The 71,870-nt window shown below is 42.7% G+C and overlaps 3 protein-coding genes across 5 annotated transcripts in view; all 3 read left to right on the top strand.

Annotated features, from left to right (window-relative positions):
• BCL6 (BCL6 transcription repressor) overlaps positions 1-2,930 on the top strand; it is a 21,655-nt gene extending 18,725 nt beyond the window's left edge. For all 3 annotated transcript variants that reach the window (XM_082713013.1, XM_082713014.1, XM_082713015.1), the window contains exon 10: positions 1,716-2,930. In XM_082713013.1, the coding sequence (XP_082569139.1) occupies positions 1,716-1,859 (144 nt within the window). In that variant the 3' untranslated portion in view covers positions 1,860-2,930. The remainder of the gene's footprint in view (positions 1-1,715) is intronic.
• Positions 2,931-23,295: 20,365 nt separating this feature from the next.
• Positions 23,296-27,830, top strand: RTP2 (receptor transporter protein 2). The gene is made up of 2 exons (XM_082686581.1): positions 23,296-23,585; positions 26,464-27,830. Exons 1-2 carry the CDS (start codon positions 23,422-23,424, stop codon positions 26,978-26,980), a joined length of 681 nt encoding a protein of 226 aa, XP_082542707.1. The 5' UTR covers positions 23,296-23,421; the 3' UTR covers positions 26,981-27,830.
• Positions 27,831-47,507: 19,677 nt separating this feature from the next.
• On the top strand, positions 47,508-49,096 carry SST (somatostatin). Its single transcript, XM_082715493.1, has 2 exons — positions 47,508-47,885; positions 48,726-49,096. Exons 1-2 carry the CDS (start codon positions 47,748-47,750, stop codon positions 48,936-48,938), a joined length of 351 nt encoding a protein of 116 aa, XP_082571619.1. The 5' UTR covers positions 47,508-47,747; the 3' UTR covers positions 48,939-49,096.
• The last annotated feature ends 22,774 nt before the right edge of the window (positions 49,097-71,870 follow it).

Below are 71,870 nucleotides of genomic sequence, written 5' to 3'. Positions count from 1 at the left end.
CACACAGTGGGGGATGACCACTGAACTAACGGTCGTAAGACCTGTTTTAGGACTGGTTGTCAGACACGCTGCTGGACATTGGCTATGTCTCAGTTTGCTCATCTCTAAAGTGGAGGTATTGGGCCAGGTGATCTGGGCCCTAGGAAAGAGGTCCGGACTGTAGATACATCGATTCTGGAGTCATCCATTCATTCCACACTAAGTGTTCTCACAGTATGCCACTGTGCCGGGCGAGATGTCTCCTTAAGAGGACCTAGGTGTTTGGGAAGGGGTAGCCATGAGAGTGGGAGCAGATGCAGAAAAGTGTGGTGATATAAGGAAAAAAAAAAAAAGACAGGGAAAAGGCCATTATAAGAAGGAGCAGGTGACCAGCTACACGACAGGGTACCATGAGTGGGCCATTGGAATCCGAGTGTTCAGGAGGAGGGTTTCAGCCAGATGTGGCTTGCAGGCTAATTTTTGAACATTTCACAAGATAAGAATGGTTTTAATATTTTTAAGTGGCTATGAGATGGAGAAATAACATTTTGTGACATGTGCAAATTACATAAAATTAAAACCTTAAGCAAAGTTTTATTGGGACACAGCCATGCTCATTTGCTTACATATTATCCCTGAGGACTTTCCTACCACAGGGGCAAAGTGGTCATTGTGATATATTCACTGTCCAGCTCTTTCCCAGTTAAAAACAGTTTGCTGATCTCTGCTACAGAGGGGAGAGATACTGGTGGGCAGCTGGGGTATCTGCCTCTTATTCTGACTCTGACAAGGACCCTTTTTAGGGCCATAGGCAAGCTATGACCCTCTCTCAGGGGACCGCAGTTTTCGTTCTCTATAAAAGGATGAGGATGCCTTAGGTGAATGAACAGTGTCCAGACTGTGCTCTTTCAGTCAACCCCACCGCCTCTTTTACCTTTTGAGTTTCTGTTGAACTTGAAAAGAGAGTCCCGTGGTTTACAAGCCTGGAAACCACTATGATGGATGACATTGATTTGGGTGGGTGTATGGCCTCACTGTAGGTAGTGATGGACACAAGAATGAACCAATGAATGGTTAACCTGTATCACAGATGGGAACCTGCAAATGGAGGTATTTTTATCCACTTACTTAACAGTCCCTGAGGGAATGTTTTCTCTCTTGCCGTTTGTTCTTGGGCAAATTAGTTCTCCTCTTTTTTAAAAAAAAATTTTTAAAAAATTCTTAAATTTTTTTGATTTTTAATTTTTTAAATTTAAAAAAAATTCTCGTGATACCCTTATTTCCTCAGCTATAAATGAGCCTGATAATAATACCTTCTCCATGGAGTTGTGTTCAGATAAAAAATTCACTCAAGTGTCAGGATAGTCCTGGCACACGGTAAGACTACAATGAGTATTTGCTAGAAGTTTAGATGCACCAGTGTCCAGTGAAGAGTGACCTTCAGAGCATGTCGACTCAGTCCTTTACTGAAGGGGAAGCCAGGGCCCATGGAGCGAAATGAGGCACTTGGCTAGGGAAAAGCAGGAGCAACAGTTCCCCACTTTGGAAAAGAGGGAAGGGGCATTTGCACAACGCTTCCTTATCGCTTAGCTGGAGCCAGAATTCTCAACCTGGCCTCCCAGAGGGATGAGCTGCCCAGATCTCTCTGAGGGAGAATCTCCTTCTCTGGGTCTTCGGGCAATGACACATCCCTGGGGTTGGTGACAGCTAACAGTTTGCCTCTGGTTTTCCTTCAGTGTGAGAAGTGCAACCTGCATTTCCGTCACAAAAGCCAGCTGCGTCTTCACTTGCGCCAAAAGCATGGCGCCATCACCAACACCAAGGTGCAGTACCGTGTGTCTGCCACCGACCTGCCCCCGGAGCTCCCCAAAGCCTGCTGAAGCATGGAGTGTTGATGCTTTCCATTCGAGTCCCTTCTCAGAATCTACCCAAAGGATACTGTAACACTTTAGGACTTTCATCCCATGACGTAGTGCCTCTTTCATCCACTAGTGCAAATCATAGCTAGGGTGGGGGTGGGGGGAGGGACGTGGGGTTGGGGGGCCAAGGCAGCTTCCCTTCCCCTACTGCCATAAAACATTAAGAAAATAATATTGCTTCTTCTCCTATGTGTAAGGCAAACCATGTCAACCAAAAGCAAAACCATTTTATATATCAAAGTGGGGGAGTAGGCAAAAGTTTTGACTTGACTTGGTCTGCAAAATGAGGAATGTATATGTTTTGCGGGGACAGATGTTTCTTTTGTATGTAAATGTGCATTCTTATAAAAGAAGAGACTTCGGTATGTTATCAAAGAGAGGGCTTTAATTTTTTAACCAAAGGTGAAGGAATATATGGCAGAGCTGTAAATATATAAATATATATATATATAAAATAAATATATATAAACCTAAAAAAGATATATTAAAAATATAAAACTGCGTTAAAGGCTCGATTTTGTATCTGCAGGCAGACACGGATCTGAGAATCTTTATTGAGAAAGAGCACTTAAGAGAATATTTTAAGTATTGCATCTGTATAAGTAAGAAAATATTTTGTCTAAAATGCCTCAGTGTATTTGTATTTTTTTGCAAGTGAAGGTTTACAATTTACAAAGTGTGTATTAAAAAAAAAAAACACAAAAAGAACAAAAAAAAGCTGCCGAAGGAAAAATGTGTAGTTTTGTTCTAGTTTTCGGTTTGTATATACCTGTACAACGTGTCCTACGGTGCCTTTTTTCATGGAAGTTTTCAGTGATGGACGAGCGCGCCATCCCTTCTGAAGTGTAGGCAGACACAGGGACTTGAAATTGTCGCTCACTAAGCTCTCCTTGGGAATGTTTGTCTCATCACATTCTGCGTCATGCTTGTGTTAGAACTATTCCGGAGACAGGGTTTGGCTGTGTCTAAACTGCATTACCGCGTTGTAAAATATAGCTGTACAAATACAAGAATAAAATGTTGAAAAGTCAAGTGGGCTCGTTCCAGAGGCATTTCCTTTTGTGGGGATCAGGACTTGAATAGGTCTGTTTTCCTCTGCTCTGAACCTAGCGGGACGGGCTGGTGGAGAAGAGTGGCTGCTGGCTGCTGGGATCTCGGGCAGGCTGAGACTGGGGCTGGTTCCTGGAAGCTGGGCAGGGACCTACTGTTGGCTCCCAGACCAGGACAGGCTGCAGGCTTCAGACTCTGGTCAGGAGGAGCTCCGGCAGGGGATATCGGATGGACCACCTCTCACCTCTCTTTCTGGCTGGTTCTCGCTTCTGTCTTTTGCTCAAAGCTCTAGGCTAAGCTTTTGTGACTTCCCTTTTAGCCCTTCTGACATGAAAGGTATAGGCATCTTTTTGTCTTGGAGAATTTGCCCGTTCTGTGAAAGTGCCTCTTGCCTCCCGGCTTCATAAAAGTTCTTTTCTCTCTGCTAGGGTTCAGGGGACAATATGAACAGGTCTGGCCCTGTCATACATTTCTCAGCCTTGGTGCCTTTGGAGTGTCTCCGGTACCTGCTGTGTGATTGATGACTGACAGGTACATATAGACTCATGTCCAGCCACGCAAACCTCCATCCCTGGAGAAGTGCTCTTGGTCCTGAGAACTCTGGTGGAAAGCAGTCCTTTCCTCCTCTGTGACTTGGGACAACCATTTCCCCTTTGTGTCCCTTTCCCAACCTGTGCATGAGAGGATTAGATTAACTAGATAATTTATGAGTCCATGATTCAGACATTAGTTAACCCTAGCTTGCTTTGGCATCCAGCTTTGTTTCACCTCAAAAAGCCCCAAGGAGCAAGTTTGATTGATGAGACCTAAGAGCAATGAGGACAAGCATGGTCCTGGCCCCCGGCCCAGAGGAGAAATTCTGCACTCGCCCTCTCTTGGTTCCTGGGTGGCCGTGGGGTGGGGCTGTGGAGCAGAGCCCCTCCCTGGGCCCTCTGGCCAGTGGTTGGACAGAGGTGGCCCCTGGCAGAGCCTTTGCAACAGGCTCCGGGCACGTGCTGAGAGGGCTGTGGGGGCTGAGCACCCAAAGCCCCAGAGAGAGCCTCACAAAGTCACACCACCCTTTGCCAGCCACATGGCCTTTTGGTTCAGGTTTCCTTTGAAAAATGACTTTAGAGGACTTGCCAGCTCGAGGCCTCAGCTCACCCTGCTCTTTGAAAAGGGAGAAGATGATCTCCTCGCTCCCATAGAAACTTGGCAAAAGAACTCACAAAACAGAAGGCTTCAGAAATGACAATTCACAGGCCTGAGGGAGGCTGCCCCAGGGCCCCTCTGCTCCCAGAGGGCCTCCAAATGAATTCGTTTATGTGTCATTACTGTTTAATAGAGAGACGGTGGGCCTAGGGCGTTCAAACAAAATGGAAGATCAAAGAGAAACTGGAGCCAATTGACAATCTAAGTAAAAAAGCAAACATCTCTAAAGAGATAAGCGAGGCCAAGGGAATATGGAATTTTTATTTAAAAAGCAGAGCAAGAATGCCATGTTTTACAAATATGTAACTTAGAGAACAGGGGGCTTGTGATCTTCTTCTCTATATTGTTGGCATTTTAGAGGAAAAGTTTCTGGACACCACGTTGGTGGTTGGGGGCTAAACTGGGAGAGGCAGGGCACATAGAACCAAACCAAGCAGAACTACGAAGAAGCTGGAAGCTCCCTCTGTCAGCTCAAATCTGTCACTGCCCCATGAAGAGACTGAGGCGGGAGAGCAGAGGGAGGTTGCCTACTGACTCCTTACTTTGATTTTCAAAGCACCTTTGTATCAATGATCACATTCAATTCTCACAACCTCCCCTCAGAGTAAAGTCACAGAAGGCTGGAAATCACACACCCATGTCAGACACTCCCGGACAGTGGCCCCCAGAACTACAACTCAACCTAGAGGTCCATAGTAACACCTCAAGCTGCCCCTGCCCACAGAATTTTCCCAAAGGTACTGCTCTGTCCTCAGCCTCTGGAGAAGAGCCAGAACTTGAGCAGCCATATCCCACATGAGGCAACCCTACTTCCCTGAATGCTGATTTGTCTGAGGGTAGACACTGGATCCAAGGATAGCCACTCCAGGGTTTCTCAGACTTTGGTCATGTGTGACCCACCTTCATGATTTTGCTATAGCATCCCACCCTGACTATTTATGTACCGATTTCCTTTAAATTGATATACTTCTTAGGTGTGCATTTTCCCCAAATATAAATTTGGGGAATATAAATGTAAAAATAAACGAAGTACTAAGTGCTTTCACAATAAAAACGTCCACTCACGCGTCTTCACTTTTGCTGCCTCATGTTCTACCAGAAGCATGCTTCGGAGAACACTAACGGGGAAGAGAAGCAGAGAGATGCTGACAGAAGTGAATCCCTGGAGAGCAGTGGGGTCACATTAGCCGCAGAGCCCTGGAGTGAGGTCCCCAGAGGAAGCTTGGAAGTAGAGTGACCTTCTAGTACCTAGTTCTATGAAGCTCGTCCTTGAGTGTCCAGTCTTCGATTTCTAAAAGATTCCAACCCTCTTATAAGCACTTTACAATCGGGTCCCTGCCTTCACTGCTAGACCACCGCCATCACTTGAACTGGTCTGTGTGAGTCCCTGTTTCCTGGAACCGGAAGAGCATGATTTACCCAGCTGCTCCAGCCTCTGGACTATCTGCCATTAGGAGGATCCTTAGAGACTCTTATATCAGGTCCAGGCTTCTTCTTAGTGGAGGCTGAGGCATGCTGTGATTCCTCAGAGGTAAGACAAGTGAGCTACTCAAAATACTATAGCCCCACGGAAAGGTAGCATTGTTTTTCCAAGACCCCGAAGCAGCCACAGGCAGCTTCTAACAGGAATTCTGGAGCCTAGTCCCGCCACGGGCATGAGGTCAGGCACGCGCAGTATAAGGAGGAAGCATCGGCAATCACTAAGGTAAGGGATTTATAGAGAGGTGGGTGTTGAAGTGGGAAGCCCTAGAGCCTAGGAAGGGGACCGAGTGGGGCTGGGAGCCACTGCAGTACATACTGGCCCCTGAGGCCTTGGGGTCCAGCCCTCTCATTAAATGAGTCTGACACATTTAACCCCAAAAGGCTGGCTTGTCAGCACATCTCAAGATTCGTTTCCCGAGTCCCCCTTCCTTTTGCATCCCAAGCAACAGGTTGGTTAAATAACAAAGATGCTAAGGGTCAGAATCACAGACTATGACGACTGGATGGGGCCTTAAAGAGTATGCAGCTATCTCTCAGATGAAGACACTAGGTACAGAAGGGAGAAGGGACGTCCCTAAGGTCACACCAAGAATTTTTTTTTAAGATTTTATTAGAAAGAGGGAACACAAGCAGGGGGAGTAGCAGAGGGAGAGGGAGAAGCAGGATCCCCACTCTGGGCTCAATCCCAGGACCCTGGGACCATGACCTAAGCTGAAGGTAGACACTTAACTGATTGAGCCATGCAGGTGCCCCACACCAAGAATTTTTATCAACGAGAGCCCGTGACTCTCACTTTGCTTTATAGCATCATCCCAGCATTCAAGGAGTGTGCGGTCAAATTAGGAAAACAAAACATGGACGAATGTGGAGGTAACATCACAAAGAAACCCAGGGATACAACATTATGGCTAATGAGTGACAGTCCTGAGCAGGGTGAGGCTCAGAATGTCAAGTTGTTCCTTGAACAAGGCAGACAGCTTGCTAAGCTGGAATCCAACAGGAACATTCTCAGGGCTTTCACACGCCCCCCTCCTTCCTGTAGGACTGCCGTGCCTCCTGTCTAGAAAGAGCTGTCCTCCTTTTTGCCACCCTGGAGCCGCCTCTGGAGTTGGCTCAGTTTCTTACAGCTGCTGTCACATAAACTGTGTGGCCCAGACAACAGAATGGTATTGTTTCACAGATCGGGAGGATGGAAGTTTCAGATCAAGGTGTTGTCAGGATTGGTTTCTTCTGAAAGCTTATTCCAGTCTTTTCCCCAGCTCCCAGCAGTTTGCTGGCAATCCTTGGCACTCCTTTGCCGGTAGAAGCATCACCTTGGTCTCTGCCTTCACCCTCACATGCTCCCTGCGTGTATGTCCCTGTGTCTCATCTTCCCATTTTTATGTGGACATCGACCAAACTGGTGTAGAGCCCACTCTAAGAACCTCATCTTAACTAATTACATCAGCAACCACCCTATTTCCAGATCAGGTCACATTCTGAGGTTCTTGGGGTTAGAATTTCAACATATGAATTTTGAGGGGACACAATTCAACCCATGATGGGGACTGTTGGTAGGAGAGGGGATAGTGAGACGCTCTCAGAAGTGACACCATCCTCACCTTCCCTCTTCACGTTCTCCCTGCTGCCAAAGGCATAGGGAACCGAGATTTGGAGGATGTTCTCAAAGCCAGGCACTGGGCTTTGCTCCCCATAATTTCAGTTACCTTCACCACAGCCCATGGAGTGGGGCTCGGGTGACCTCTTACAGGTGAGGAAGATGAGATGCAAAAAGACCAGGTCACTTGGCTGAGGTCAGGGAATGCTTCTTCACTTCTCCTCCACCCAACCATGCTTCTCATATCATTGGCGGGTCTCACATCAGAAAAACATTAGGGGACACGGTAATTGTGCTCAGTAACCACACTTTGGTTGAGCATAAGGAAGAAAAATCTGGATTCCCATAGGTCCCTATGGAATAGGAATTGCCAAGAATGTGTATCCCAGACTATTACAGGTTTGATAAAAGCCCCTTAACAAGAACTGGAGACTAAGAGTCTAATCCAGCAGCTCTCGCCATAAGGAGCATTTAAGTGTTCTGCTGACTGCTCCCCCTGTTACACTCATGTACAGCCAGGGTTGGGAATCTCTAATCTAATCCAGTCCTTTCATCATGCATAGAAGAAAGCCAAGCGACATTAAGCAAAGACATTATGAAGGGGAGGACCCAGCTCCCCAAATACCTAAGCCAGTGTTCTTTCCACTAAAACCCCTGCCTTATACTGCCATGATTTTCTATTACCAGAAACCTTAGTGCAGCCTCTAAATGATTGCCTTCTTCAAATAGCTTCATATTTCTTATCACTTGCTTGGTATGACCCTAGAGGAACACAACTTGGACCCATCGCTGGGAATTATAAAAATGCAGAACTCCACTGGGTGAAAGAAAGGATTTCTTTTTTTTTTTTTTAATATAATTTTTATTTTTTATAAACATATATTTTTATCCCCAGGGGTACAGGTCTGTGAATCACCATGTTTACACACTTCACAGCACTCACCAAAAGAAAGAAAGGATTTCTGAACGGATGTGTAAGAATGAAAGGGGCTTTGAGTGGGCTCCTGAACTCACTGCTGAGGTGAGTTCCCAGAAGATAGAGAACCAGTTGACAGCAATGATGTGGGGAAAGGGTTGGGCTAAGTGACCCTAAGGTCCCCTTTCAAGCTCGAGATGCTCTGAGTTCCCATCCCATTTAGAAACTCGTTTGGATCATGGGAAGATGTCAGGAGGAGGGGTCTTCTATGACCCTCAAGAAAGAAGGACATGGTCACACAAGTCTGGGGCCATTTTGTATAGAGCCAGACAGTTCCTGTATCCCTGAACTGAGCTGCATTCCAGGGGTGGCTTCTGTCCATCTTTTTCCCAGCCCACCCTGACTTGGGGTTTCACACACATCATTTCCTGATAGTACAACTGTGTCTCACCTCTCACTACTTCTACCTGGGTCCCCTGTCTTCCAGTCATGTGGAGAAATGCATCAGCTCCCCGACAATCCAGGCTGCAGTCTGTGTATACACCATGCCCTCTATTTAGCATGTCCTTTTTCTCCTGCTCTCTCTCATCACTCCATCCCGGGAACCCCTTCAGGAGCAGCCATCCAGGAATTTCCTCAGCCGGAACCATCATAGGCATCAGTACAGGTCTGTTGAGGGATGGAGCTAGAGAGTGAGGGGTGATTAGGGTTCCAGTTGGTCTGATTGCTCTTTGGGGACATACACGTTTGAGGCAGTCTAGCAAACAGCCACAAGGTGGCAGGGTATACCGCAGGGAAGGCTCATCCCCTGCTTACTGGTTTCAGGGAAGCGGGAAGGTGTCTATGGTGTTAGTGCTATGTCTTCTAGTTGCCTTCCTGGGCCTTTGTGCCTGCTCACTTCCTGTTAGTCCCTTCTTCAGCTCAGCGAACCATCCCATGGGATCGGCTGGTGGCCTCTAAGATGTGATTTGTGGTCCTGTAGCCCCCAAATCTCTCCTTCAGAGATCTACTTGGGTGTGTGAATTTCCACTCTGAAAGTCATTGCTTTGTTTCAGGTTTGCAGCTGTCCTGGGGGAAAAAAAGAGTTCAGGTCTCCATTCTCAGGCAAAAGCAAGTGATCCCTAACAGAACACTGGAGAGGGAGAAGGGGCTTATGAGATGACAGTAGCAATAAATAGAACTGAACGTTAGGAATCTCCGGGGGCTGTCATTGCCAAGAGCTCTCTTAATCTTCACCACAACCTTGACCATGAAGGAAGAAAAGATTCAGAGCAGACAGCCTAAGAACACAGGGGGGGTTAGTAAGTGACAAAGTTGGGGATGCATCTCTTACCCTCCAACTTGCAGAGAAGGCCTCAGCTAGCACAGGGGCTACCTCTGTGTGTCGGCTGTTGAATTTACAAAAAGGGGCCCCTTTCTTCATGCACCCCAGTGCATGGCTTTTCCAACTACACAGCACAGTTTAAGGAGAGAGTTCAGAATTTCAGAACTGGAAGGGCACCTGGGTGGCTCAGCTAAACGTCTGCCATCAGCTGCGGTCATGATCTGGAGGTCTGGAGATGGAGCCTCATGTCCAGCTCCATGCTCCCTCTCCCTCTGCTTCTCCCCCACTAGTGCAAGCACACTCACTCTCTCAAATAAATAAATAAAAATCTTAAAAAAAAAAAAAAAAAGAATTTCAGAGCTAGAATTCTCTTTGGGTCAAAATCCCAAAATCTGAATGTTAGAGAGGAAGCCCCCAGGGCATGTCACGCAGCTCCATATCTGGATCACAGTGTTGCCCTGAGCTCTGGATGCCTGGTACCAGGTGTGGACTGGCTGCACCCTGAGCATATTGCTTCTCCCCTTCCATGCTGAGGACCTGGGATTGCCCCCTGGACCTTTCCTCTCTCGATCATATTCAGTGACCCTGGGTACTTGACGGGGAGGGACATCATCCAAGCCCTGCTGGCCTGGGCCAGCAGCTCTGACCTTGACTGAAGGTCACTCGGCTTGGTCAGAAAGCTGCTTCCCCTGGGTCCTCAGTTTCTGACTATACATGAGAAGACTGCACAGGAGAATCTCTAAGGCCTCTTCTAGAAACCATGACCCTGACATTTCCAGCCTAACTAACAGGGAGACAGAGATTGCTCTTGATAGGGGTGTCCTGGGAGTAGAAATCCCTCATGGAGACCACAGAGGGCAATAATTGCTGGAGAACCGCCTTTTCTCATCTGTTGTTTCCAGTGTTTTCTGCATCCACTGGATCAACATTCACAGACCCAGGATCTGGGGCTTCCAACATGCCTCCCAACGTTTTCACAGTTCAGAAGGTGCTTAGGATGAAACACTAGTTATCACAAACTCCAGCCTACCTAACAGCTCACAAGGGACTCCGCGTTCCTATATATTTAACATTTGTAACTTGCAAATCTTTATGTTAAAAATAACACTATTTTATTTCAAAATTAATGTATGTTAAATGCACAAAAACTTGAAAAACTGTTATGACAAAAATAATAATGCTAAATAACATTTCTTTAACATTCACAATGTTCCAGGAAGTCTTTTAAAATTTATGTTTAAAAAATTATAGATTCACAGGAAGTTACAAAAATAGTACAGAGAAGTCCCTGTTTCCCCCCATGGTAATATCTTAGGTAACCACAGCACAGCATCAAAGCCAGGAAGTCAACATAGTTGCTACAATCTACTGATCTTATTCAGATTTCACCATTTTTGCATGTCCTCCTGTGCATGTGTGTGCACGCATGCGCACATGTGTGTGTGTGTGTGTGTGTGTGTGTGTGTAGTTTCATGTGATTTTATCTCATGTGTAGATCACAGATGCATGTTACCCCTTCACAGTCCCTTAAGCCCTACCCCTCCCTTCAGCCCTACCCCCTGGCAACCACTGTTCTTCATCTGTATAATTTTGTCATTTAAGAATGTTCTAAGTCAGTCCAAGAAAGACAAATACCATATGATTTCACTCATATGTGGAATTTAAGAAACAAAACAGATGAGCATGGGGAAGGGAAGGCAAAATAAAATAAGATGAAAATTGAGAGCGAGGCAAACCAGAAGAGACCCAGAACTCCACGAAGCAGACTGAGGGTTGCTGGAGGAGAGGTGGGTGGGGGGATGGGGTTACTGAGTGATGGGTGTTAAGGGAGGGCATGTGATGTAATGAGCACCGGGTCTTAAATGCAACTGATGAATCGCTACATTTACCTCTGAAACTAGTATAAATACATAAACAAATAAAGGGAAATGCTGGAGAACACACCTTGGCAAAAAACAACAACAACAACAAAAAAACATTATACATACATAGGGGGGTGCCTGGCTGACTCAGCTGGTAAGCATTCTACTTTTGGTTTCAGCTCTGGTCATGATCTTGGGTTCCTAAGATTGAGCTCTGCATAGGGCTCCCCACTAAATGGGGAGTCTACTTCCTTTCTCTCTCTCCCTCTGTCCTTCCCCTGGCTCATGCACTCTTTCTCTCTCTCTCTAAAACAAATAAAGAACTCTTTAATAAAAAAAGGAATGTTATATACATGGAATATAATAATAGCAAAATAATGACATAATAATAGTAAATAACATGTATTGAACATTCACTATGGGCTGGGAATTGTTTCAAGCCCAATACAATTATGAGTTCATTGATCCCCTCAAAAACCCACTGCCATGATTTCTATCAATACCCCTACTTTCAGATGTGGAGTCTGAGATAGTCACCTAATTTTATTCAGACTATAACTGGCAGAGCTGAGATTAAATTCCATATCTTGCTCTATTAGCCTTTATTTATAATAGTATGCTCCCTTTCTAAATAGATTCAATCTAAATTTTTAAAAACTAAACACAGAAAAGTGTAATTCAACAGAAGCCTCAGAAAGTGTCAAACGATTGCGACCATATAGACCACATTCTCTCAAGACAATGCAATTAAGGGAAAAACCAATGATAAAATGGGGGCTTAAAAAATTTCTTTTGTCTGTAAATTTTTAAACTTCTACCTCTAAACAACTTGTGGGTCAGAGAAGAAGAAGACAGAAGTTTTCCCAGCAAGGGAGCAAGCATTCATGGACAGGAGGCCATGAGGTGAAGGTGTGATTGCTTTAACACTGTAAACAAAGGAGAGGCCTGGACCGAGTCCAGGAGGCAGGCGATGTTTTCCGGTCATCCCAATAGCCTCAGAGCCTCACCTGACACTGCATTCGTGGAGTCAGTGACTGTTTGGTAATGGAGACCTTTTAAAAATAGTCCCGATGGTGGGTACTGCCTCGATTTTCCTAGATCCTGAGTCAGAAACTCAAAAATATTTGCAAAGGCCTTCTGGTTTTTATTGGAGTCACATTTAGAGAGGATCATGGGTTACCAAAACATGACCTCACACCACAAATTCCCTGCTTTTTCAACTTTTAACAGTTTCCTCCTTTTTTTTTTTTTTTAAAGATTTTACTTATTTATTTGACACAGAGAGAGATCACAAGTAGGCAGAGGCAGGCAGAGAGAGAGGGGGAAGCATGCTCCCCGCTGAGCAGAGAGCCTGCTTCGGGACTCCATCCCAGGACCCTGAGATCATGACCTGAGCTGAAGGCAGAGGCTTAACCCACTGAGAAAACCAGGCACCCCTTTCCTCCTTCTTTTGATGAAGGATCGCTTTTTGCTTCTTCTTCTTCTTCTTCTTTTTTTTTTTTTTAAGTTTATTTATTTGACACAGAGAGAGATAGCAAGAGAGGGAACACAAGCGGAGGGAGTGCGAGAGGGAAAAGTAGACTTCCTGCTGAGCAGGAAGCCCTGATTTGGGACTCCATCTCAGGACCTGGGCTGGCTCCCAGGACCCAAGGCTCAGATCCCAGGACCCAGGGCTCAAATCCAGGACTCTGGGATCATAACCATGAGTTGAAGGCAGACACTTAATGACTGAACCACTCAGGTGCCCCAGAAGGATTGCTGCCTTGCAGTCATATAGGTGAACTCTGATGGGAGACAGCTGGGGAGGTGTGCTGCTGGCCTCAGCTGGGCGCCCAGTACTAACACAGACTTGCAGAAAGGCTCTTTGTCTCATAAATCAGCATGTACCACCCTTGAAAGACACCAATGCTATGTCTTACAAATTATAGACACTGAAACATTAGGATCCATTCTTAATCAAATGTATTCTGCAATCAAGTTAAATTCTAAATTTTTTTCCATAATAACTTGACACAAAAATCAAGGGCAGGGAGAGGTGGGGTAAAGAGCATGTGGAATTTTTGCTTCTTTGTTACTATATTTTTGTATTGCTTGAAATTTTACAATGAGTTTGTTACTTTTAAAACTGGATCCAGGGAAAAGCTCAGTGGATAAATGCATCCAGTCAGTGAGGTATGTTGTTTGGGTTCAAATCCTAGAACTGTCACTTAGTAACAATGCAACCACCAGTAAATGACTTAGCCTTTCTGTGCTTCGTTTCCTCACCTGTAAAATGGGGAGTAATTATAGTACCGACCTCATAGGGTTCTTGTGTGTCAAAATGCATGAGTATACGTAAAATATTCAGAAATACACATGAAGCAAAGTCAGTGTTCTATCACTATTCATTTTAACTATAATAAAATTTTATTAGGATTTTCTTCCCAATGAATTTTTAAGATGAGGAAATAATCTGCCGTTTCCTCGCCCAGTTCCTGGGGCCTCCAGAAGTGCGTTGCAGTTTCTGCTACTTCTTGCATCATACAGTCTCTTGGAAGAATGACCTGGGCTCCCATGTGGAAATAGCAGCTACCTGTGAGCTTGGTGTCGTACTCTGACCAGTTTCCATCAGTAGGTCCCGTTGGACACTGAAACCATTCTGGCCTGAATCTTAGAGTTTCTTAACCCTCTTGGATTTTGCTTAATTGCCTTTGAAAGGAGTGAGACAGATTAAGTAACTATTATACATCTGGCACCTGCAGTTTCTACTGTATCATAGAATGTACTCTTGAGTATATTATTTGTTACGTTCTTTTTAAACTCCCTCTTTCCCCTGCCTACCAGCATGAATCCGCATTAAGATTTTCCTGTGCTGGGGCACCTGCGTGGCTCAGTCATTAAGTGTCTGCCTTCAGCTCAGGTCATGATCCCAGAGTCCTAGGATTGAGTCCTGTCAGGGTCCATGCTCAGCAGGGAGTCTGCTTCTCCCTCTCCCTCTGCCTGCTGCTCTGTGTACCTGTGCTCTCTCTATCTCCCTGTCAAATAAATAAATTAAAAAAAAAAATCTTTGAAAAAAAAAAAGATTTTCCTGTGCCTCTGTATCATCTTTTTAAAACTAAGTGGAAGACTTAAGGCAATTTGATGGCTATTTCCTGAGAGGGTTTGTGTCCCTTTGACAAATGCTGCCTTAGAAATAACAGTTACTCATTCCTTGTTCATAGGAATTTCATCTAGGAAAATGGTCGTAGAAGTTTCATTGACAAAATGAGGTCATTAAAGACATGCAATACTCAAATTTGGAGTATTCAATGCTTTCTTGTATAAGCAATATAGATTGTTTATTTCTCCATTTACTTAGCTCTTAATCCAGTAGGTCTCAGTTGGCTGGGCATAACAGAACACTCTATGGTCCGATGGGGTGAAGCTTCTTGCCACCCTCCTGCAGGGGGGTCGGGGTTTGCAAGAAGCTAAGTAGATCAGAACCCAGAGCCAGAGTGTCCAGAGAACAGTACTGGAAACACCAGCCAATTTATGGGGAAAAGGGAGAGAGAGCTCGAGGGCTTGGAATACCCGATTACCAATAGGCAAATATGATCACATACTTCAGTCTTAAAACAATTCTGTCATTCTGTATCTCCTCTAAGATAAAATCTTAACTCTTCACACGGTGTTTAAGGATCTTTCATAGACACTAACTGGAAAAGATACCTGCGTTCCTGTGTTTATAGCGACATTATTTACAATAGCTAAGACATGGAAAAAACCCAAGGGTCCATCAAATAAATCAATGGCTAAGGAAGTCATGGCGTGTAAATATATTATTGAACCATTAAAAAAAAGTAAGGCAATCCTGCCGTTTACAACAACATGGAGGGATGTTGAGGGCATTATGCTAAGTGAAATAAGCCAGACAAAAACAAATATTATATAATCTCACTTATATGTGGATCTTAAAAAAAAATAAAAAAGTTCCCAACAGAGACAGAAAAACAGACTTATAGAAAAAGGGATCAGATGTGTGATTACCAGAGGCAGGGGTAGGGGGAAGGAGACTAGGAGAAAAATGGTCAAAAGGTGCAAACTTGCAGGCAGAAAAGAAATAAGCACTAAGGGTAGAAGGGACAGCATGTGACTACAGCTAACCCTACTGGATAATGCATAGGAAAGTTGTGAAGAGAGTAAATCCTAAGGGTTCTCATTACAAGGAAAATAAATTTCCTTTTCTTTTTTTGCTTTCTCTTTTTATCGTATCTGTATGAGATGATGGATGCTGACTCAACTTACAGAGGTAATCATTTCACACTATACGCAAGTCAAAGTGTCATGCTGTACACCTACACTTCTACAGTAATGGAGAGCAATTATATCTAGAAAAAATAAAAATAATAAAATGTTTTTGAAAAGTCCTTCACAATCCCAGCCCCACACACCTCTCAGGCCTCAACCTGTATCACTCCTCTCTGTGATGGCCATGTACTAGATGATTCAGAGTGTCCAGAATGATTCTAGATTACTTTATTCTTGAATTCTTTGCTGAGCGTTCCTGCTGCTTATAATACATTTACTCCCCTCCTCTGTTTAACTGCAATGGCTGGTTCTTCAAGCCTTTATTCATGCAGTATTCCTTCTGGAAACCTCTTTTAAATATGTGTGGTGCACGTGTTTATCCAAATACATTGTGCATTCAGAGGAAACCCTTGGTAGTGCCATAAAAGCGGAAAGATAAATGTAAAATCTTTAAAATGAAGGCAAGATGAGAAAGGATTTCATAAATGTGGGGTCGAGTCGGATTCATTCCAAAAGGCATCTTTCGAGAGCACATGTCTTTGTCTTACCTTTTCTTTGGCCTATAATATTGGTAGTTTGCCCCACATTTAAAGCCAAGAGCTCTGGGTGCTACACTTGCAAGATTCTCAACAGCAATGCTAGAAGGCCTATGTCCATTCTAGACCGTGAGAACCAGGTAGGGTTTAGGCAGCAAGGACTCCCATAGATAAACCTTGAACGTGTCAGTGTGTGTTTGCCATTACAGACAAGGAATGGGCAAGGCCCTCGTACATCACCAGGGGACACACTACATTTTCTGAGCATCTTTCCTTCCCCTCAGTAACGGAATGCTGTGACCAACGAAAAAATCAGTAACCGGAAGCATTTGCCAGGTAAGGATTACAAGTTAAAATTCTGAAGCCTTTATAGTACAATAAATTAAACAAACTACATGTGAATATCAACTTGACATAACAGCTTGGTTTTCTCTGATTTTAGCATCTTCCAAACTGTGCCCCTGATCTCCCCACAAAGCTGTTCCTCCTTCTTCCTCCCTCCGTGATAGCCCTTCAGGTGCCCAGGTCGTCCTTGACCCTCTCGTCTCTCTCACATACTCCAAATTCAATCTTTGGTACATCCTGTTACAATATGTACAGAATCTGACCCTCTCACCAGAGTCCAACCCCACCACTCTGTCCCCATGGCTGTCAATCTGTCTTCTCTTATATTGAAAGAGTATCCTAATTTCTTCCCCTGCATCCTTGCTTGTCCCCTGCAGTCCACTCCTAGAGTGGGTATGGGTGATTCTACTCAAATCTAAGTTCTGTCCTGTTACTCTGCTTCTCCAAGTCTTCTTGCCAGCTCCTGTGAAGACCTAGCAGGCCGTGTGCCAGCCGGCTCTTGCCTGATGTTCTATGGTCCGTCTCTCCAACTCCTACACTGGCTTATGAGCAAGCCACTGGGCCGCACTGGCCTGCCCACTGTTCCCCTGGACACACAGGGGCGCTCCCACTGAGGCACTGTGAGAGGCTGAGACATGGCCCCTGAAGACAGTCACATCTTATCCTTGAAACCTGTGGATGTTACTTTACATAGCAAAATGGTCTTTACAGATGTGATTACAGTAAGAATCTTGAGACAGGGAGATTTTTCTGGATGATTGGTAGGGGATGGTTAAATACAATCACATATATAAGAGGGAGGCAGAGGGAAATTTTATGACACAAAGAGAACGCAATGTGAAGACAGACCAGAGAGAGATTCCAGGATGCTGACCTCGAAGACCAGAGTGATAAGGCCACAAGCTAAGGAGTAAGTCTTCTCTAGGGCTTCCGGAAGGAATGTGGCTCTGCACTTAGGCTCTGGCCCAGTGATACTGATTTTAGACTTCTGGCCTCTCAAACTGTGAGACAATACATTTCTGTTATTTTAAGCCATGAAATCTGTGGTAAATTTGTTCAGTGGCTTCAGGAAATAAGCACAGGGACTTGGCACTTGCTGTCTGCCCCACCTGGAGTGCGTTTGCCCACTGGTAGGACACCCTTGCTTATCTCTTTCGTGCTTTTCTCAAATATGGCTGTCCTTTGAGACCTTTCCCTCCCACACTATCTAAACTGTAATCCTCTCTCATCCCTCCATCCATACACTCTCCATCTCCCTCTCCTGTTGACTTTTTAAAAAATTCTGTCCCATTAGCAACTACCACAGTATTATTTTATTGTTTATCTCTCTCCATAGAATGTAGCACCATGAAGGAAGGGATTTCTGTCTTTTTTGCACCGTGTTATCCCCAGCACCTAGAAAAGGATGGAGACCTAGCACGTACTCAATAGTTATTGAATGTTGAATGAATAAATAAAACCAGAGCACGCAATGTGTCATAGAAGTGATTAAATCACCAACGTGTAAATAATGCATTACTCCTCACTTGAAATAAAGTGATTTGAGCGTATATAATCAGTGGGACATACAAAAAATTAATGATCTAATCTAATTATTAATCATTTAGTGCTTTTACAGTCAGTGTTAATGGTAGTATCCAGTGCTAATGGACTCTTAGTTGACAGACAAAACAATTATTTATATTAATTTAAGTAACTTATAGCATCATTTTATAAGAAGAAAAAGCTGAAATTATAGTTGGGATAAAAATGCTTTTGCAACAATGTTAAAACCCCATTGGAAAATATCAGTATGAACTTACAACTTAATGAAATATATCTTTTCAAGCTCATCTCCTTAAGTGGTTTATGAATAACGTCACCCCCAGCACATGACTGAACTCCAGCCCCAGCATACAGATTATGGTTTTTGATATTTCTTAAAAGGGTTCCCAATATGTCTGATATGTCTGAGGGAAGTAAGACGTCTATTTAAAAATTAGACACCCTCTTTGAGGGTAAGTTTGGGTAGATTTAGGGTTTCTCCCCTCTTTTTTATAACTGGCATTATGTCGAGATTATGGTGACAGAAAACATGATATCCTACACTAGACTTATGACTGTAAACCTAATTCCAAGAAGCTAGAAGTGCTGGAATTCCCCATCAGTCCCAGAATTTGAGGGGAACCTTCATGGACAGATCATGTGTTAATATGTCCCTCTCTGCACTAACGTTCATGTTAGCATGTCGTGAATATTAAACAAATCTTTGCTGGTATGGACTGACTGAAATTACAATGCCTATGTGTTATTGGGTCTGTGGAGACTTATTATATGGTTCTTATGTTTTTAGAATTCACATTCAGCCTCCAATGTAAAGGATAAACACAGCAAAGTCTTGCCTCTACTCACTCGTTAAACAAGATTTTAGGGGCGCCTGGGTGGCTCAGTGGGTTAAGCCTCTGCCTTTGGCTCAGGTCATGATATCTGGGTCCTGGGACTGAGCTCCATGCTGGGCTCTCTGCTCAGCAGGAGCCTGCTTCCCCTACCCCCCGCCCAGCCCGCCTCTCTGCCTATTTGTGATCTCTCTCTCTGTCAAATAAATAAATAAAATCTTTTTTTTTTAAACTGTGATTTTACTTAGCACCTACTATGAGTTTCAGGTTTTGATACTCACTGGAGAAAACACACAAGATGAATAAGACAGTCTTCTGGAGGGAATGTACTGATATTGTGGCAGGGGCTTGAGAAGTGCATTCGAGATCCTGGGACATTTACCAAGAGCTTACTATTACAAGATACTCTGTCTCATAATTTCTTTCTTTGATCTTCCTTTGCTCATCTACCTAAAACCTCTCTCAGGGTAAGGACATGATGGTTTCTCTAGGCCTCTTTCAATTTTATGATCTATGACCATCTTCATGAAAATGTTCAGAAGGGCCATTGTTAGACGCTGATACTTTGGGACAATCCGAGGAAAGGGGAAAGGCAGAGGTAGTGTCCATTTTCTTTATATTGTGTCATGGATCACATATACAGGGGAGTAATAAAACATACGCATACAATTTGAAGGATAATAATGCACAGAAAACCTGCATAGCACACACCCAGGTCAGAGAAATCTTTGCCAGCCCCCTAGAAACCCTCCCATCCCCAATACATAATAATCCCCTATTAGAGTCACCTTTCCCCATCTGCACAAAGGCAATTACTATCTTGACATGGTGACAATCGCTTTCTTGGTCTTTAAAAATTATATGTCATATCCGTAACTACCCTGCATCATAGAACTAGTTCAGCTCCCTTGTTTTAGGAGGGTGCTCATTATTCAGGAGGGTCCTGTGATGGATTTTATTGTTGTTCATAATATTCAGGGCCACTCCATAAAGCAACCCCTACCACCTCACCTTTGGCAAGATATATTTCCCTGTGCCATTGCAGGCTTGGCTGTGTCACTTGCTTTGGTCAATGGAATGTGAGGAAAAGTGACGAATGTCATTTTAGAAGGGAAGCTTTAACAGCTGACATAAGCTTCCCCAGGCTTCCTCATCACTCTGTCATGATGCCTGGAATTATCCCAGAGAGGAGCTCTAGTTATTTACGTGTGTGTGTGTGTTGCGCCTCAGCTCATCAGAAACCAGCAGGTTCCCTGAGAATAGCTAAGGAACTCTGATGGAGGCCTTCAACCTCTTGGACAGAATTCAGCATAGGCTTTATCTACTGAAAGTCTCTCCAGACCCTTCGACTTCTACTGTCTCTTTTCAGCAGAGAATTCTGTATTCTTCCTTCCTAACCACTAACTCACTTAGTTGACTCCCATCCTCTTTTTTTTTTTTTCCCCCTAGCAGGGAGCACTCTTTTTTGTTTATGTACTTCCCTTACATAGTGTGACAATTCTTCATGATAATTTTGCCTAGGATAATAAGGTTCTGAAAAAAGTGACAGTAGATATGGTCGCCTTGAATACAGACTTCGGGGTATCTACAGCATGGCCCATAGAATTTGGATCCTTGAATACCAGCAGGAAAAGGATCTAGGCTGCCTGCAGTTATTCTGATTGGTGCCAACTGATGAAAGCATGACATGAAATACTTCCAGAAGCAGTTTCACTGTATGTTCTGAGAGCTGTTCCAACCGTGTGACCGCTCCCAGGATTCAGAGTCCACCTCCTCTTGAAGAGTAGAGCCTGGGCCGGGCTGCCTCCAAGTGCCGCATCCTGGGGATGGAGAGGCCTTCTTAACCATCCTTGAAAAAGATTCCCTGGGAGCCCTGCATTTGTCCTGGAGCACCTTCCATGGATCTTTGAATTGTGGAGAGCTGGGGGAAGACGGGACATAATTTGCATTTCCTCTGGATTTGTTTCTTATCCGGAACCAGTAACTCACTTTTTTTTTTCTTTATTATGTTCCATTATCCTACATAATTACACTAACTCACTTTTATTTCACTTTCTTTTTTCTTCTTGGGCCCTCAAACACCTCTATAGAACAACACATTCCCATCAGTAACAATGGCTGCCAATGACAGGGGTTCTTCTCTGGGCCTAGAGTGGGTAGAGGGGATATAACCCCCCTCAAGACCATGCACTGAAACCTGTGGGGATAAGGGTTACATACAGTTTCCAAAAGCCTTCAAGTGATACTACCCCCCCCAACTCTTTATTACCTTCAAATTCCAGACTCTACAATGCCATCCCTTGTATTATTTGAGTAATGAACATTTTTCAAAAGTATTGATTAATATTTATCAACCCATATTCCAAATTAGAGAGGAGACTAGATATTTTATCCTTCTCCTTTTTGCCAATTTTGTTTGCACAATACAGGTGCATAGTAATTTATTTTATAAATGAATAAAATTTCCTTTATTAAAAAATACTATCTAGATTAAAAAGACAGCAGCGATGTATAATGAAATGGCCAGTATGTGATGTGGCCACAGCTGCAAACATTCTTACATTATGAGCTCCTAATTTGTGGCTTCTGGTGCAACTCAGTGCCATCACAAAAAACCGAGATAGTCTGTTCATTGGGTTGAATCATAAGCACATTTTTTTCTTGAAAGGAAACAGGGCTGTTGCACAGAAAGATGAATTATATTGGTCTCTGCTTAGAGGGCTCCCACTCTAAATTACACCTGATGTAAATTACACACCTAAGGGGATTGCATCATTTGGGTAAAAACAAACAGATAAACCCTGACAATTTTCACCCTCTATCTTTTTGGTTTTTCTTCTTTGTCATTTGTTTTCAGATTCATTCTGGATGTGGCTCTAGCCTTGGCCATAAGCTCCTCAACTCATTTCAATTCCAGGGAACCCACATGTCCCCCATCTCACCTGGGCTGGTAGCTGACCCCAGGGAGGTATGAGCAGCCCAGTCATGAGCCCAGTATGAGAAGCCAAGTTAGTTTCCCATTTCTGAACCTCAGGTGTCTTCATTCAACGGCAAGAGATAAAGAAGTCAATGAAGAAACCATATTTTTAGAAAACGTCTCTTCTAGAGCTCTTGGTCAAGGGCTCTAAGACATAGTTTTGTTCTTTCTGACATCCTCACCATAAAGCTAGTGGAGAACATTTCCCCATTCTAAGAAATGATACAGTGGTATTGTCCTTGACCTCACCCCATGCAAAAACCACTTGGAGACAAATGCCAAGACTGGAACTCAACACTGAACAGTCTCTTCCAGCTCCAACCAACCTCTTCCATGTTGCATGTTGTTCCTCTGTGTGCCTCCATCTTTCCAGGGATCTGGTTTCCAGATTAAAGAATCAGGGTGGATTATGGCTAGAAGAGACCCTAGATACTCTCTAGCCAGCCTTCCCTGTGCAGGTGGGAAGATGGAAGTCCGCCAAGGGAAACTACTGGGTTCTGAGGCCAAGCAGATTTGCTCAGAGCCTGGACAAGTGTCAAACCACCTGGTTATTTCCCTGCCCTGGCTGCCTCCCTCTGTTGTCTGTGCCTTCAAGTGGATTATGCAAATCTGGAGTCAGGTTCCCTCCTAGTCTCTAAAGTATTTAAATCAAGCATTAGGGAACTGTGGGTGCTTCATGGCCTGGCCTCTCTCAGCAATAGCTGAGATCCAGAAACCTGCAGCATAGAACAAACTTGTTCTTCCAGCAACTTCTTCTGTATGGCCTGGGACCAGAAACCAAACACAAGCTCTAACAATTCTAAGACTCTAGGAATCTGAAATGTTATCATTGTGCTTTTTACAGCATGTCAGATTGCCTTCTATCTCACAACTTGCTTGAGATCTTTCTGAGCGAAGGGCATCTTACTCCTATCCCAATCCCTACGTGTTAAGAGCTCAGTAGTACTCTGATAAATGAATAAATGAGTTTGGTTTTGGAAGGCCTATATCTGAGTCTTGGATGAGGCTCTTAGAGCCATGTAAACCTCAGTTTCCGGACCTGAAAGGAGGGGAGTTAATTCCCACTTTGGCCAGCACACAGGTCAAGCAATTGATGAATTATAAATAGCGAATGATGGTCCCCACATATAAGGAGGCCTGTGAGCTGCAGGCTCTGCATTCCCTCAGCCCTTGCTTCTCTTTGGCTCCTTAGGGTGTCATAATCACTATAGCACACAGTGCATAAGATACTTGGAAGGGCAGTGGGTTGAAACAGTAGGGGAAGCAGGAGGGGAAGACCCCTGAATGCCTGGGTGGCTGTGATCTGGGTCTGAGCCTCCCAGCCTGCCCCTTCCACCCAACCCTGCCTTCCCAGCCCAGCTTTGGTCCCTGGATCTCTCTCCTGGGACTTCCCTCCTCCCCAGGCCTGGCTCTTGGCTCCCAGCCCAGCTACCATGGAAACAGGTACCAGGGTGACAAAGGATAGTGCTGGGTCCTGTTTCCACCTAGTCCTGCTGATGAGTATTTTCAGACCACAAACACTGAACTGCTCTGCATCCATCTGGGCTCTTTCTGTGTGCTCACTCAGGCAGAATTCAAGTTTCCCTTCCTACGACCAGGACCATGTCTACCAGCCTGACCACTTGTGAGTGGAAGAAGGTCTTCTATGAGAAGATGGAGGTGGCCAAGCCAGCTGATAGCTGGGAACTCATCATAGATCCCAACCTCAAGCCCAACGAGCTGGCCCCAGGCTGGAAGCAGTACCTGGAACAGCATGCCTCGGGCAGGTGAGCAGCCCAGGTGGGAGGGGTCTACAGGCAGCCTTGGGGGCATCTTCCAAGGGGAGGCAGAGAGATCCATGGAGCCTGGTCCTAAGGTCAGCTCTAGTTAGAGGACAGAGAAGGAACTTCCAAGGGGGTCAAAGAGGCCTAGGTTCTAATCCCAGCTGTACCACTGACTCCCTGGGTGACCTTGGCAAGTTGTTTTCTGTCTCTGGGTCAGACAAAGAGCTAAAATGTCCTTACAATCTCTGACATTTTAGATGTTTTCACATTTTCATAATCTCTTAAAGAATAATGGGGACTGAGGGGAAGAGGCCATGAGGTCCACTGGGAAAACCTTTAGCTTAGGGTTGTGGCCTGTGCTCTGCTCCTAGGTCTATTTAGTCAACTTAGTCTAATTTGACCTAAGTACAAAAACATTTATTGTCTACCTGCTATGTTCTAGAAACTGCCTTTATGGCTAACTAATTCTATGAACTGGCAAAAATTCCCTTTCCCTTCCCCCCAATTTTCACATTCACAAAACCAGAAAGTTGGCCTTAGGTGACCAGTTAAAACCATTCCAGCTCTATTGTCTATGGGCCTGCGACAAAAAGACTTAGCTTGGGACACAATTTCCCTTAGGTCCTTAAAGTCCAGTGTCCTATACCTCATATGAATCTCATGCTTTCCATAGTGCAAGGAGTCCTTGAGGCTAAGGGGACATATCCATCTGAAGCCCACATGCCTCTCCTTCTTCTAGACTGTGATTTGAGATCAGAACCACAGAATTCCCTGCCCAAGCTGCTTCAAACTCACCTTCAGGGCCTATGCAGGCCTCTTCCCCAAGTCCACTGATTCAGGGAAAGATGGTTCCCCGGGCCCTCAGGGAGGCCAACAGGTGGCTATATTTTGGGGATGTGGATACGCAGAACTAGAACACAAAGAGTGGGTTATTCATGCACGTTTTATGGTGAGGCATGCTGATGGGGGTGGCACTAGGGGGCAGGCTGTGGGTGGGGAGCTTCTGTTTGTACTCTTGTTCTAAGACCTATCAATGTTAGAATGAACTTGTCTTTGGGACAAAAGACAGAGAGGCAGAGGTTGGTTGGTTTATTTCAATTCACATCAATTCCGGAAACATTATTGTGCACCTGTTATACACTGGGTCCTGGCTTTGTCTCTGGCTGGCTGTGTGTACATGGATAGCTCTCTTTCTCTCTGCTTCTGTTTCATCCCAATAAAATGAGGTTGACTAGATGATCTTTAAGGTCCCTTGCACTAGATCTGCTGTTTAGAAATTGAAGGTCTGAGATCTAGCTTGAGGGAGAAGAAACAACTCTGCATTGGTTTGATTAAAAAGCTGTAAAAGAAGGAGACAGAACACACGAAGCTCCTGAGTTGGCTGTTGCAAAGGGCTGGGAACTTGGGCCCAGGAGCCCAGGGGCCTGGGGGATTAGGGGCTGAGCTCCACGGGCTTGTGGCTGCTCCCTGCCTCAAGTCTCTGCTAGTCCTGTTCCTGGCTGGTGACCTGTGGCTCCCAGCTGGCCTCAGGCAGGCCTTCAGAACTGCAGCTCTTATGTTACTCTACACACAAGCTCACTCTCTTTGTAAGTCTCCTTGTAAGCTTAATCCTGGTGTCCCACAGCTCTGGCCCAATATGAGTGGGGACCAATCAGGCTGTTTCACTGGCCAGTGGGCTATACTGGCCTTGGGCTATACTGAAAGTGTTCTGTGCTTATGTTGTCCATGGGATCCAGGCCTCAGGGTCAGGTTTGGCTTCATCTCTACTCCACAGCCTGGACTGTGTGGTGGTTGGCATTACATAGGTACTAAGTGGTGTCTGTTGCACTGAATTGAGATCCTCATCAGAAGTCCTTTGGGCCATTATACAGGGGACCCAGAGAGAGTCGTCAGTGAGGGCAGACCCAGTAGACGCTCTACTGTTAAGCAGTTCTAACAGGTTCTGGAAGAGGTTCCTCGCAGGAAGGAAGGGACTGTCCTGGAGGCAACGAGTGTTCCATCACTGAAGGTGAGCAAGGGACACTTGAGGGAGTGGGGCTTGGCTATGAGTCCCAGACCACTTCCTCCCACCAAGCTTAAAGCTGGGACTCAAGGGGGCCCACTTTGTCTCAAGTGTGGCCTGTGTGTATGTAACTGTGCACCTGTGCATGTGTGTGGAAGATGCTGAAGACTAGCATCCATTTTCCAGTCTCTGTGGCAAGGCTAGTGTGGGGTCTAGGGATGATTTGTCAATGGGTAAGAGGGTGTTTTTTGTTAAGGTACAGGGAGCAAACTTTCTAGTCCTCCCCCTGTTGGTCCATCACCCATCCATGGTCCATCACCCTTCCACCAGTCCATCTGGTGGATTCTTTGGTGGATTCTTGGAGGTTATTCTCTGAATTATCCTTGGTGGCCCATGCTCAAGTCGTTCAAGCATCTCCTTTCCTCCCCAGAGCAGGCAGGATGCATGAGTGAGACAGGTAGAGACAGGGGGTCTGAGTGAAAGGAGCCTTATTGGGCACCATCATCCTGCAATTCACAGATGAAAAATAAGGCTCAGATTTGAGGGGTGAGCCCTATGCAGGTACAGGTGCATGTCCTGAGTTCATTAGGCTCAAGGGTTGCTGAGGCCACAGGAAGGTGTGCAGGGTGCAGGCTGGAGAGACTGCTAGAAGCCAGATGGCTCCAGTACCAGGCTCCTGAGGACACTGCTTGAGTCCCAGGTGAGTTCACTGAGAGGAGGCAGAGCGTGTGGAGCGCTAAGGAACCCAAGGGACAGCCAACAAACAGCCTTTACCTCTAGGCACAGGCACGCAGGACTCATTCTTTCTGGGCTCCTCCAGGGCAGGCTGTCGCTGGGAGGGAGGCGGACCCTCTCCATCCTTCCCTCCCCTCCCCGCAGGTTCCACTGCTCCTGGTGCTGGCACACCTGGCAGTCAGCCCACGTCGTCATCCTCTTCCACATGTACCTGGACCGCGCCCAGCGGGCGGGCTCGGTGCGCATGCGCGTCTTCAAGCAGCTGTGCCACCAGTGCGGAACCGCGCGGCTGGACGAGTCGAGCATGCTGGAGGAGAACATCGAGGGCCTGGTGGACAACCTCATCACCAGCCTGCGCGAGCAGTGCTACGATGAAGATGGCGGCCAGTACCGCATCCACGTGGCCAGCCGCCCCGACGGGGGTCCGCACCGCAGCGAGTTCTGCGAGGCCTGCCAGGAGGGCATCGTGCACTGGAAGCCCAGCGAGAAGCTGCTGGAGGAGGAGGCGACCACCTACACCTTCTCAGGGGCCTCCAAGCCAAGCACCCAGGAGGGTTCGGGCTTTAACTTCTTCTCCCTTCGCTGGTGCCTCATCGGGGCCTCCCTTTGCCTGCTCATTGTCTACCTGCAGTTCTCCTTCCGCGGCTCTTCCTTCTTTTAGTGGAGCCGCGCATGTGGGCTGGGAGTGGGGGAAACCGTTCTGCTTGTGATTGTTCTGCAGAGTCAACATATGCTTTGGACAGCTCTCTCTTGGCCTCAGTTTATTCCTCTGCAAAATGGGAGGTTTGCTCTCGGGGATATATAATGGTCCTTCCATTAAAATTTACAGAGGGGGGTCTAAGTTGGATTTAGGCTTGGTGGTAGTAGTAAACCCACAGGGAGGTCTCTTTTCCCTCCACTTCCTCCGCCCCCATCTCTACCCCACCTGTCGCTCCATTTCCATCTCCCACACCCCATTGGGACCCTAGTAGGTCCTGTCGTGCCCTGGCCTCATCTCAGGTTCATGTTCAGCCTCTGACCTGCCACTGTTCCCCTTGGAGTAGCAGTGATCCCTCCCATACATCAATACTCAGTGCATCTTGATTTAGTCCCTCTTTTGGAGAGTCTGCTCCCACCATTCTGAAAGTTTCAGATTTCGGCTTTGGTGCTAGAGCTGCACTCTCCACTTTGGTAGTCACTAGTTTTATGAGACTATTTACATTTCAATTAATTAAAATGAAATAAAATTACAAATTCATTTCCTCAGTTGCACCAGCCACATATCAAGTGCTCTGTAGCCATGTGTGGTGAGTGGCTGCCGTATTGGGCTATGTAGACATAGAACATCATCACAGAAATTTCTATAGGACAGCACTAGTCTAGAGATTGAAAATCTCACTTCAATGTATGTGAATTCATAAAAATAAGAGGGGGGCACAGGTTTAAAGGATGTATCATGGAGCCTTCTAGGGACGGGGACAGGTAGGGATGAGGTGTGTTAGAGATACACAAATAAATTTGTAATCTCTGTGTTTCTGGCTGTCAGTGGATTGGGATTTGTGGGTCCCAGTCTTGTCTAAACTTATCTTCTGGGAAGGAGGACCCTGTTGAAATACACTACAAGATGATGGCACTCAATCTCTCTTGCTTTCACTGTGTGTGGGGGGGGTGTATGGGGGGGTGTCTTAGAGAATATATTTCTGTGTTTTAAAGGAATGTGTGAGCTACAGCTAATTACCACTAATTACACAATGCAGGGAAATACTCCTCTGCCATCTTGAATAAAAGTACCATTCAGCCAATTCTTTGGCTATCCTGGCTATCCTGTTCATGGCTATCCTGTTCCTGGGAAGTATCATATTAAGCAGATCTGGAATCTTTCAGGTACAGTGGACCTATGTGTCTCCATCCAGAGAAAGTGATGACCAAGGGGAAGCATGAGTAGTGGAGGCAGACAGTACCTGTCTGCTAGCACCTTCTCCTTTTCCCAGTCCATGAGACTGCCCCATTAGGGGGAATGTATTTGCTATGCCCATTTTCTTAGGCACAGCTGTGACTTGGGCAATTTGACTCATGGTTCGGTGTGAGATGACCTTGTGTTTATTATTGTCTGGAATAGGAAACAGAAACTCTCTTATTCACACTCCTCATTCTTTCCTGACATTCACACCTTTCCATAGCCCACCCTTAGAGCATCTATCCCAAGTGGTTTCTAAGAACTGATGATGAGGTTCAAGGCTGGTGTGTCCAGCTAGCTACATTTGGAGAGGGGGGTTGATTTGGACACTGTGTCCCACCTGGCCACTTGATATCAGGCTGGCTTTATTCTCCAGCTTTAGCAGGGGGGCTCTGACGTCTTGTCTGAATTCCCCTCTGGATTTGTAGGCGCAGAAAGGTAGGCCGTCTGGAAGAAGCTACCTCTCTTTGGTGGGTACACTAGAGGTACAGGAGACCAGAGCATTTGTGAACTGGGGGCATGAGACATTGTGTTCGCTTCTGTTAGCTACAGAGAATGCTGAACTGGGCCTGGGAAGAGTGTATGCCCCATGGGGTGCTGCTCAACTGCAGACACAGGGTGGCTTCTGGGGGTCAGCCACGCTTCTGCCTGTCTCACCTGCTCTAGATGTTGCATCTTATACCTCCTTCTGGAAGATTCTGTGATGGCAGTTGTGCCTCATCCTCCCCTTTCTGTTTCCTCTCTGTTGTGATGTTCCCTCTCTCTCCCCTCCCTTACACACCGGGGTTTCTCTGGAGGCTCTCTGTTGGTCTTCCTGGGTACCACGTACATGCTCACGTGGTAGGTTCTCATGCCTGGGAACTCCCAGTCTTTGTAGCTCTAGGAGCACTGCCACCGAGCTCCAGGCCCACAGACCAAGTGGCCTGATCCCTGGGAGCTCCCTCAGCATGACGAAGACTGATCTCTTCACTTTGCCATCCAAACTTGTTCCTTCCACTTGTTAGAAATCTAGGAGTTATCTCCTAATCCTCCTTGACTGCCTTCCTTACCCGTCCCTGCACAAATGGATCAATCAACATGACCTGTTGATTGTTCTTCCCAAGTTCCTCTGGCTTGGTCTCCGTTCTTTCTTCCCACTTCTGGCTGCCCAGACTCATCCTTTGGTGTTCCTTGACTCTGCAGCCTCCTTAATAGTCATCAAACTTCTAACGTCCCCTCAGACAGTCTGCCCTGCCCTCTACCACTCTCTAGTGATTTCTATCAATCAGATATAGTTAGCTCACTGCTTAAACTCTTCCAGAGATCTTTCCTGCTAATGGACAAAACTTAGTCTCATTAGCTAGGCAAGCCTCGTTTTCTAAGTAATAATAATAATACAAGAACATTCATTGAGAAGGAGCTCAATAAGCAGTTGTTATTATAATTTACTGTGTGTGAGGTGCCATGCTAAATACTTTGTGTACATCATCTGTTCTGAAAACAACCATTTGAGGCAGACACTATTATCATCTTTAGTATGGCTGAGGCTCAGACGCTGGTTTATGTGAACCCAGTGAATAGGTCCCAGAGCTAAGGTTGAAATCCAGGGTCTCTCTGATTTAGAACTTCAGTTCTCGGTCACGATGTTATCCTGCCAGTCCCAACAAGCCAGTGCTCCTCAAACTGAGATGTCCGCTCTCCAGGAACCCTGTCCCGATCTGCCTTTCAGGAGCCTTTTCTTCAGGGTCAGCTGGAGCCTTAGCTTCTGTGTGAAGACTTCATTCGCATCTCACCCCCGTGGGACGGCCTCTGCTACTGTGCTTGTCATGTTGTGTTGTCACTGCTGTCTGCACATGTGTCTGCTAACCACAGTCACTTGTTTTTCACTTACCTCTCCTCAGTACCTGGCACACAGTAACTGCTTAATCAGAAGGTTGATGGACTAATTTCTTGTCTTGGATGCAGTAAAATCTCCCACACCTTCCCTCCCACCAAGAACCACCCTGTGTATGTTTTGTGGACTGTGGTACCCCCAAATTGGGAGGGAAGTACATACTAACTTTTGCCAACTATTATGTATAATCTCAAACCCTTACTAGCAACTCTTGAGATAGACACTGTAATTATCCTCACTTACAGAGGGGAAAATGAGTCTGAGCAAGATGTTTAGTTTTGCAAGGCTTGGAGCTGGTTAGTGGAGGAGCCCAGATGGCCAACAAATGAAGAACGAGATAAGCCTGTATGGCTTAAAACATGACAGGTACTGAGACCCCCAGCACCTTGCCCAGAGGGCAGAGCCACCCTCTAACATCTGGATGCCATCTGGACTTCAGACCAATAACTGAAGACAGAAAGGGAGGCTGGATTTCTAGAAACGTGGTAACAGAGAAGTCTGAAAAATGTCTACTGGAATAGATGACAGGAAGTTTAGGAGACCTCTCGTAGACATTCAGTGTAAGATTAGCCCAATGATCATGTGCCTCTGATGCTGTTATGGGGAATGAATATTTGTACCCCACTTCTCATGTGGCCTTTGTGACCTGGAAAGAGATGTTTCTTCTTATTATTAGTTTTTGGTGTCTGTGTATATCCTACAACTACATCTGTGTATATCCTACAAGTACTAGGAGTTATAGGAAGGCAATGCTCTGTAACCCCCATGTACATCTTTGTGGTGATTTTATACCATTGAATAAGCACAGATAGCATGCATTGGTTGCTGGTTGGCAGTCTGCAGACTCCCTGATGAAGAGTACAGTAAAGCATGTAAAAGAATGTGATGCCAAGACTCAAGATCTGGGTACTAGTCCAAGGATACAGTGGAATGGATCAGTATAAACCCATTAAAAAAAAAACAGAAAAAATTGTATTGAGGTATATTCTATGGTTATAGAGTTATATTTTCTTCCATAAGTCAATATACATATACTCTATTTGATTGCTTGCTTGTCCTAAGTTCCACGATCACAAAGGTAATCAGACAGTTTCTGACTTGGAGGACCCATAATGTGCGCTAATCAATGCTATGCTAGGAGAGAAGGCAACCTAATCATGTTTCAGGGGCTCGGGGCTTGGATTGGTTTCTTAGAAGAGGAGTCATGCAGTGGGTATGTCTTGAAGGATGTATGGAAGTGGTTGGGAGGTCAAGACTAGGGAGCCCCAGGGAGGGAGCCAGGAATAACCCATTTCATATCCAGGAAGCAGTAAGCAACCAAGTACCAAGAAGTCAGGAGGATAGAGCACAAGAGGAATCTGGGAACAAGGCTAGCAAAAAGGCTAGCTAGTATCTGACTTTCCTACCTTGTGGAAAACAAGGTAGGCTGGAATTGGGTAAAAATGGTTTTCTTGGCTCAAGTAAGGAGTGAGGGAGGAATATTTTGATTTATGGTAAACATTTTATTGTTAGTTTTAGAATTTGTCTTAATTTTTTTTAAGATTTTATTTATTTATTTGAGAAAGCAAAAGAGAGAGAGAGAGAGAGAGAGAGAGAGCATGAGCAGGGGGAGAGGTTGAGGAAGGGAGAGAACCAGACTCCCCATTGAGCAGGGAGCCGGATGCAGGACTTGATGATCCCAGCACTCTGGGATCATGACTTAAGCCAAAGGTAGATGCTTAACAGACTGAGGCACACAGGTGCCCCCAGAACTTGTCTTTAAAAGAAAATGAAAAGATAATACTGAACAGCAATCTTACCCTGGTGCCTCCTAGAAGCATTAGAATGGCTGCAGGTGCTATACCTGACACCACCTGTGAATGAGAGGAAGCATTTAATCTCCCCTCACTGCAATCTCCATCCACACTTCTCTCTCTCCCCAGCAGCTGAGAAGACTCTCAGCCTCCGCTTTAGGGATAGACATGAAGGATGTCTTCAAGTGCTCTGCGGGCAATGAGAATCTGGGCTGCAGATCACAAAGCTATTAACTTCAGTGACATAACAGAAAACGTTGTTTATTCAATACTGAAATAAGGTCAATTAACTATTTTAATAATCAATGAAAGTAGGCAATTTGTTTCTGGTCCCAATTGTTCACATATGTTAAACTCAACTGAGGACAGTTATGGTACAAATGATTTTTCCTTTTTTACTCCTTTTTATAACTATAATTCAAACAAATTACTTCCTTAAATATTTGACTATACCTATGTCCATATCCATTATAGATACATTGAACAAGAATAAATGTTTCTAACAGAATAAAATGTTTCTAACAGAATAAAATATGCAAAACTTTTGATGTGTGTGTGTGTGTTTATACATCAGTAAGTGCTTATATAAAAGGTGAGAAAGAGAAAAGCAGCCTCTGGCATCTGGGAGCTGCCCTAACCTTCACAGCTGGTTGTGGTGTTCGACTGTTGAACACAAACACTTCATAAAACACCAACCTCAATCGGATCTTTCTGGGGTGATGCTGGGTCAAGGCAAGCATAAGACCACTCTGTAACTGTATCTGAATAAAAACAGAAGCATGCACATTGTTCAAACTGCAAAAGATGACCAAACAACCCCCCATCGTGGCCAATATGAATGGCCACTATTTCTTTACCAGTCATATCTCCTGGCCTTGTAGATAAGAGTAATTAAGATATCCCATCATAGAATTATCCCCACTTTCTTATAATATCCATTCCAGAGTGCTGCCCATTTGCATAAACCTTCCCCCACCTGTCACATGCCCCAGTGCTACAGTGTGTCTTTTCTAATGCCCTCTTACTGAGATGCTTCAAGTTTGCTAAATGCATCCTTGATCTTTGCAATCAATCAAAAAACCCAACTTTGTTTGGTAACATGTGTGTTTCTTGTGGTCTTTGGAAATTGACAAGGAGGTTATATATCACTTCTTCTAGTATCCATGGGGTGTTCGGATGTCTCCGTGAACTCAAAAACAAAAATACGTAGAAAGAGTTTTTTCTGACTCTGAGATATTTAACTCAGAAAACCAAACAATTAATCAAGTAAAATAAAATTTAAGCACTTAGATGTTTTAAAAGGGTGTTTCTAAATCTTAGGATAAAAATGAAATATATGTATGTGTCTTTATTTAGAAGTTAAGGAGTGCAACTTCATGTAAAAATTATTTCTATTTCATGCTTTGTAATCCTTTAACAACCTATTTTATAGTATGGGTAGACTTTTAAAAATTTTATTTCCCATAAAAAGTTAGACAACAGGGGCACCTGAGTGGTTTAGTAGATTAGGTATCTGACTCCTGATTTTGGCTCAGATCACAGTCTCAGGGTTGTGAAATCGAGTCCCACAATCGGCTCCATGTTGGGTGTAGAGCCTGCTTAAGATTCTCTCTCTCCATCCCTCTCTGCCTTCCACCCTGCTCATGCCCTCTCTCTCTCTCTCCCTTCTAAAAAGAAAAAAAAAAATTTAACAACAAATGTCTATTCTAGTACTGATCATATTCACATTTTCGGAAAATGTATTTTTACCCATATTCTTAAATCTATTTCAAGAATGTTACATAAGCTATTAATTCTTTTGGTAGAATAGGGACAAATTTCACATACCCTCTTCCCTGCCAACTTGGATTTCCAGTTTTGTTAGAATGAGCTAATATTTTATTACTAAATTAAGAAAATCCTTTATGGCTTATATGGTTTCTTTCAAGAACTGTATTAGACACATGCAGTATGTTTCATAATGTTAATTTAGAAATTGACTTTTAAATTTAAAATTTTATTTCTCCTCACCATCTTTATGCAAGCCCACCCAACTTTTGAGGTCTTTATTTTGATTTATTTTCTTCCTTTCATTTGAAGCACTTTTGTGAGAAGTATTTTCAGAGAGGGGCTGTGGTTGGTTTGGCTGTCCAAGATTTCTGTTGCTTTTATTTCCCCAGAATAGCTTGGCTAAGATTATATTCTGTGATCACAATACTTTGTTTATTTATTTATTTTGTCTCAAAACTTGGTGGCATCATTTCAATGTCTTCTGGAGCTTATTGAGACAGAGAAAAATTTTGTTATCAACCTAATTTTTCCTTTCTTTTACATTGCCTGATATAACGTAAAATGTATGTGTGTGTGTATGTGTGTGTGTGTACAATAGCCTCACAAATCTTGTAGAGAATACAGTGCAGAGAGTTTCTGAGGTTTTGCTTGTTTTGTTTTATTTCTTGTAGTAACGTCATCCACGGAGGAGAGGGAGACATTTATTCTGATTTTTTAGATTGTCTTTATGTGTTTGAACTATAATTTTTCATATAATTAATGATTTTTCTCCCCCGATGCTTAGAGCAGGGAGATGGAGGGAGTGTTCTGTTATAGACTGTGTTGTGTCTCTTCAAATTATTTGGTCTCTGACAAAAGGAGAAGAAAAATGCCTTATTTCCTAGAAGTTTAGTTTACTGGAAGAGAGGTCATGTTATCAAGGGGTTGATAGGGAAGGAGTCTCCCTTAGATGTAGCTACCCTGCATGGCCATAGGAGTATGGCAAAACTGTCCTTTTCTGTATTTTGTGGAAAATCAATTTGTTGTTGTAGAATTGCTTCTCTCGCTGACTGCCAAGAATACCTTATTAGAAGTTGACTTTAATAGTGGTATTCCCTTGCTTCACTTTTCTGCAAATTTAATCCAAAATTAGAGCAGTGACTAGATGCTTCCTGTGTAGCGACCTGGTGTAGTTCCAGAAGTGGGGTGGAGACTTGCCCCCTGTGACTGTCCTTCCACTGTCCTTGCCACTCCAAGCCTGGAAAGATGGAGGAGAGGTGATCTTTTCCTCTTAGTGCTGAGGTGAACTTTTTTTTGCATATGGAGATCCACAGATTGGTCCGCATTCAGTGGCATTGGGCTTACCATGGTATCATACATATATCTCTCAGCATTTTGGGAATGTAACATTTGTGGTTCCCAGTGAATACAGATATCTCTCTCTTTCTACTTTACATTTGATTATGCCATAGGGAATTTAGAAAGTTTAGAAGTTTCGGAGGATAGGTACATTGGCTGACATGTACCACCTTGAACCTGAAGGTATAACTTCTAATTTGGATTTTAAAATTCTACTCCTGTAAACTTACTTGAATTTTCACTAGATCAAGATAGTAAATAAATAACCTATATAGATTTAGATACATATTAGGTGACATTAAGTAACCATTAAAAAAAAAAATTAGTACATTGTATTCATGCATCTCTGGTCCTTCAAAGAGTTCTTTTCTTAGGTGTGACTGACCACTAGTTCTCTCCTAAAATCCTTTGTCCCATTTTCCACAGTAGTAGGCTCTTAGCTGGGCATACAACCTCGTAGAATAAAGCCTACTTATCTCAGACCCTTTGCAGGTAAGTTATGTCTTTGTGACTAAATTCTGGCCAATAGGACGTAAGTTACACAGAATGAAAAGCATTGAGGAAACTTCCTTAAAAGACAGTGTTTAGGTAACAGATGGCTGTTTAATAGAAAATTAGTGGCATAAAACAATAGTAATAGTTGTTATCTTTCATGGCTGCTGAGGGCAGAAAGAACTCAACTGAGGGTTTCCAACTGGCTGTCTCTCATGCAGCTGCACTCAGTTGCTGGAGCTGAAGCATGGAGGGCTGGCTGGGTAACTTTTTTCATGGAGTCCAGAGTCTCCTTCATGTGGGCTATTGAGCCACCAGGCTGAAGGTGTCAAGAATGAGAATCCCAGTGAGGAAAGCAAAGTTTAAAATTTCTTTTGTGACTTAGCTTGGCAATCACATAGTGTCAGCGTACCATATTCAATCAGAACAATCACAAAATTTTCCCAGTTTCAGAGAGAGAGTAAATAACTCACTTTTCAATAAGAGTGTGTCAAAGGCACACCAAAAGCAAAACATATGGATTGGGATCTGTTGTTATTCCCACAGATGATGACTATGATGACCATGTGTCTTTTGTTCTCCTCACCTTTAATTTTTTTTGGGGGGGCAGTTAAGCCAGCTGCCTCAACACAGATCTGCTATCTGTGGTCATGAGGCCAAAACCACACATGACAGAGAGACAGATAGAAGTTACCTAGTACCTAATACCACCAAATACCTTATCAGCCATGGATCATCAACCTGAAATTTTATGCACGAGAGAAATAAACATCCTAGCTCTTAAAGCCACCCGTGACTATTTTGAATTTTGGGTCACTAGGAACTGAACCAGACCACCAGGAACACATCAGGGCCCTAGTTCATTAGTCTGCACATTGGAGCCTCAGTCACATAGCATCAAGTGCTGCCTCCCAAACTCACCATGCATCCCTGGCATTCTTGATGTCCAAGGCTGCAATTCTCTGGTCCTCATTCTTCACCAACAACTAGTTTACTCCCCTCCTTCAAGTCCAACAACAACAAAAAATGCCCATCTTTTAGGAAGCTGTCTCAGATGCCTAGAGACAGAATTAAGGATGTCATCCAGCACATTCTCACACCCTGTTTTGTGAGCCTACACTTAACAAATCCACACTATCTTGAATGGCAGCTATTAGCATATCTTGGAATCTCCTGCTGCCTTATAAATTTCTTGATCATGAGGAGCATTTTACATTTATCTTTATTGTCTTCCTGCTTGGCAGTTTTCTAGAGCACCCACCTCAGGATCCCTCATGCTCAATAAGGCTCAATAATTTTGTTCTATGAATCTCTATTCACTTTCTCCCTGATGATAGGAGAGAATTTTGTATTCATAATTTTGTACTTTTTTTTAGAGAGGGCACTGTCTCTGGATTCATTTTTTCCTAGGAAAATATGAAATGGGAAATGTTCTATGAGGAGCAAGTAGACATTGAAAGAAGGAAATGTGCACACAGGTCCTGCAGACACTTGGACCAGGATGAGCAGTTTAAGAGAGACTACAATGTATGGCCAGTTTAGGGACTGGTGAGCCCATGTATTTTCTAGAGGGTGAAACATTGGTGCAAACCAAACTTTAAGAAGTTGAAACCAGGGGCGCCTGGGTGGCTCAGTGGGTTGAAGCCTCTGCCTTTGGCTCAGGTCATGATCCCAGGGTCCTGGGATCGAGCCCCACATAGGACTCTCTGCTCAGCAGGGAGCCTGCTTCCTCCCCTCTCTCTCTGCCTGCCTCTTTGCCTACTTGTAATCTCTGTCTGTCAAATAAAATAAATAAAATCTTAAAAAAAAAAAAAAAGAAGTTGAAACCACATTTCTGACAGTCTCAAAAACCTGAATAAGGATCATGGACCTTTTTTCTTTTCTTTTTAGGAAGCCATAATTTTTTTTTTTTTTTTGGAGCTTTGAAAGGAGACAGTGATATCATCAGATACATATTTATAAGTTGAATCAGGCCAAGTGTATAGAATATATTTGAAGGAACTGGGTTGGGAGTTGGAGAAGAGACCCAACAGCGAGAGGCCAGTTAGGGAGTTTTTAAAAATAGTTCACAAGAGACATAATATGGTCCTGAATTAGAGTGGTGGCCTACTATGACAGCAATGGAAAGAAACAAAAACGAAATGCAGACCTTTAGAATTCACAAGATGTGATTACTTAAATGTGCCATTAAAAAGGAGAGGGAGAGAAATATGATATGAGAAGAAGTAAATTTAGGCATTATTGGGGGGGTAAATGTGATAGTCAAAGACATTAGGGTCAGCATTCATTCTATATTTGACCAGCATTTTGTGAATATTTCATACATTCCAGGCAATCAGCCATAGTCTCTGCTGTTGAGGAAAACCCTTTTGCCAGGAGCCCAACATGCATACAAAATGTTGTTAGAGAGTAAGGTAATTACTACAATGAAACATAACAAAACAACACATAAATAGTCATCTTATTTCAGAATTGTTTAGATGCATAGGTCTCCTGCTTTGGGTTATGGGTTCTAGAAGAACAAAGCCATATATGGTTTGCATCAGTCCTCTGGAGTTGCCAGAATTAGATCTATACAGAAATGCCCAACCTCTTTTAAAGAAGGAAATGGGACTCTGGAAGGATCTGGAAGACGTAGGTTTAGGTGGGCATGGAATCTGAGGACTGAACAGGACTAGAAGGTTGTTGCTGGTTGCAGGAATCTTTTCTTACCTCTTTCACCTCTCCTTGGATCAAAGAACCAAGCTTTCCTGCTACACCAGTCCTCTTAGAAACCCTGTTCCCTTTAACCCCTGCTATCACATGTTGATGAGCCAAAGGGTTTATTTTTTTCTCAGGGCATTTCATTGGTTCATCAGTTTATAATAAAAGATTTATGACTAAGAAGTGCAGAAGTAGGGCAATGGGGAAGAGAGCATAAGAAGATAGTGGTGTAAAAAGATTGAAAGCTGAGTAGATTTCCCATGATGCTGTGGGAAAAAGAAAACCCCCAAACCCCCCAAACCCTCCATATTTGTGTTGTCAGCATTCAGACAAGTACCTACCTGCTACCAATACACTGTGTGGTTTGGGCAAATCACTGCACTCCTCCAGGCTTTTATCAGCACGACCACCCACCACTCCTACTGCGATACGAGGCCTGGTTTCCAGTTTGACCAACTGACGTATACAGACATTGGGGAACTTCCCAGGGAAAAAATTCCACTGCATATCTAAGTGCAATTCAGTTGATTCAGATATGTCTGTCTGAAGGAGGGTGGGATGGGGTCTTGCAGTATTAAAGGTAAGTATTGTTCTGAGGAACATGTGCAGAGGTGTATGTGTGCACTGGATAATGGGGTATGATGTTGTTCTTGTGTTGGCGCAGTCCAAAGTTTTAGAATCACCGGTATAAGGAAATGGCCGTTGGGGGCATCATGGAGAGAGTGATGGTCCAGGGAAGTGTTCTTGGTCCTGGGCATAACGCTGGGAAAGATGGGTCTGGACAGACACAGCAGTGAATGAGGATGGAAATGGCTGCAAAAGGGAGCTCCTGACGCACATGAGGTCTCCTAGGTGGGTCTCCCCTTCATGAAGGAACCTTGCAAATGTAATGACAAGTGGGTGAAAAGGGAGATTATGTAGGTCAATGATTCTGAGACCAGCTATAAATGGGAAATGGATTGTGAGTACAGTTCAGGAGGCTGGAGGGCATTTGGATAACACGCAGGAGGGTGGTTTATATTAGATCTGCAGTGTTCAAACTCAGTTTTCCCTTCAGGCCTTTTGTAGCTATGAAACTCTGTGGCAGAATCCTGTGCAGAGGTCCAGAAAGAATTTCTGCAACATGCCCTTGCCTGTCCTGGCTGTCCCTGAGTCCCCTGTGCGGCAAGCTCTAAGCCTAATTTGGGAAGCCTGTAATGACTAACACTGGCTCAGAAGGTGTCTGTGATCATTTCTAGGGAAAATTCTTTGATTCTATGGCTCAGGCAAAATTCTGTGTCATTTATCAGATTGTGACTTCTTTTCGAAGCCAAGATTGGATTTTAGTCATCTCTGAATCCTTAGCACGGCACCTGTTACAAAGTGCTCAATAATCGAGTGTTTGATGAAAGTGAGTCTTTTTTGCCTAATTCTTTGCAACTCTGGGACCAACACAGTGCTCTCTGCAAAGTGGGTGCTTTTAAAAAGTTGGCAGAATTAAATGAACCAAACCTGGCCCTGAAATTGTAGACGAAGCTGTCATGTACCAATAAAGCCAGCAGAGGGCAGAAGAGTTCAGTTTAACAACATTTGCCTCCCGGAGCCAAAGCAGCTATGCTCAGCCAGGGCAGCAAGAGCAGGTCTGTTTGTTTCATGGGATTAGGAAATGCACAACCAGAAAACGATGGAGACACAAAGCATGAAGGCCTGACATATTAATCGCCAAAGCGGGGTCTGGAGGATTTAGGCTTGGTGGCAGTAGTAAACCCCCCAAAGGCAAAGCCAGGCCCACTGTGCTCAGGTTCTGCTCAGTCAAAGCAGGCACAGGAGGTGAAAAGGATTGTTGGGGATGACTGAGTTAAGAGGATGAGAGAGAAGGTAGACAGCGGCAAGAGCAAGGAAGGGATATGAGAAAGGAGAACACAAGAGGAAGAGAAAGGGAGAAGGGGCAGAGCAGAGTGAGAGGTGAGAGGGAGAGTGGAGGCAGAGTTTGTGACTCCAGCATTTTCTAGAATTGAGTTCTTCAAAGATACAGGCTCTGCATCAGAATCTTTGCAGGGGGCACCCCAGCATCTGTGCATTAAAAATGTTTCCTAGGCAATCGTGTTGTGAAGTCAGGCTTAAGAATTGTTAGTCTAGACGAATATTTGTAGTTTTGACTGTGAGGAAATTGGAGTAGCTGTAGGGCTACGTTCTCTCCACAGGACATCTCTGTGTTTGTGTAGCCCCTGCCACATGCTTCAAAGTGCAGGTCTTAGGATCAGCCCAAAGAGGAGCTTCACAATCTGTTCTGTACTATTCTGAGGGACAGGGCTCTGGCTTCTCGCCTCACTTCTCAGACCCAACTCTTCCGGCGGATGGCTGCCCTGGGAAGGTGCCTGGAAGACCCCAGATTTAACACCTTGTTTTTAGGAGGCAGGTAGGAAAAGAGAATGGAGAGGTGTTCTCTGGGTGGCCCAGTGGGGCAGAGCTCATTTGTCACTTTACTAGGGAGCCCTGCTGAGAAGTCACAGATCAACAAGTGGGAGGCTTCTGGGAAGACTGATAGAGTCACGATGAGAAGGGGAAATTGAGAGGAGAATTAGGGACAAAGTTTCCTTACCTACATCTAGTGGGATGGGAAATGTTGGAGTGGCAGAAAGAGTTGTGACATCAGCCCAGCTGCATACTGTGTAACCTGGGCCCTCTGTCACCTTGGCCACTTGATACTAACACACTCCATTAAATGTGATACACGGGCTCACACTGCTCTTCACTCCTATGGTGTGCCATGGACATATGCCCATGTCAGTGATCATGGATGTGTCCTCCTTAGGCCTTTCAAGAGATGTAAAAACTCTTAAATTTTCAGTAACTATATTAACATTTTTGTATTATGCCTTCACGTCATTCATGGCATATAGGAACAATTATACTGAGCAGTGTTTAAAGGTTTCTCTTTCTGAAGCTCAGGGAGCACTAAGGCTGCATGGATATGTGTTCCTGAGAGTGTCCGCAGTCTAGGGTTGGGGTATACAGAGCATACAAAAGAAAAGAGACTGTTTTCTAATAGTCTTAGAACTTCTTGTAGTCACAGTTATGTGAGGTTCATGATGTTTATCCTACCTACAGAATCCACAGAGACCTCACATAGAAGGAGAGAGAAGTTTATCTTCATCCCAACATATATTTTTTATGGACTACTCTGTACTTCACATTTTTATGGTCTCCGAGGAGGATACAAACACAGCTGAGACAAGGTTTCTCCTCTTCTTACAGATTCCCAAGAAATGGAAATATAAAGTGATCTGTGAGAGTCTCTACTAGGAGCACAGGAGAAGGCCATATTGATTCTAAAAGACTCTTGTAAACATCTTAGAATAAGTTGTCCTGTGTCAACAGATATGTGTTCCAGGTGGAGGGAGGTGTGTGTGCATACAAATGGATTCAAAACACTTCAGGGTGTGTAGAGGAATGAGCAGGTGGCCGAGGTACTGGGAGGCCTGGGATACAAAGAGCGACACAGAGTGACACTGACCAGGAAAGTCAGGGGCTGAGGAACATGACTGTCAGGCTGATCTGCTTGAATTTGAAGTGCTTGGTACTGGGGAGTCATTGAAACCTTTTGAACTGGAAAGTGACAGGATAGAGACCAGACAGAAAAATTCTGCAAGAGACCAGTCTGAGATGTCACCACCCAGTCTCTCTCATGGAAAAAGTTAACCTTACAGCCTTCATTCATTAACACACTCATGCTTCATTATCTCAAACAGTCTCATTAGGCCAGGCTTTGTAGAAGTTGGTGAAAGCCAATTTGGCAGGCAAGTCTGACTCCTCTACCATCAGCAACTATAGAGGCATGAGCTGGGACTCTGCCAACTGAAGTGCAGTCCAACAGAAGCCCTTAGAGGATTGTAAGTTTTCATTCTAGGGCTCCACGGTGACAGGGTTGCTATAGAAGGAAGGTACCTATGGAATTCTCCTGTACTCTACCATTTGGCAAGAAGTCTGCATGCTCACTGTAGACTACCCCATCACCCAAGCCACAAACCACCAAGTTTGCCCTCTATTAGGTGGGTCATATACTCCAAATTGGTCTCCTCCCAACTTAAGTCAAACCTTGAGACAGCTATAAATCTGAGACAATTCAATAAATGAATTCACACTAAAGTGTTAATAGCTATGGAGTTTTGAGGTCTATGTCTCCAAGGAAAAGTATATAAAAGAAAAGAGACTATTTTCTAATGAATTAATTCCAGTATCTGTGTGCTGGATTTCTATGGAAGAGATCTTCCTAGGCCTTCAAATCACGTGTGCTCAGTGTGAGGCACGCCTGCTTCCCTTGGCAGGTCAGAGCATAAGCAGGGACAATGAGCACCCAAAGCCTGGTTCATTTTTATCACCTTTTGGCTCACAACTGGCTGTCTTCCTCTGAGTAACAACAACAAAAACAGGCCTCTATTTTTTACCATGTGTTATGGGTTACCAAGCACTTTCTCTTACATTGTCTGAGCTGGTTCTTAAATCCTATTTTAGCAAAAGCAAGGATTATCACACCCCTTTGAAGCAGGAGAAAACTGAGAACTTGGGTCTAGGGGCCTCAGACATCCAAGCCAGGACTCTTTTCTGATTCCATGTTGCTTTTCCCACAGCCTGAAATTCTCTCCTCCTCCTCTTCCTCCTCCCCTTCCTCCTCTTTCTTCTTTTAAGATTTATTTGTTTGAGAGAGAGAGAGAGAGAGAGAGAGAGCACAAGCAGGAAGGGTAGAGAGAGAGGAAGAGAATCTCAAACAGACTCCACAGTGAGCACAGATCCAACACAGAACTCCGTCTCACGACCCTGAGATCAGGACCTGAGCCAGAGTCAAGAAAGATAGATGCTTAGCTGATCAAGCCACCCAGGTGCCCCTTTCACCCTCTTCTGACTGGGAAATAAAATGGCTTTTCATTTGCAAAATATCCAGAAATCTTCGTCAGAAACTCACTTCCTGTACCCTCAGGAATCTGTGGGATTTGAAGACATTTTGGAGAATGTCTGGATTAGTCTTTTGGGATTCCCAGTGGTTCTTCTCATTTCCTTAACTTGATATCCCAACAAGCATCAGCATGTCCTTCAGACCTAATCAGGCCCCATTTCCCTCATGGCTATCACTCCAGCCCTGAATACCATCTTCTCTGGCCTGAATTAATCTGGGGAATATGGTCCCCAATAATAAACACAAACTACCTCCTCTTTCAAGGATACAGGCCCCGGGGGGCTTGTTGTTGGAGGCCTGGGTTGGGGAGGTATGAAATGCCTTTATGTTCAGCCAACCAGTTGGGCCACTACTGTTTAAAGGAGAATGTGTCCCTTCCATTCTGACTCCCCTTTTCTCTTAAATGATTCTTAGGCTATGCCTCTGCTTCTATGCCTGCCCTTCTACAATTAATTCTTTGCTTAGCAGAAGGCATTAGTTTCAAAATATCAAATCAGGTCAGTCCCTTACTCAAACCTACCCTCCCCAGGAAATATTTCCTTAACAGAGCCTTCAAGGTTCTATGTGATCTGACTCCTGCCTGGCTGGCTGGCCTCATCTGCTAGCCCTCTCTGATTCACTTACTCTGTTCTAGTGCCCTTGCCTAGATATTTAACAACTAGATATCTAGTTGCTGATATTTGAATGTACCAAGCATGCTTCCACCTCAGGGCCTTTGCACTGACTATTCTTCCACCTGACAAGGAAATGTCTTGTTGCAGATATTTGCACGGCTAGCTCCTTCACCTCATTCAGGCATATTAAATATTTCCTTAAATATTTCCTCCTTAGGAGGAGGAAATATTTCTTAATATGCTTAGATGCTTCCTCCTCAGAGGAAATGCTTAATGCTTAAATATTAAATGCTTAAATATTTCCTCCTCAGAAAGATATTCTCTAACCTTCACACTCTATATCTTGCATTAATGTTTATCAATTTGGACGCATATTAATTAATTATTTGATGTGGTTATGTTTTGTCTCCTTTAGTAGGACTTTGTCTATCTAGTTCACTGCTAAATCATTGACCTCTCAGCAGTGCAGATTCTCAGTACTTATGTGTGCAAAGAATTTGAGTGAATCAATTTTACAGAAGGAGAAACTGAGGTCCAGAGTGGGGAGGGCAGGTCAGTAGCAGAAGCAAGACTCAAGAGCAAATGTTCTTTCTAACAGGAGGCACTGGCCTCCTCCTTCATATTATATAAAAGCTAGAATCTTTTTTCATATAAAGTCCTCATTTTGAGAAAGAAACAGCATTTTTACATCACAATGCAGTCTACTTTGTCCCTTTACTTCTTCAAACTTAAACTCTTTGATTTTTAAGGCTGGAAGGAACCACAAAAATTTCCTATCTTGCAGATGAGGAAAGCAATGGCCAGCTGGACCACGGCAGATCCACGTCTCTCAACTCCCAGTACAGACACTTTGTACATCCCTGCCTTGCTGAAGGTTGAGCATCTATATCTGCTTACAATTTACTCTTTCTCATTAAAATGGGTTTCTATGCCTCATATTGGCAAGTAGTCACCCCAAAATGTACATTTCATAGGGTGGTGGGATATTGCTTCCAGGTATCTATCACATGGAAGAGACCTGGATGCTTTCTGTAGACACTTGGCTCCTGGCTGCAGGCTGTTCAGCCAGGTATCTCTTGCATCCTAAGAACAAGGGGGGGGTGTGAAACATTCTAACATGGAGTAACACCCTCCCTCTGATTTTGCCACTTCCTGGTTGCGAGCCTCTGTGAAAGACACTTATGCTCTCAGGCCCTTAATTTTCTTCTTTGGGAGATTGGGCTAGCATGCCCTAATGTGCAGATGAGGAAGTACTTTGTGAACCACAGAGGGCTGCATAAGGATGGGGAGAGGTGATTCCTGGGGACCAAGGGCTGAAATAGCTCCTCAGTACAACACAAACCTCTCCCCCTCCCAGGCTGTGGTACTTGGAAGAAAAGCTCTGGGGGTTGGCTGCAGAGGGCTTAGGTTAGGGAGGTATGAGGTTCCTCTCTGGGCTACATCAATGTTTATCCAAAGCTTGATCATGGAAGAATTCCTGTCCCCTTTTGTCCTGGCTTCTCTTCTCCAGTGGTTCTTAGATGTTTAACAATGCAAGGATTATAAAACAAAACCAAACAAAAATAAATACCAGAAATCAACTTATCCACAGCCCTAGCACTTCAGCAGGGCTATGAAGGAAGTAACATGACCCAACTACTCCCATGTAAGTATTTACATAGCTAGACACCTTGAGTACTTTTCCTGAGAAGCAGGAGAGGGAGGGAGAGGCTAGAGGCAGAGGCTGGGGTAGATAGTTATCAGCCAGGCTGGATGGGAAGGGAAGTGCAGAGAAGGAGAGAGAGAGCCAGCTCTAACCAGACTGAAGTTGGAAAATGATGGCAGAGAGGGAGAGCTGCGAAGAGGAGTGAGGAGAGGGGGCATAGAGAGAAAACAAAAAGATAGAATAGGAAAGATCCCGAGAGAAAGTCAGAGAAAGGTTAGGGAAAAGGAAAAAGAGGAATGAGAAGCAAGGACAGAGGCAGAGGATAAGGACATGGGAAGAGAGGAGCAGGAGTCTGGGGAGGGGAAGTCATAGAGATCCCAGAGCACAGAGCAAGGGAGTGGGGCTGCAATTTGTTCCTGGGATGGCTGCTGTTATAGGAAAACTCTTCTTCTCTATTCAGTGGGGCTACCAAGGACCAAGTCTCGGCCAGAAGAGATATGAGATTATTTGGGGGGTTGAGGGGGTATGGTGCCTGTGGACAGTTGGGCTGATATAACTAGATTCTGAGTCTCCTGTCAGGGGCCAAGGAGTTTCCAGGATATATAGAGAAAAAGAACATATAGTTCCTAAGTTGGGTTCCTCTGTCCCAGATTCATTGTCCTCCTAGACTATTCCAGCACATGTGAGTGACTTTTTAATGCCCCAGTTGTGGCTGGCCTTGTCTGGACCTGCCAAACCCTGGAAACGTTAACACTCCTTGTGGACTTTCTCACAGCCTTGGCCTACAGACACAAAAGAACATGGTGACAATTCTCCAAGCCATTCAGGACACCTCCAAAACCCTCCTGCCTTTGAACATGGTAGTTTTGGTCTCAGTATTGAGAATATATACAAGATGCATGGCTGGGGACAGGATTGGTGAAGTTCTTTGATTCACTTGAATCCTGGAGACAGAGAATATCTTTTTAGCTTTTGATGAGCTTGAAGGAGATACTCTGTTAGCCCTGGAAGAGCCTGCAGAGATCATCTAGTTCATGCTGGGACATTAGCTAGTTCTTCCTTGATAACAAATTATTTCGGGTGGGGGGGGGGAAGCTATTGAAACTCTGGTCTGGACACCAAACATCCAACCAGACTACAACCATAATTTAATGTGTGTGGGGATCAGGGGAGTTCTGGATCTAACCAAGAATCTATTGATTCTCTTGCCACATAGACACAGAATAGTGGTCACATGTGTTCAGGGGGTTCTTGGATTTTGCATGTTCAGAGTGGGGGGTCCTTGACCTAAAACTGATCCTCCTGGCCAGGGATCTGATAGATACCTTAGAGCTGAGTGAGAAGACCCCTGGTCTTGAAATGTGGAGATCTTGCCCTTGCTGAAGCTGTGCAACATTTGGGCCAGAGCATTGCACTACCCATCACTAGACTCAGCAACTCTGAGGTTTAGTAGATGGTTTCTGAGATCGCTTTCCAGCTCCAGGTTTCGAGGCACCAAAATGGAGTCAGGCTCACTTTTTAAATATTTAATATATTTTGTCACAGAAGAAAGGCAGGCAGACCAGAAATCTTGTAGCTGCTGAGAAAGTGGGATGGAGGGTGAGGCTCAGGTACTTTCTCCACCGGTGTAGAAATAACTGAAGTTCTTGTAGAATCCATCACATCTTAATTTCCAAGACTTTTTCACAGAGAAAATGGAGAAAGAAATGATTCACTCCTAACATCCACATTCCATCTCAAATCTGTTTTTAGAAGAATGATTCTGAATCCTCCCTTCTCCCACACAAACACTTTTGCATTTGTCTGACCCTCTTAAAATGTTTGAGTATGATGAAAGACAGAGTTGTCTGGGTATATTCTGTGTCTGCAGGGTTGTGTGATGGAGCATTTGCTTCTTCCAAGGCTGGGGGTTTATATGTAATTTAGTGTGTGCGTGTGCATGTGTATGAGTGAAATCATGGAATGTGCGTGTGCACAGCAGTGACAATATAAAAGATTGTATAGATACTGTGGTATGTGTAAAATCATGTGGGCCTATGTGGGTGAAGGATTATAATTTTTTTTTTTTTTTTAAGTAAACCACTTTGGATTGTGTAGCCTCCTCTTACTTCTGTGATTGATTTCACGAGGGTAATGGTGCGTAAAAGCGCTGGTGAGATCTGGGGGCGCCTCCTCGTCTGACGTCAGAGAGAGAGTTTAAAAAGCGGGGAGCCGGTGGAGAGCACACAAGCCGCTTTAGGAGTCGCGCGTTTCAGAGCTATCGCTGCTGCCTGCGGATCCTCTCCTAGAGTTTGACCAACCGTCCTCTCGCTTGGCTTCCCCGGCGCGGAGATGCTGTCCTGCCGCCTCCAGTGCGCGCTGGCCGCGCTGTCCATTGTCCTGGCTCTGGGCGGTGTCACCGGCGCGCCCTCGGATCCCCGACTCCGTCAATTTCTGCAGAAGTCCCTGGCTGCTGCCGCGGGGAAGCAGGTAAGGAGACTTCCTCGACGTCTTCCCCTCCCTCTCCCGAATCCCTCAATCTTCTCTTAGCCTTTACCCTACCCCTTTGGGTGGATTTAGGAGGTGCTCCTGAAGAGTTTCGGTGCTCTTCTGGGTCCCTCAGCTCCCAAAGCTCTCAGGAAAACTTTCGAAGTCCAGAATCTCCTCTTACCTCTCTTTTTTCCTGGTCAGCGCAGTCGGTCACAGTTCAGGTAAGTTCTCTGGCATTCAAGAAAATCCCAAGACCCGGGTAGCTGAGCAGGAAGGGATGAGGCAGCCATCGCGCAGGGCTGAACGCGGAGGTGCTGGCCCAGGTGCTGAAAAAGAGCGGCCCTCTGAAGGCTCCCTTCCTGAGGAGTTCCTCCCTCCACGTTGCTAAAGGGCACCCTGCAGACAAAACACAGTATGTTTAAGATTGTGAAAGATCTCGTTCTCCACAGTTAACTTAGCAAAAACGGTAAGAACAATTCCAGTGTGTAGCTCATGAGCTGGGAATTGAAATTGAATTAAACTGTTGGCACTGTATTATCTTTGCAAAACTGTATTAACAATGTTCTATTTGTGTGTATGCATGTGTTACATCTATAGAGGCAGGAAACACGCAGAAACATTTGAGTGTTTTTAGTGTATCTGTGTAACTCGGTGATTATAGCAACTACCCTTATTTTTATATCCTCAACTGATTTTAACTGTGCAAAAGTGAACAGCTGTGAAAATTGGGTTTGGGGTGTAGCTGAATCTGCTTCCCAAGTTAGGCTTTGCCATTTCTTTTTCTCCATCACCCACCATCATCCTCATCCCTTCTCTCTATATCCTTTCTACCCTCTACAGGAACTGGCCAAGTACTTCTTGGCGGAGCTGCTGTCTGAACCTAACCAGACAGAGAACGATGCCCTGGAACCTGAAGATTTGTCCCAGGCTGCTGAGCAGGATGAAATGAGGCTGGAACTGCAGAGATCTGCTAACTCAAACCCTGCCATGGCACCCCGAGAACGCAAAGCTGGCTGCAAGAATTTCTTCTGGAAGACTTTCACATCCTGTTAACTTTATTAATTATTGTTGTCCATACAAGACCTCTGATTCCTTTCCTCCAAACCTCATCCCTCTTCCCTAATCCCCCAGTCCTCAGCAAGACCCTTGCATTAGAAATTGAAGACTGTAAATACCAAATAAAATTATGGTGAAATTATGAAAAACAAAAATTTGATTTCTCGTTGTGTATCTTTTTGGTCAATAATATGGGATTAGTTGTGATTTCAGTCAAGTTACTTGATTTAGGCACTCGAAATCTCACAGACATAATATTTAAAATTCGCTGTGGTAATAAAGGTTCTGTCCTAAATGGAAAGACTTAGAGCTTGGGTCATTTCAAACAAATAATTTCAAATAACTCTATGAATTCTAACTTTAACTCAGTGGCAATTATTGGGTAAGGCTGCAACAAATACCAATAGCATATTAAATACAACTAAAATTAGATATTGAAATGAGTATTTATGGGTAAATGGGTAAGCAGGCTGAAATATCCAACTATCCACCAGGCTAATATGTAAAACACATGAAAAATGGAATGGAGGAATCATTTAGAAGCTGAGGGAAAGAAACTGGCTTAAATGGCTAAAATGTAGTATTGAGTCTTTAAAAAATTGTTTATTTGTGGACATTTATCTACAGAAACACCATTGCCTTTGTATCTTCTTTGACAATCCTCTCCATAACTGAACAAGGCTGCCCATGTTTTAAAAGGAAGCTCTTAAATTTTTTTCTCAGGGGAAGATATTACTTTTGCTCTAAATTTGCAGATGAGAGTAGTATGGGTTGCAAAAAACATGTGTATTAGTTTACTCGGTGAATGCTATCTATTGAAGGTATCGGAGCACAACATTATAATTGCAGGGTAATTGAAGAAGAGATCTCAAGCCTTTTCTTGATTTGATCAGAGAAAGTATCAAATAAAAATGCAAACTATAATAAAAACACTCAAAACATGCTAATTATTATTATTAATATTATAATGACATACTGAATAGTACCACTCAAGATAGAGATTAAAACATTGCTAATTTAACTCACAGAGACTCTAAATAGATGTCCCTTTGGGGAAGTCTGTTTTAACTATCAACTGTATTTCTGAATAGCTGCAGTAGAACAATAAATCCAATATAAATACATAAACTCAATATAGATCCCCATAGTGTGAGCTTACTGATGGCAGTGTATAAACATCTAAGAGGGACTTTATAGAAAATATTTCTGTTGGACAATATACATTTTAATATGAATGTAGCTTAGCAGAATTAATTCCCGAACAGCTGATCAAACAAGAGAGAATCCAAGCCACTTTACTAATCTCTGTGAAAATAGAAGACCCTTTGAGGTTCTGGTGCATCTTTTATTTACAAGACATTTAGGAGGGAATTAATGTGTGTCCACTTAGGAGATCTGTCTGCGTTAAATGCCTTATGTACATCTGGTTACCAATCGACTCAGTGAAGTAATAGAATCACATTATTATGATTAAAGCACAGAAGAGAATACAACTTAATTGTTTTCTTTGCAGTGCATAGATTGTATGAGTGCCTGGGGATCTTAACTTTCTAGTATCATCTTCAGTTGTCAATTCCCAACAGCAGTATGAAAATAATTGGCAAGAATTATGCAGTCGTGAGCCTACATATATATTTATTCTTTATTTAAAGCCTAAACTGAATGGAGCATTTGATCAAGGTTAATTATCTTTCAGCCTCAGTTTTCCCACCTTCACAAGCAGAGGGTTGTACTGGGAAGGAGAGTCATATCCCTTCCAGATGTGACTGACATCCTGTACTTCAACACTGACAAATGTGCCAGAGAGGTACTGAGTTTTTACATTTTAATTAGTAAATGGAATATAGCTCTTTTTTAATATATGGAAGTTTTTATTTTTTACTTCCTATCTAGTTCATTTGCATTCTTTCTATGTTTGATTCACTGAAAGAGTCTAGCATTCCAGCCTGTTTACCAGCTAGCCATAATGAAACATTTAGGTTATATTTTCCTTCCTCCCTGCTACAGCCACAGACTTCAGCAATCCTCAACAACCCGCTACTTCTAATAACGGGAGGGCTTGAGTAAGGTACTCCTCCTTTCTGGACCTTAGTTTCCCCATCTAAAAATAGGCATACTAATGGAACCCATTCCTTAGAGTTATGAGGATTCAATAGACCATGTATTATTGGAAGTTCGTAGTGCATAATAAGTAGTGGTAAATATTGAATGTTAATGGTGCTGATTTTGTTGTCACTGGCCTATGCTTCCCAGCTCCTCTTTCTCTATGTTTGCTGTGTCTTGTCATTTCCACAGGTCCAAATGTAACCCAACTGTCAAGATTTATTTTATATTCTTGCTTCATAAAATTCTTTCTTTATGCCCTCGGTTGGGATAGCTCCTTTCTCTGAGTACTGAACCTGCATCTCTTCCATGGTGTTTATTTATCCCTTCTTACCCTTTATCATTACAGTATGAATGTATGTAGGAGAATAAATATTTGTGTGTAAACTTCCAGTGAGTAGATATATATCTGGTTCATAAGTATAGTTCACTCAGTATCTCATAGAATGTTTTGTACATAGTAGGTTCTCAGTGTTCATTAAAGAATAAATGATCCATGAGGAATCTTAAGTGACACAAATCTCTATTTACTAGGTGACAACATTCTTTCTTAATGCTTTAGTTGGCAGGGGAAAGTGACATTACTGGCTATTCTATGTGATGCTTGTATGACACCAGAAAGATACAGCATATGGTTTTGATTTTAATAGCAATAGCAGCATGTGATTAGCAGTCCCATCCATTTTGGAAGCTTCAATTAGTTTAGCTTTCTTTCTCTCTCTCTCTCTCTTTTTTTTTTTTTAAGATTTTATTTGTTTATTTGACAGGCAGAGATCACAATAGGCAGAGAGGCAGAGAGGCAGAGAGAGAAAAATAGGAGGGGAAGCAGGCTCCTCACCGAGCAGAGAGCCTGTGTAGGGCTCCATCCCAGGACCCTGGGATCATGACCAGAGCTGAAGGCAGAGGCTTTAACCAACTGAGCCACCCAGGCACCCCCAGTTCAGCTTTCTTTAACCATATTACAAAGTTCCCCAGTTAGGCTGTTTTATTAACCAACCATTAGGCTTGCATTTACCAAGAAAAGATTCACCAACACTTCTTTCACATTTGTGATTTCAAGATCATGCACATTCATTTTTTATTCTAATGCAGGACCAATTTTTTTGGCTTTGGCTCAGACTATAATCAATATACAGACAATTCTATTTTATGGTGACATAAAATAAACCTTTAATTCTAAATGTCAGACACGGAAGAGGGCTCAAAGGTCATCCGGTCCTCACTATTCATTTTATTGAAGGCCAACATAAGGAGAGGTGAAATTATGTTCCAAAGCTATCTAGAGAGTACCAAAGATGCAGAGATGGGGCAGAGATGGGGCAAAGCCTAAATTCCCCCTCTCTAACCTCTTATTCTACTACACTTCCCCTAAGTAATCTGCACATCTAAATAATTGGTGTATTTCTGATGTGAATGGTAACTCTATCCCTGAAATTTCTTCATCTTCAGCTATGCAGCAGGCCTACATCTGAGAGAGAACAAGGCAATTGATACAAAATAGCTTCCTATAATTATAGAAAGACATAGGAAGAAACAGTTAACAGTATTGATGAAGGGGAAAGAAAACTCAAAGGAGACAGTCTTTCACTTAATTAGCCCCCAAAAGCAAACAATGAATCTGTCTCAGAATGGAGATGTCAGGGCTGTCCCAGCAAATGGTGGGACTCTCACTCACACCAAGGAGATGGAGTCGGGCCTGGACAGCCTGTCTTCAGAGAAGTCAGGAGCCATACCTACAGGACTAGGCAGCATACACTTCAAGGACCACCCCAAATTCTTTAGGAGTGAAAATGAGTACTTTGATTCCAGAGATGCAGTTTTTCATTACCTAGAATGTTTCTCCATGTCAAGGGCTTGCTGGAGACTGGGAGAGAATTTTTATGGTGAGGTCTCTGTTTTCAAGGAACTGAGTCTAGTAGGTAAGACATAGTCATTAAAAGTGACCAAATACTATAATGGAAGTTCACCTAGAGTACTAGGAAAGAAAGGAGGTGTCAGCTACTCCCTCTTTTCTTTCTTTAAGTTATTCTTCTTATTAGTTTTTAAATTATGGTTTGAAAGTCTAAATGCTTTTATTCTAGATGGAATTAATAAATTATAGGTCTAATGATATAAGGCACACTTTCGCAACATGATCTCAGTTAGGTTTGAAAGTGTTAATACTCTTTTACGTATGAAGAGGCCGAGATCAGAGAGTTTAAGTAACTTGCCCAAAGATGTCACCAGCTGGTTTTTGTGGAGTGGGAACCCGGTTGCCTGATTTCCAATCCAGTGCGCTCCCCACTGTATCTTAGGGGAAAGAAGTGAATTCCAGGGAAATCATGACTTGCTGGGCAAATTAAGAGCAGATCAGTTCCCGACCATCTAAATATAGCTCTCCTGTATATAACACACATGGGTATTACTTCTTTGTTATTGTCAGAGGAGAAATGGATTTAGGTTCTGGGGTTGAGATTTGGTTTTGTGACCTGATTAGGGGCACTGTTTCCAAGGAACTGTTTGCAATCTTTCCTTTCACATGTTTAACGTCATTGTTGTAGTTTTGTTAAGTGAATGAATAAACAAACAAATGAAATTCACAACCTCAGCTTGAAGCACTCCTTTTTCTACTCAATTCCTCACACACAGGTTTCACAGCAACTCAGGCTTGGGCATTTTTCGCCTGAAGCAATTACAAATCTATTAGTCCCGGTCTTTATTCTACAAGCCATGAAATCTGCCTCACTTATGACTAGGTTGTGGCCATATCTTCCTACCTCTGCTCTTGTATGTATATCTTGTGAAAAGTGGTCTTGAGGCTGGGATTTGCAGACCTGAGAAATTTCATTGAAATGTACAAATGAGGTCAACTTTTGCTAAGTAGGCTTTTATGCCACTGAAGCTGATACAGCTCTCAAGGTCTTAGATAAATATTCTAGGTCACGTAAGTACTCTGTTTCCTATGTTTCACACGTCCCTGGAATAGGGTCCATTAAGATGCTGAAATTGTTATCGAGATATGAAATAGTTTTATTTAAAAAAAGCAATATTTCAAGGAAATTCAGGCTTTTAAAGTAGAGTTCAAATAGTTAAGAAAGATAATGCATTCCCAGTTAATTGCTGGTTAATTATATCTTTCTTGTATAAAAATATAAAAGTACATTTTCAGTTCCAATGCTACATTAAGGTCAGATGGCACACTTTAGGAAAGAACGCATTAAATTATGCTAGAATTGTCCCCAGCAAAAATTTATTGACTACAAAATACACATTAAGAAAATCAAGATTTACAAATTTAACTAGAACATAGCTCTTCCTTCCTTTTTTTCCCATCAACATTCTCCCACTCACTCCCCAAAACAAGGACAAAAGGCAATGATTTTACCAGACTTCTCCCCAACATCTTCATCATCATTTTCGTTTGTTATTATACATGTAACAGCATGGTGTACTCACAAGACCACTCAAGGTCTGTAACCTTCACAATGTCTTCTGGAGCTTCCTGGCTCTCATGCTTTTCCTCTCTTGTGATTTACCAAAACATGTATTTATGGATCACTTGTTTGTCATTGGAGGGGGCAGATTCCTGATGTCGCTACTGCTGTCCTCCTTTTCCTCCCCAGTCCTTCTCTGATGCCTATTCCCTTCCTGACAGTAGCATCCTGAATTGTTTTGGTGTACTGTCTCCTGTGCTTGTCCACCAAATTGGACAAGATCAACTCCACTTCCAGCCCGGTATTGATCCTAGAATGGATTAAGTCTTTTAGTAGGTACCATCCCATGGTCCTAGACATTGGTTCATGGCTAGGCACATGGCCAATCACAGTAAATCTTAAGACTCTTTTGGGCACTGTTGGGACATATTTTTCTGCTGATTATGTATAAAGAAGGATGAAAGCTTCTGTCAATCATATTGAGACTGGTAGTGCTGTCTGAAGGTCTGCGTTGCAGAAGGCACAGTACAGTCATGTAAGGACACTGAGTCATTGGTGTCTTTGTCAAAGTATAGTATTAAGCTTATCCCAAACAATAACAACAACAACAACATTTTTATTGTACTTATCATATGTATGATCTAATAAATTCTCCTAATTTTTAAAAAAGAGTTTAGTTTTCCTTAATTTTAACCAAGACTTTCTTATATAGACATTAATGCTACCTCATATTGTTAGCTGTGTGTGTGTGTGTGTGTTTGTGTGTCTGTGCATGTGCATGCATGCACACTTGTATGATTCCATGGTTATGTCTTTGTTTATGTATCTGTAGCTATTTATGTTTTTTGCTTATCCTAACTTGCCTATTAAAATAAAAATTCTGAGAGGAAAACGTTTAGACTCTACTCGACTGTGTCTTCTTGGAACCCCATTATGTCACAGGCTTATACCAGCTTCTTAACAGATATTGTTGATAATAAAGGTGAGAGTTCGTTACAGTTCCTTAATCCTTTTTAATTTATTTAAGTATTAAACAAATGTTATCTCATTAAATATTCATACATTTTACAATTCATAAACTAGGCATTAGGGCAAAATTTGTACCTCTGCCTTTTTACAAATATAAAAACTGTTGTTCAGAGTGTTTGAGTAACTTGGCCAAAGCCATAGATAACTCTCATGACAGAGCTTAAAATTAAAAGTAGCTCCTCTGACAAATCAAGTAAAGCTGCTCAACCATTTCAGTTTTAGGGACACTCTGATCAATTAAGCAATTTTAAAGATCTCTGAAGATCAAACTTCCTTGATTTCTGCTCTCATTCTGCTGCTTGTTATGGTAGGCACAAGTCCACTGCATGGTCCCGCACGTCCCAGGATCTCACCCCACTCACTGGATTCAGGGAGTCCAACTGTCATCTTCTCATGGACTGTAAGTAGGAGGTGAATGAGTGATATTACATGAAAAAATCACTGTAGTATTCTGACCTAGTGTCCTTATTTTATCTACTCTCTTGACTTAGGGCTTCACTAGGAACTCCTTAATTCCTCTGACTTGAGAAGTATACCATGCTGGCAATGAGAACACTGTTGACCATAACTTGAAGCCTTCCCTGAGGAGGGTCTACCATCCTAGGTAACATTATATTTGCTTTTCTAAAATTGCCAAGTTATTACCATTAATGTACTATTTATTTTGCATCCTGCTGAGTGGCTATCATACTGCAGAATGTGTGTGTGTGTGTGTGCGCGTGCACATGCAGGCCTGCACGCATGTGTGTCTGCAATTTTTTAGGTGATGAGTTCTTTCAATTTACAAAATATTTATTGATAGTCTATTTGCTAGGTGGAAGCTATAAAGATTAAGCTAAAGATCTCCATCCTTAGGCAGTTTAAAGTCTGAATGCATATTCACTGGTAAGTAGCTATATGATGAGACATTGGTCTGCAAAATGTGGCTCTGGGCCAGGAACATTAGAATTACCTGGTAACTTGTCCAAAATGCAAACTCTTGGACTCAACCCCAGGTATACTGAGTCAAAAATTGGGGGAATGTGTCCGAAAGTTTGTATTTTAACAAGCCCTCCAGGAAATTCTGATACACACTAAATTTTGAGAACCAGTAAGGAAAAAAGGGGCTTGAATGTATTAGGCGAGTCACCTTGATAAAAATATTGAATTTTTAATTTTTAATTTTTATTATTATTATTTTTAAAGATTTAATTTATTTATTTGACAGAGAGAGAGCTCACAAGTAGGCAGAGAGGCAGGCAGAGAGAGAGGCGGAAGCAGGCACCCTGCCGAGCAGAGAGTCCAATGCGGGGCTCGATCCCAGGACCCTGAGATCACGACCTGAGCCACCCAGGTGCCCGCCAAATATTTAATTTTTAAATTTTTAAATTCCATTCCAACATTTTTATCAAATAAATTCACACATGAAGTTGAGGTTCCTTTTTATTATTTTTTTTTTTTTGCAATTATGTTCTCTTTCTTCTCTCTCCTTTTATAGATAAACACTATCATCAATTCAGTGTTTACTCTTTCTGCCCATGGTTTTAGATTTTTACCATGAATGCAGAAAATCATAAATAATATGTTGTGTTGCTTTGTGTTTTAAACACCTTTATGAATAACAGCTTACATATTTTTGAAAGCCTACAATTGTCTTTTTCAGTCATTTTAACTTCTGCATAGTATTTCATTGCATAAATTTATCAGAACAATTTATGCATTCCCCTATTGATAAACATTTAACTTTTTCCAAATTTGTGCAGGGGAGAGAAGCTGTTGTTGTCTTTAGATCTTTCTTGGTGTTATGAGACTGGGTGATCTCTCTTTACCAAAGAAAAAAACTAAAAGCAAAATAATTCTGCTGGGCTCCCAGTCCCTGTCATTAAGCTATAAGGATTCCGTGCTTCTGGGAAACTTTAACATTATAATTTGTTACATTTAAAAATTTGTATGTATAATGAAGTCAGTCTCCTTATTGCCGCTCTGTCTTTATTCATCCCATCAAGATTAGGCCACACTGAAATTGCTTCTTCGGAAATTGACTATAAAGAGAATGCTCTGCATCTCAGCAGGTGTTTCAAACTCCCTTGATTCCTATTAGTGTAAGTTCCCATTAGGTAGTCCCAGGGAGACAGACAACTGAACAAATAAGACACTAGTTTTAAAAACCTGAAATATGCTATTTAATATTCTACCTGGAAGGAGCTGAATCAAGACACTGACCTAGGAGACTACACAGCAAAGGCTTTACTTGTCTGGGTTGTTTACTGGGGCTAGGCTATGACCATTATAACCCAAGGCTGTATTACCTGCTATCCCTCTTTGGGAGTCTGGCAAACTTATATCTGGTATATTTAATTGCTGTAGCAATCCTGACAGCATCCTAGTGGCTCACCAATGCCCTTCCAATTCTGAGTTGAGAACTGCCCCAGAGCCACATGTGGTTGGGACAACAGAGAATATTAGCATTCTCTGGCTATGTGCAATCCATCATTCAGAACCTGAACCTGTCCTAGGGGCTGTGTGCTAACCCATCATTCAATACTTGAACTTGCTCTACTATATATCTATCTACACGTCATCTATACTTTGTTTAAGTTCCCCTAGTGATGAAGGACTTACTGCCTCCTGAGGAACTTTGGGGCTAGACAGAGCAAATCTAATCACTACTTCAAAGAAAACCCTCTAAATTTTTGCAGGGAAACCCATGCTTTGGTCCCCTCACTATTCCTACATACTCTCTTCTCCCTCCTAGCCACATCAATGCTTTCTCCTGCTCTTTTTTTTTTTTCTTTTGCATGTGACACGTACTCCAATTCTTTAACCAATCTGCACAAAGTTGAGTGTGGTCTATTTTTTTGTTTTTGTTTTCTGAGAGTAAGAAAATATTCTAAAGGGGTACCTGGGTGGCTCAGTCAGTTGATTGTCTGCCTTTGGCTCAGGTCATGATCCCAGGGTCTTGGGATTAAACCCCAGGTCAGACTCCCTGCTCAACAAGGAGTCTGCTTCTCCTTCTCCCTCTGCCCCTCCCCTTGGCTTGTGCTCTCTCTTTCTCTCACATAAATAAATAAAATATTTTTAAAGTGTTTTTTATTGTGTTCATCCGGCCAACATATAGTATATCATTAGTCTTTAAAAATGCAGTCTAAAGGTCTAGAAAAGAAGGATTTTAACTACAAAGATAAATGAATCAATTTATTTTTTCAACGGACTCTGGCTCATGGTACACTGCCTACACTGATTAGCTGTTGGTTGAAATGAAAGGTAATCTGCACTAGCTTTTGGTTCCATTATTATTACCAAATCATGGGAAGACGTTTCCCCAAACACTGAGGACTCTTATTTTATAAATGACAAAAGTGAGGTTTAAGGAGGAAAAGCATCATATTTAATGTTACATTCAGGATTAAAGCTTACTTCTCTTGATTTTTTTACTGGTACTCATTGCACCATCTTTCCAAAAGTACTCATAAGTACTAGTCAGACATACGTTAACTCTAGAATTAATTACAGGAGCTAAGCTTTTCATAAATGGTGGAGCAGAGGCATGTGAGTGCTATTCCAAGGGAAGAGATAGCAAATACGCAAAGGTGGGAAAATGCAGAATATGTTTTGAGAAAGATAAATCAGTTCTAAGATGTATTACTCTGTTCTAGAATTTTCCTTAGACCTCAAAGAACAGTTTAGGCTGCTGCTTGTTCATACTTTTTTGAGGTGGTTGATGCAGGGACACAAGTCTTTCTCTGAAATGAATGGAGGATAAATGAGTTCTGTTTTGAGAGAGTATGTGAGAATTTTTCAGTTTCTTTCTGAAACTAAGAAACATTTTTAGGGATAAAAATAAAAGTTTTTGCCATACTCTGCAACTCTAAAATGAAAATGAAATGTTGAAGTAGGCTGTCAAAATATTTTTTGAAAAGTCAACCTTAAAATTACTTCAAGTAAAAGCCAGAGAGCTATTTGGAAGGCTGATCTATTAGCATGTAGCCTTTTATTTCTCTAAATTTCTGGCTATTTTAGTCCTTTCCTTCTTCTTGCATTTGTCTTAATTTTTATGAAAAGTTGATCACTTGATAATATCTATGACAAATATAAAATTCAAGACAAAGCATTAATCAGAAGTTTAGGACTCAGGAGATGACCTATGGGGTCATCTAATGATTATATTAAAAGGAAGGTCTGTGTTTTATACAGGGAGAAAATAGCTGCCTTTTGAAATTTCCAACTAATACTGGCATGGACCGTAAGAGTTTACAGAGCACCTTTCATAAGTATCAATTCACTGATTAAAGATAAATGTGAATGTCTTCCAGGTGTGAAGCTCTCTCTTAGTGGTAGAGATATACCTATGAATATGACATAGTTCCTGCCATCAGGAACTCATGTGCTTATGGGCAAAACACTCTTAAAAACGTAGCTATGACTAAATGTGATAGCAAACACAGGGATAGCTCACAAGCAGGAGCACATAAATTTGTTTCTAAGAAAGGGAGTATCGAAGACTTTGCAAAGGAGATCGGTCCTGAAAATGAGTAAAAATCTGTAAGATGAAAAATCGGAAGATGATTCAGTCAGAGGAAAAGCAGATGCTCAACACATTGATAAGTGACTTAGACTCATTTGGTGGCAAGTAAAAGAAACTCATTCTGTCTTGCTTAAACGAGAATGGAACTGTCTGATCGGGAGCCTGGGCATCCCACGATGCCAAGGCAGGTTACTGCCAAGTACATACGGGATCAATTAAGAACAGAAAAAGAACCTGCTGAACTGTAGGTCTCTAATTTATAGCCTTTAATCTAAAGGCTAGTGAAAATCTAAATGAAGAATAAAAATCCTAATGAAGAATAAAAATCTGGCCAAGCTTGGGTTCAGAATCTATGCCAGCCCTACCAACATGACCAGAATGGGGAGATAACATGGTACAAGATGGTTGTCCAAGGCTCTCCACTGTGAGTGAAAGCATCAAAGAAAAGGGCTTGAAGACTGCAAACAGATTCTAACAGGGGTCTGCTACAAGCTGGTGTGAGACCTCTAATGAGAGTTAAGAATTTTGGTAATGCCAAAGAGTGGTATAGTGTGGAGTGTGTGTGTGTATGTGTGTGTGTGTGTGTGTGTGTGTGTGTGTTAGTGGAGAAGGGGAGATCAAGGAACTTGAAGAGTTGGCATGAAGAACATTGTGAAATTGTTTGGCCCTTTTTGTGTTTTTTTTAGATGATGAGGGACTTTTACAAATTCTGAGAGTATGATGAGAACTGTGTTTGGGATAGTGATAGGTGGTGATGTAGAAGATGAATTGGTAGAGGATAAACTGAAAGAAGAGAAAGCAAGTTAGAGGTAGTGGGAATAGTTTAGGTAAGAGACAATCAGAGCTTTGACTAGACAACAGGGATGGATAAAATGGTATGAAAGAAAGAAATTCAGGAGAAAGAAAGGAGAGAGTATTGTAGCCTACTCAATGCGACTAGAAGGAAGCTAACATGATTACTACTTTTTTAAAATTTCTATATGATTTTATTAATTTAAACAAATTAATCAGTTATGTAATGCTTTATTTACACAAATCAATGATACCTGTATCTTCTGTGATTGGAATATTATAATTTAGCAGTATAAAATCTATAACTATCTGCCTTAAAGGTAAATATTTTAGAAAAGGAAGAGTGTAAAGTGGCTTGCTAGTCTAACTGTAAACATTTACCAGTTAACAATTTTGAGTTACTAACAGGTAGAATAAGCTAAGAAAAACAAATCAAGCTTAAAGAATTAGGAAGGGAAAAACAAATCATTATTCATTTATGTATGGAAAATATAGGGTTTTTTTAAATTTATTTTCAGCATAACAGTATTCATTGTTTTTGTACCACACCCAGTGCTCCATGCAATCCGTGCCCTCTCTAATACCCACCACCTGGTTCCCCCAACCTTTATTTATTTATTTGACAGACAGAGATCACAAGTAGGCAGAGAGGCAGACAGAGAGAGAGGAAGAGAAGCAGGCTCCCCGCCGAGCAGAGAGCTCCATGCAGGCCCGATCCCAGGACCCTGGGACCATGCCCTGACGACAGAGGCTTTAACCCACTGAGCCACCCGGGTGCCCCATGATTACTACTTTTTTGATGGAAGCAGCAGAGTAACAGAGGTGTCATTCCCCAAGACAACAACAGAGGAAGAGAAGCTTAGGGGAAGGAGGATAGGTTGCAGTGGGCATGCTGAGTTAAGGAAGGTGCTGAGGACAACCTGAGGGGGAGGAGCAGAGAAGAAGACAGACAATCCCTCAGGAGGGAGTTCTGGGTTGGAGATCAGATTTGGGAGTCAAACTCATGGGTGGTCATTGATACCAAGGAGAGAAATTTTCCCAGAAAAGTGTGCAGAGTCAGCAGAGAAGTGGGGCCAGCCTAGCCAGTTGTCTGAGGGGACCCCACAGTTGGAGGTGCACCAAAGGAAAAGACCTCAGAGAAGAGGTTGAAAGGAAAGGCCATGGAGGTGAGAAAACCAAAAAAGATGTGTGTCTTGTAAACAAGAATGAAGAATTTCTGGAGAGGGAATTTATCACCACCTTGTGCTATAGAACAGGTAGATTCGTTTTTGTTGGTTTAGTACAGTTGACACAGGATGTTACTTTTATTTCAGCTGTACAACTTAGGGATTTGACGAGCTTGTACATTATGCTGTGTTCACTGCAAGTGTAGCTGCCAGGTGTCCAGTTATATCCCCATGACAAGACATTGGCTATATTTCTTATGTTGTTAGGCCAGGTAGATTTTATTTTCCATTTCACAAAGAGGAAACTGAAATTTGGAGACTGAAATGACTCATCCAGATTTATACAGCTGATCAGCGTCAAAGATCAGACTAGAACTGACATTTTTTTTTTTCACTGTCAAGCCTGCTCTTTTTCAGCTGCACAACACCACAATAGGGCTCTGGCAGAGGAATTCCAGAGCTGCTACTAAACTCTCATGGAAGGAGAGATGGGAGCCCAGGGATTGACCCAAACTGCAGAACAGGTGTGTGACTGCCACTGCCTTGCTCCTGCCAGGAGTGGGGTGGGAGTCCTAGGTGGCTGGAGGCAGCCGTGCCGGCCTCTCCTGGCAGACACCCTGTAGAGGCCAGCTCGGACTTAAGTGTGCCTGAGGCTGGGCCTCCGTTTCCTCTCCGGTAAAATGGCAGAGAGGCTAAAATGTTTAGTCTTCCATGTCTAATTTTATCATTCTTTTTTGTAACACAGCATATTGGGTTTTTCCTCACTGCAGAAAAGACACGTCCTTGTAAACTTTTGATTCTGCTCTTAAGCATGAGGATGAGAGGGGGTGAGAGGCCCTGAGGAGAAACCAGAGACCTTAACTTTAGAGATGCAGAGAATGCAAAGTTTTACCAGCTTCTATAAAACCATGAGTGTGTATGATGGGGAAACAGATGAGTTTGGTGAGGAGGCAGGGACTGGTGGAGTGGGAAGATGGAAAACAAATCAACTAGAGTGATAACAACAAAGAAAAGAGAGAAAAGGAAAAAAGGACAAAAGAAAAGAAGCCTCACTAATTAAAAATAGCTGAAACCCTGGAGATGCATTTAAAAGCAATCATGTTGGAATGTTCAAATTGAGAATAACAAAGAAATGGCTAGCAGACTCACTTCCATACTCTGAGTGCCTTTTATAAAAAAATAAATAAACTGATATTAGAAAAAAGCTTTTCCATTTGCAAATTCTACCCTTGTTGCAGAACAAGAAAAACAGAAAACTTTCACATCATTTTCCTCTAGTCTTTGGGTGCTAAAATAAAAGGAGAATGAAATTAAATTCACTTTAAATGTTTTCCTCCCAGGCTGTAAAGCTGCTGGCGTCATTTATCTCGGCCCCGGCACTTACATAATCTGGGTGTTACGGGAGCCCTTGGAAGTCATTAAATAAAAAGAAGCCATCAAATAATAGAAAAGGAAAGCAATTAAAATGCTGGACCCAATAAGCCAGTCAGAAGTCTTGATTTAAATGCAACCCCAAGACCCAGAATATTAGACATGCAAGAGTAAGAGTATTCCAATAAGAAGGATAAAAGGAGTTAAGAAAAAAATGTTTTTAGGAGTCCAGAGGGGACAACAGCTCCCCAGGGGCAAGGTCATCTCTCTTTCTAGAGGGGAGGAATACCATGGCCAACCACAGCCTCTGGTAGCTCTCAGGCTCCCTGGGTGTTAGAGGGAACATAGGTATTGGGCAGGGTGAACGCAGAGGGTCAAGATCTCAAATGGAGAGAGCCTGCAGAAATAGAATCTACTAGGCAAGAAGAATACATCTCAGGCTGGGAGCTGAGACTTAAGGGTGTGCCCTCCTCTGCCTCTCCTTTGTGTCTGGACTACCTGGTTCTGGGAGCGGGCTCTGGAGATCCTGTGACAAAGGGTCTCTACTAGAAAAGGCACTGGCTCAGACAAGTGGCTCTGTTTTGAAGGTACCCAGGAAACACAGGAACCTCCAAACGTGCTCCAGAAGGTCGTCTTCATGGCTCCAACACTAAGGCAGCATTCACCTGCTTCAGGATCTGATGGACTCCCTGGAGCCCCTGATCATCCCTGCGTCTGCCCTTGGTTGTCCCTGAGACACTGGTTCATAGCCAGACATGCGACCAGAGCGTCTAGCATGTTACAGCACCATGTTTGCTATTTTCCACTCTTTCCAGGATAGGTTCAGAACGAGGAAAGACCACAGATTGTCACTAGGTTTAGAAGGGGGCTTTACAGTCAAATCTAGGCTTTCCAGGAAGGGCACAAACTCTCAGATATGGGAGTGAGAGGTCCCACTTTGGAGTGCTACTACCTGCTCATTGCCATAGTCTGGCCAGTGTGTCTGTTTGCCAAGTGGCTGTGCTGGACCTCCATGAGAATCTTACCTACTGCTGGAGTAGCCTTTGGAGATGCACTGGGAAAGAGGGTCTGCTGGCTTTCTGACCTAGAATCACATTGGTGGCCCTCAGATTAATTTTACTTTGGAAAAGTGTCAGATTCATCACCCTTTTCTACTTCTTAGGGTGCCCCCTAAAGAAATCCAGGTCCTAATCCTTGGAATCCATGAATTTTTTGTGTGTGTAACAAAAGGGACTCTGCAGATTTAATTAAGTTAAAGATATTGAGAAGGGAAGAACATCCTGAATTTTCTGGATGGGCCCTAAATGTAATTATAAGTTTCCTCGTAGGAAGGAGGCAGAAAAGATTTGACAGAGAGGAAAGCAAGGGGATACTGATGAAAGATGACAAGATGCTGACTTTGCAGAGGAAGGAAGGAACCATGAGCCAAGAAATGCGGGTCTGAAAGCTGGAAAGGCTGAGACACAGGTTATAGCTACTGTAAGGAGCACTACCTCTCTGAGACTCTGATTTGACCCAGTGAAACTGATTCTGGACTTCTGATTTCCAGAACTAGAAGAGAATAAAATGTGTGTTTTCTTATTTATGGTAATTTTTCATTAGTTCATGGTTTCATTAGTTTCATTAATTCAAAGTTCATGGTAATTTTTCAGCAGACACAGGAAACAAATACAGGGCACTCCTGTCACTCTTGGTATTTTTTTTAGGCTGAAGGACAAATAGAAAGAAAGAAAGAAAGAAAGAAAGAAAGAAAGAAAGAAAGAAAGAAAGAAAGAAAGAAAGAAAACACTTTCAGCCCTGGGATTTAGACACACAGTTTCTAGTATCTGGGTTTTTGTTTCTGTCTCAATCTACACCAAATACACAATTTCTCTTTGCTTAAATACAAGTGAACATATTCACTGACCTCCATACCAGTCTGATTTAGAATATATGTATTTAGTAATAATACCCTGATGCATTTTATTAGTTTCTGATGGCAACATTAAAGAGAAAGCCCTGAGGCACAGGCTGCTCATTTCATTCTTTCTAGATGGCAGAAACAACCGCTATTCTTTCTGGATGGATGGCAGAAATGACTGGAAAAGATAGAACTTTCAGGGAGACCGGGAACTCTGTTGAGCTCCTCTTTCGTGGGACATAAGACCCCAGATTGATCACCAAATACCTTAAATCTTTAGATTTCACTAGAGAAGGACTGGAATGTGCCATAAACATGCTCTTCTGCCTGTTTCTTGCTCTCATTCTCCGGGCTTCCCACATGAAGCTCGATCTCCTTGGCTGACCATGCCTGATGCTGGAGAGAACCCCAGTTCTGGAGGCTCAATACCAAGAACTAAGGACTAGGTTCTAGCTCAGACTTTGAGGGATGGATTTCAAAGGTTCTTAAGTCATTAGGCACATCTTGCCATCAAGGAAGGAGGTGGATATTGAAGGGAAGAACAGGGTCTGCATGAGAAGCAAGCTTTCAGCCTGAGTGCTCTCTGTGACTCAGGTAAGAAATGATTCCCCCAGAACTAGGCTAAAAACCTGTCAGCCTAAGGCTATTTCTTGGAGTAGAGAGACTTTGACCTCCCTCAAGTGTTCTTGATTCACAGGAGCACAAGTCTCCTTCTTCTAGCCTCTAGGGATTGTGGAAGCTATAGGCTCAGCTTTGGCTTCCAGCCTTTTGATTCAAAGATTGGCTCAAAGTTGGAGCCAGGGAACCTGCCTGGAACCTCATATTTTGACACAAAGAAGATATCCTAGAGTTTGGAGTTTTCCAGAGCTGCTTGTCTCATGAGGCAGCCCCAAAGCCTGTGGTAACCAAATCTTATAAGGTGAGGTAGTCATTGGAAATAGAAGTCCTCTTTAGATTTAGACTTTAAATCTAAAGTACCGACTTAAAGCAGCTCTAAGATGACCAGGAAGATCATTCTGCATGTGTCATTACTATCCTCACATAATTAAATAAACCTTAGCTTTCAATTCAATTTTGCAGACAGTTTTTAACTCTAAGCCAACCTATCTCTCTTTGCCCCCTTTCTTTCTCTCCCTCTCTCTTGTTCCTTCTTTTCTTCTCTCAGAGTTCTTGCAGCATTGGAAACCTGAAGAAACTTAAATGGTAGAATACATTGGACAGAAGGCCTTGTCTTCTATCCTTCAGATCTTGGAAATAAGGTCAAAGATTAGTTAGTGACAGAGTTAATTACTAGATTTTAGTATGAAATAATCTTTCTTTTGCATTATATGGTGACACACTGCAGAGACTATCATTAAAATGACTTTTATTTTAATATCAGAGTGACCCTGTTATGTTCCAAGAATTTGTTGTCATAAAATCACTGGCTTCCCTACTTTGCTGTCATTAAATTCACAGGATAACCACCTGTCTTTGGGTTCTGTTTATTCTAGCCCTACATGGGCTTGCAGAAGCATGTCTTCTCATTGACTCTATGGAGTTAATAATGAACCAGTAAGAGAAAACACACACACACACACACACAAACCAATAAGGTATTAACATATCTTGAATCTAAGAGATTCTTTAGTATCAGCAACTTGGATAAGTTTCAGAGTCCTGAGAATTTTTGTTGCTGTTGTTTGCTTGTTTTTCTATATAAGAATCCACTGATAAAGTTAAAAGAGCACTGGACTTTAAACAACAGCACAAATCCTCTCATTTAATCCTTTCAACCTTATGAAATAAATATTACTACTTTACACTGAGGCTCAGCGAGGTTATGACAGAGCTGAGACAAGAATCCAGCTATATTTGACCTCAGAGCACTATATATTGTCATCAGCTCTACATCAGAAAAGAGTCGTTACTCTCAGGCATCTCTTCCTGTTGAACTTAGGTGGATCTAGGAGTGATATCCAGCACAGGCAAGTTTCTAGGGGGTCTTGTTGGATAGGGTCTGTAGGAAAACAATTTGATTAACATACTTATTATAAATAATGGGAAATAAAGTTTAAGAGATGGAGAACCAATTGTAAGTCAGTTGGATACATTGGATTTGGTGTGAAATTAAAGCCACCTTTTAAATGGTCATGGGTAGAGGAGTAAGTACATAGGTTAGGGACTAGGCAAAAGTCCCAGTAGATGGGGAAGCCACTTCTAAAACCCCTCCCAGCATCCACTGGTTGAATTCAAGGCAACCTAATGGGACGGATATCCAAAATGATTGTTGGGTTGTGTAAGATTTGGAGGCCTGACCTCATGAGAGAAAAAATCAAGAGACATTTTGGAGGGAAAAATGACAGGACTTGTTGACAAATCAGACATAAGACCTTAAGGAGAGAAATGAGTCTGAGGTTCCTGACCAAAGTGTGTGCACACAGATTTCTTTTATAGCTCAAAACTATACTGAAATAAGTGCTCCATAAGAACAAAGCAAGGCATAGCTCAAGGATTTGGGGAGAATGTCAGAAAAATACTGGTCTCTGGAATTTAATTTAGAAGAAATGTATGACATTCATTGTACATGGAATGTTTCCAGGACATAATCACTTGGAGATGACTTATGAGTGTTGCTAGTGAAACTATGGCTTTTCCCCCTATATTTCTCTAATATATTTCAGAGATCCCAGTTTCAAACATATATAAGATGCATGGTAGCCTGGAGCTTCTAATTGGTCCTGTATTTCAGGAAGATGTGTTTATGTGTGACTTGGACCAGCATAAGGTGAAAGGTACTTTTGTGACTGACTAGGGCAAATAATAAAGGAAAAGTGGAGAAGGAAATTTGACCAATGATTATAGTACATTCTAAATGAGACAGAATCTGTTCTCCAGACCTGAGCAACAACAGGCCAGAGAAATGTATTAAGCTTCTCCATACCAGAAAAAAATATCTGAAAAGATAATCCGATTTCCTCTGCTCTGATTCTTCCATCACTAGACAATCTTCTGATGATTAATTCCATTTTCAGGGATCCTGATCCTAGAAATGGGGCCTCTTGGGTGAAACAATGTCAATACGTCATAATTAAGAAAATTAGTGTCAGGTTGTACTTTCAAACCCTTGTGAATTTGGATAGCTTGGGTCAGTTCCATAGAACATGATCTACCTCTAGGTGAACTCACCCAATTAAGGCATAAATTGATTTTATTATTATTAGTGTATTCATTTCTTAATACTGCTATAACAAATTACCACAATTTATTGGCTAAAAGTAACACAAATGTATTATCTTAGTTCTGGATGTCAGAAGTCTGAAATCAGTCTCAAGGTATCAGTAGGGCCATGTTCTTTCTGGAAGCTCTAGGGAAGAATCCCTTTGTTTTACTTTTTCCATCTTCTAGAGACTTCTCATATTTGTTGATTCATGGCCCCACATCACTCCGTCATATCCCTTTCTCTGACACTGACTTTCTTGCATCTTTCTTATAAGGACATTTGTCCTTTGGACCCATCTAGATAATCCAAAATAATTTTCTCATCTCAAGATTCTTAACACAATCATATCTACAAAGTCTCTTTTGCCATGTAAGACAATATACTCACAGATTCTAGGAATTAGGACATAAACATCTTTATGTTTATTCTGCTTACCATGAATATCATTACATTTTGCCCAACAGACTAAGACCAAATGATCATTACTAAGGCATGGGTGCACTCTCAAGGTCTTCTTCTCCAAGACTGGGCTTGACCCAAGAAGGTCAATGGCAACCTTAAAATGGGTCTCAGGGAAAAACATAGGTCATGGCAAACTGGGAACCATGAATACAAAAAGGACTGTGCCCAAATGAAGGTAAGCAGAATGGTGCTATCTTTGATATTTGTCACATAACAAGCACTTGAAAGAAGTTTGCTTTCAGCCTTTAGACCTGTTCAAACAGACACTAGACTACTACTTGGTAAGAATGTTAAAAGGAGATTCAGATGATGGCAGGACTCAATGACCTTTGTTATTCTTCTATTCATTAACATCTATTAGTTTATTAAATGAATTGGATGGAGATGTTCCATTTTATTCAGGAGCTACTGTCCCTTAGTAGTCATTACCTAATGTATATTTATAACGATGAGTCCAATAAAGCTCAAAACTTACCCATAAGAAGCAAAAGTCCCAGATAACTAAATGGACTTCACCTCTCCACAGCTTCCATTAAAGTTAATGAGAAGTTAATAATGTCAACAGAAGTGACATAGTCAAATATTGAGAAACTTGGGGAACACAAGGACTCCAAATGGTATTGGCTGAATACTAATTCAAATGACTCAACTTCACATGGAGTGGGTAGGATAAAGGACAGTGAGAGGTTGTGTTAATGCTTTGCAGAGCACTCCAATTCTAGCTGCAACAACATTGCCTCTTAGCCTGAAGTGTTTATCCAAAGAACCACTTCATTAAAAAAAGAGTGGTTTGAGCTACTTAATAGCTTTACTTTCAAATCATGAAGGTCCTGAAAAGGTGGCCTTGCCATAAAATTATTCCCATCCTGTCTACAGAAATGTCTGGTCTTCAATTTCAGTCTCTACCTCTGCTTTTCATACTTTTAACTCTTTGTTGATGGTTTTACTTTGGGGTTATTTCTTGGTATGTTGTTATTTGTGTCCTATCTCCCTGTGTACAAATGAAGGAATGGAAGGGGTGGGAAAGGTATGTGAGTGGGCAACAAGGCAGGGCAGAGAGGGAGGCATCTCAGCTCTTAGCAAAATTGCAGAGTCCTAGAATACTGAAGCTGGAGGGGTTTTTGGAGATTATCTAATCCCAATCTCTTATTTTATAGTTGGCATGACTGGAGTCCCCAAAAGCACAGAGAACTGCCCAACATCTCCCCAGGACTAGTAGGAGGAAGAGAAGGAAGTATATCTCATTTCCTTTAACTGCCAAGCAATGTGTGCTTTCTACTGATGATCACATTCTATCTTCTGGTGGTGATCTGTGGCTTCCCTATCCCCTTTGGTCTTGTAGAATGCTTTCTGGCACCATCCATCATGGTGAACTTAAGAAGGCCTATCAAACTTTTTCCACCCATTAGTCCCCATTCTCCCAAATTTATTTCTCTTTCCCTGCTTAGTTTAAAAAGTCAGTTTACTAGCACTTTGCATCACTTTTCTTGGTGGAAACCCTCTACACTTTCCTTCTTCTAGGCAATTGTTCACAACTTTCCTCCCCATAGAATGTCCTGATCTGGAAAGGGTCACTCATCCTCCCTGCTGGAAGATGTTCTTATTCTCTCTGAATTTTTGTAGCTTTTGTTAAGATCCTCTCTGAGACTCTTGTTGTTTTGCAAATTGTATAGTTATTTGGGCAAATGTCTCAAAGCACATAGTAATGAATTTCCTGAGGACAATGCCCACATCAGATGACCCTATCTTCCCCATAGTAGGGCCTGCACCTAGATAAAATAATGATCACAGTAACAGGAAATACTAACAAAGCACTTACACCAAAAACTGTTTTAATAATTTTACATTTATTCACTCATTTAATCTCACAAAAATCACATGAGGTCATTTTTTAAATCCCCATTTTACAGATGAGGAAACTGATACATAGAAGATTTTGATATATTGTTCAAGGTTATCCAGTAGAAAGTAATGATGTCAGAATCTGAACCAGGGAATCTGGCATCAGGGTCTAAACCTTAAGCACTATACAGAATAGCCTACATGTGTTTATTAAAATATCTCTACATCTACATCTATGCTTATGTCCATATTGGTGTCTATCTATCTATTTATTTCTATACCTACATATGTATCTATAACTATTAAAGTGCTAGTGAGTGGTATTTACTCAGAGGGCCACTCATCCTAATTCATTAAGGCTTGCATCTTATTATGGACCAATATATTGTATGTTATTGATGTATCAGAACAGGTTGAGGGAGGATCAAAAGTGGAACCTCTTTCTCTAAATTGTCTCAACTAAGATATGTCCTGGATTTTCTAGGAAGCTCAAGTAATAATAGTACTTTATTGTTAATTATCTTTAAATTCTCCAGCTTTCCTTTTTGTCTGGGGAAGAATCAAGAAACACCAAAAGGTGCAGGTACACAGAGTCTACAACCAGGCTGTGTTTTCACATGAATAAACAGTAACATTATTTGGTTTTCCTGTTGCCCTGTCGAGATAGTTTTCAGAAGCTTTAATAATTAATCAAATTAAGACCTAAAAATCAGGCTCCTCTGAGGAAGTTTGTTTCTGTTAGCTATCAATTAACACTGATGATTTCAGCTCCCTTCTCAGCGTGCTTGGAAACATGGAGGCTGGAAAAGCGCTGCAGTGTGTTAATGGAGCCATAATACACATTGCCTAATGAAGCATGAAGGCCTTGTTTATTCTGAATGCTGTAATTATTTAAGAGCTTTTAAAAGCCAATGTCAAACCTTGACTCTTTCCTATCTCTTTCGCACAACTGGAGTGATTGATTCACTTAATGTTTTATCTCAACTCATGGAGGTGACCTGAAAATAAATAGCTAATTATGCATTTCCATTTGCCAGATTCTTTCATTGCCATGAGAATCTTTTGCCAGTCTGGACTCTGTCACTGAGAGATGCTTCACAGCAATGTTCAGAACTCGCATTTACTGAAGGCCTACCACATGCTGA

The sequence above is a fragment of the Mustela nivalis genome (assembly GCF_964662115.1).
Source record: "Mustela nivalis genome assembly, chromosome: 1".
In the NCBI taxonomy this organism is placed as follows: domain Eukaryota; kingdom Metazoa; phylum Chordata; class Mammalia; order Carnivora; family Mustelidae; genus Mustela; species Mustela nivalis.
Note: the sequence above shows the minus strand (reverse complement) of the source record. Positions and strands in the feature narration are given on the sequence as shown.

Coding starts and splice junctions, on each gene's coding strand:
- RTP2 (XM_082686581.1), top strand. CDS start 23,422: ATGTCTACCAGCCTGACCACTTGTGAGTGGAAGAAGGTCTTCTATGAG. Junction 23,586..26,463: donor GAACAGCATGCCTCGGGCAG/GTGAGCAGCCCA, acceptor CCCTCCCCGCAG/GTTCCACTGCTCCTGGTGCT.
- SST (XM_082715493.1), top strand. CDS start 47,748: ATGCTGTCCTGCCGCCTCCAGTGCGCGCTGGCCGCGCTGTCCATTGTC. Junction 47,886..48,725: donor CTGCTGCCGCGGGGAAGCAG/GTAAGGAGACTT, acceptor TACCCTCTACAG/GAACTGGCCAAGTACTTCTT.